Raw genomic sequence first — 69,407 nt, forward strand, 5'->3', positions numbered from 1 at the left:
GCTTCTGTCGGACCGACTGCAGTACATTGAACAGGCCACTGCCACCCGAAATTCGGCCCGTATGTACTAGGCTTCATTTAACTTTTTATATGTGTCAGCAGCCTTTAAAGTGTTATCTAATGAGGGGAGTGGCCTGGACAGCGATGTGAGAGGACGTGAAAGACTGGAGCTCTGCGTGTGGTAATCCTTATACCCTCATCCTGCACCTAAAACGGCCTAAAAACTTACCCAAACTGTGGGAACCAGCGGCGCAGACACACCGGACCATGTCCCCTCCAAAGAGAAACACCGCTGCCTCCTCTTCTCTGGAAAGATATCGGAGGACGGAGCGGGACACAGAGGAGCAAGATGGCGCCGCGCCAGCGGCACACGTGGCCCCTCACACAGATCCAGCAGCAGATGGAACGGCTTTTACCCTGATGACTAAAATTGAAGAAGCGAAGGTGGACATATCACTAATTAGACATGACATGACTAAACTGAGAGAGAGGGTCACTGAGGCTGAGACCAGGATAGGGCGGGCGGTGGACACATTATACCCTTTACAGCATTCCTATGAGGATTTGCAGAGACAATTGCAGCAACTTGCACAGAAACATGATGACCTCGAGAACCGGTCTCGCAGATCCAATCTGCGCTTCATTGGGCTGCCCGAAGGCGCGGAGGGTGCGGACCCTGCCACCTTTCTTGAGCAACTCCTGATAAATGCATATGGCAGAGATACCTTCTCTACTACTTTTGTGGTGGAGCGCGCTCACCAAATGCCGGCACGCCGTCCACCTGAAGGAGTACCACCTCGCACCTTTATTGCGAAACTACTGAATTTTAAAGATCGTGATGCTGTACTTCGAATGGCCAGGCTTAAAAGGTAACATCCCTTTCCAGTCCGGATTCATCTCGGCATTTCCAGATTTCTCTGCTGAGGTGCAGAGGCAACGTGCACGGTTCACAGAGGTCAAACGTTGCTTACGAGCACATCAAATATGCAATGCTGTTTCCAGCACGCCTCCGCGTAGCTGGAGAGGACCGGGTGCATTTCTTTGAGGACCCTACCCTGGCTTCGGAATGGATAGATCAACAGGATGCAGCAAGAAACAGCCCAGCCTGACCGTCCTCTCGTTCTACTAACATTGTAAGTGCCTGCTTTTAATCCACTATGATGATTCTCTACCTTACCCACTATATTTACTGTCCTATACTATATAAGGCCTGTTCATACAACATCAACACGTGAATAATCATATTTTGATTCTGCAACGACTAAGGCCCAAGATCTGCACACTACCTAGCCCCTGTGTCCAAATTTGATATGACTTGACTTTCGCCAACATGATTTTCCAAACTTCAGAACGTCTGGTAACCCACATTCAGGGCCTGTATGCTAATTTCAACAGACGGATTTTGCAGTGGTAACGTCACAATCGGTGATAGCACATAATCTGGAACAAGGAACTGCTCGTTTCTTCCCCCATCTACACCACCAGAGTCAGACGCAGTTTTCTATGGCCACTATAGAACCCTGGACTCTTATCTTTTTGGTGCCAATAGTCTAAGGCTTGATGCCACAGTGGAGCACAGGCTCAGGTTAATGCGACATACCCACGGTTGTAAGTCGCAGAGGTCACACGTTCTCCGTTGCTGGATTTATCTCCAGAACTTGTTCGCACCCAAAGGTTGTTGGTTATACCGCCACCGGCGCTGCCAAATAGGCTTCCGCCGATGGGGTTATGTTCAAAAGTGCACTACTCTATTTTTTTGATTGCTGAATGCGGTTAACCTTTTGTCACTGCACCAGTTCTGGGATGCATGCCCCAGTCAAGTTTGGGAGACTGAGGGCAGGGAGGGGGGTAGAGGGAAATGTTAAGTTAAGGAACATGTTTAATGATATACCATGTCTTAATGCATTCTTGTACAGTCGCTATCCTGCAGGAAAGGGGACAGAGCCATTTTTATCTCAGTGCGGAGTGTGGTGGTGTGTGTGCCCACATAATGTTTCACGATTATTTTTTCAATACTTGTTACTGGATCAATATGGCTAACATAAAATTTCTCTCCTGAAACATCCGGGGGATCCGTGATAAAATCAAACGCACAGCGATATTTAACAATCTTAAATCATACAGAGCGGACATCATAGTTCTTGTGGAAACACATGCTACAGGTCAACTTCAACATGCGTTGAAGCGCCCCTGGATAGGCTGGGCATTTCATGCCACCCACACTCTGTACTCCCGTGGAATTTCAATTCTCATAGCTAAAACTACCCCATTTGCAATTATATCGGTACGTACAGACCCACAGGGGAGATATATTTTCTTGCATTGCACACTAAACGGAATACAGTACTTAATAATGGCATTCTATATCCCTCCTCCATATAAGTCTACTTTAGTCACAGAGGGATTGTTATATATGGCGCAACACCCCAACATCCAATGTATTTGGTTAGGGGACTTCAATATGGTTCTCAAACCCTGTAAAGACAGATTACAAACGCACCAAGACCTCCACTACCCCGACACCACTAGATTTGGACGTACACTAGCGGAGTTTTCATTAACTGACACTTGGAGATACAAACACCCTGACATTACGGCATATTCATGCTTCTCGGCGACACACTCCACCATGTCCCGAATTGATCTTATCCTAATATCAGACACCCTAATTCCCCTACTAATTGACTCAGGCTATCATACGAGATCTCTTTCAGACCACGCCCCATGTTGGGCTACGTTAAAACTAGCCTCAAACACTGGACCTCGCACCTGGCGCCTACACCCCTTTTGGCTAACAACGTTAAAAGACCAAGAAGACATACACAGAGAGTGGCAATACTACTTTAATACCAATAGGGACACAGCCCCTGTGGGCATGGTATGGGAGACATTTAAACTTCACGCACGCACTATTTTATCTTCCCGGATAAACAGAGTCAAAACCTCTTCCAAAGCTATTCTGTGTCAGGCCTCTGACAAATTGGATTTGATTACCAGGGAGTTCCAAAATGATCCTTCGCAGGAAAGGGCTACTGCACTCAAACTCCAAACCCGCCTTGTAGACCAGTTGCACGTTGAAAAAGCTAAGCAAAAACTTTTTTTTATGAAGCAATGGATTTTCGAGCAAGGAGAACGCGCGGGTAAATTACTAGCATATCTTGCTCGTCAAGACACGAGTCCACCAGTAGTGGTTACACTCCTGGACCCCAACTCTATCACATACTCAGACCCCCCAACAGTTGCAAAAGCCTTTCAAACATACTTTACTGACTTATACTCCTCGAAGCTACAGACCACTACACAAGAGACCCAGGCCTTTCTTAACCACTTCAGCCCCGGAAGGTTTTACCCCCTTCCTGACCAGAGCACTTTTTACAATTCGGCACTGCGTCGCTTTAACTGCTAATTGCGCGGTCATGCAATGCTGTACCCAAACGAAATTTGCGTCCTTTTCTTCCCACAAATAGAGCTTTCTTTTGATAGTATTTGATCACCTCTGCCGTTTTTATTTTTTGCGCTATACACGGAAAAAGACCGAAAATTTTGAAAAAAAATGATATTTTCTACTTTTTGTTCTAAAAAAAATCCAATAAACTCAATTTTAGTCATACATTTAGGCCAAAATGTATTCGGCCACATGTCTTTGGTAAAAAAAATGTCAATAAGTGTATATTTATTGGTTTGCGCAAAAGTTATAGCGTCTACAAACTAGGGTACATTTTCTGGAATTTACACAGCCTTTAATTTATGACTGCCTATGTCGTTTCTTGAGGTGCTAAAATGGCAGGGCAGTACAAAACCCCCCCAAATGACCCCATTTTGGAAAGTAGACACCCCAAGGAATTTGCTGAGAGGCATGTTGAGCCCATTGAATATTCATTTTTTTTGTCCCAAGTGATTGAACAATGACAAAAAAAAAAAAAAAAAAAAAAATTACAAAAAGTTGTCACTAAATGATATATTGCTCACACAGGCCATGGGCATATGTGGAATTGCACCCCAAAATACATTTAGCTGCTTCTCCTGAGTATGGGGATACCACATGTGTGAGACTTTTTGGGAGCCTAGCCGCGTACGGGGCCCCGAAAACCAATCACTGCCTTCAGGATTTCTAAGGGCGTACATTTTTGATTTTACTCCTCACTACCTATCACAGTTTTGAAGGCCATAAAATGCCCAGATGACATAAAACCCCCCCAAATGACCCCATTTTGGAAAGTAGACACCCCAAGCTATTTGCTTTGAGGCATGTTGAGTCCATGGAATGTTTTATATTTTGACACAAGTTGCGGGAAAGTGACAAATTTTTTTTTTTTTTTTTTTTTTTTGCACAAAGTTGTCACTAAATGATATATTGCTCACACAGGCCATGGGCATATGTGGAATTGCACCCCAAAATACATTTAGCTGCTTCTCCTGAGTATGGGGATACCACATGTGTGGGACTTTTTGGGAGCCTAGCCGCGTACGGGGCCCCGAAAACCAATCACCGCCTTCAGGATTTCTAAGGGCGTACATTTTTGATTTTACTCCTCACTGCCTATCACAGTTTCGGAGGCCATGGAATGCCCAGGTGGCACAAACCCCCCCCAAATGACCCCATTTTGGAAAGTAGACACCCCAAGCTATTTGCTGAGAGGCATGGTGAGTATTTTGCAGCTCTCATTTGTTTTTGAAAATAAAGAAAGACGAGAAAAAAAAATTTTTTTTTTTCTTTTTTCAATTTTCAAAACTTTGTGACAAAAAGTGAGGTCTGCAAAATACTCACTATACCTCTCATCAAATAGCTTGGGGTGTCTACTTTCCAAAATGGGGTCATTTGGGGGGTTTTTTTGCCACCTGGGCATTCCATGGCCTCCGAAACTGTGATAGGCAGTGAAGAGTGAAATCAAAAATTTACGGCCTTAGAAAGCCTGAAGGCGGTGCTTGGTTTTCGGGGTCCCGTACGCGGCTAGGCTCCCAAAAAGTCCCACACATGTGGTATCCCCGTACTCAGGAGAAGCAGCAGAAAGTATTTTGGGGTGTAATTTCACATATTCCCATGGCATGTTTGAGCAATATATCATTTAGTGACAACTTTGCGCAAAAAAAAATAAAAAAAATTAAAAATTGTCTCTTTCCCGCAACTTGTGTCACAATATAAATTATTCCATGGACTCAACATGACTCTCAGCAAATAGCTTGGGGTGTCTACTTTCCAAAATGGGGTCATTTGGGGGGGTTTTGAACTGTCCTGGCATTTTATGCACAACATCTAGAAGCTTATGTCACACATCACCCACACTTCTAACCACTTGAAGACAAAGCCCTTTCTGACACTTATTGTTTACATAAAAAAATAATTTTTTTTTGCAAGAAAATTACTTTGAACCCCCAAACATTATATATTTTTTTTAAAGCAAATGCCCTACAGATTAAAATGGTGGGTGTTTCATTTTTTTTTTTCACACAGTATTTGCGCAGCGATTTTTCAAACGCATTTTTTGGGGAAAAAACACACTTTTTTACATTTTAATGCACTAAAACACACTATATTGCCCAAATGTTTGATGAAATAAAAAAGATGATCTTAGGCCGAGTACATGGATACCAAACATGACATGCTTTAAAATTGCGCACAAACGTGCAGTGGCGACAAACTAAATACATTTTTAAAAGCCTTTAAAAGCCTTTACAGGTTACCACTTTAGATTTACAGAGGAGGTCTACTGCTAAACTTACTGCCCTCGATCTGACCTTCGCGGCGATACCTCACATGCATGGGGCAATTGCTGTTTACATTTGACACCAGACCGACGCTTGCGTTCGCCTTAGCGCGAGAGCAGGGGGGACAGGGGTGCTTTTTTTTTTTTTTTTTTTTTTTCTTTATTATTATTATTTTTTATCTTATTTTTAAACTGTTCCTTTCATTTTTTTTTTTTTTTAATCATTTTTATTGTTATCTCAGGGAATGTAAATATCCCCTATCATAGCAATAGGTAGTGACAGGTACTCTTTTTTGCAAAAATTGGGGTCTATTAGACCCTAGATTTCTCCTCTGCCCTCAAAGCATCTGACCACACCAAGATCGGTGTGATAAAATGCTTTCCCAATTTCCCAATGGCGCTGTTTACATCCGGCGAAATCTAAGTCATAAAATGCTCGTAGCTTCCGGTTTCTTAGGCCATAGAGATGTTTGGAGCCACTCTGGTCTCTGATCAGCTCTATGGTCAGCTGGCTGAATCACCGGCTGCATTTTCAGGTTCCCTGTTGAGACAGGAGAGCCAGAGAAAAACACGGAAGACGTTGGGGGGGGGAGGGGCATTCCCTCCCACTGCTTGTAAAAGCAGTCTAGAGGCTAATTAGCCGCTAGGATTGCTTTTACATGAAAGCCGACCGCTGGCTGAAAAGAATGATACCAAGATGATACCTAAACCTGCAGGCATCATTCTGGTATAACCACTCAAAGTCGTGAATGGCGTACCTGAAGACAAAAAAATGGTTAACAATAAAGCACAGTAAACGGTAAGGTATAAAAAATTGCATACCTGAAAAGCAAACATGATAAAACATAATAACAATAAAACATTGCAGAATATAATACAGTAAAAAAGAACAGAACAATAGAGAGAGAGAATAGAGAGAGAAAGAACAATAAAACGACAACTATTTTTTTTTTATTTTATATTTTTGTATGTGTTTTTTTTTTTTTTTACACTTTTTTTTGTAACTAACTTTTATAACTGTAACCGGTTCCAGGTTCGGGTCTCTCAAAATGCGATGGCATTTTGGGAGACCCTGTGAAAGTGTGCCTAGTCTGTGCAATGCTGTACCCTACGCTAATACTCAACTAGTGTATGGTAGCGTTCAAAACATTCACCAATGCAAAGACCAGGATTGTCAGGACAGGAGGGACAATAATAGCGGGTGTCACGTCTATATCCGCGCTTGCTGCAGACACGACATCTTTTTTGGGGGGTTCGTTGGGTAGGGGTACTCGGGAGGACATAAAGAAAATGCCTCTCATGCAGCCGACTGCATTTGGTTGGGGATGTGAATGGGGGAAGTACGGGCGCTGCAGAAGTGGTGGGTTCCCAATTAGGATTGGCGAATGCAGCAGGAAGGGCACTATGGGCACGACGGGCCTGTGTTCGTCTTCTTGGTGGCAGCGGGACACTACTTGTGCTTGCCACCTCACCAGCTTGAACTGCACTTATGGGACTCGCCACGTCACCAAGTGTTACTGCAGTGCTGGTTTGACTACGACCGGGGTGTACTAGGCCGCTGGTGCTTGCCAGTTCACCAAAACGCTACCAAAAAAACTGTTAGCGATCGCAAGGATCAGGCCTGACTCTGCGAACGCTGCAGTTATGCGTTTAGTGTTTTGTAAGTGACAGTGATCGATCGATACTGCACTTGGGTGGGCTGGGCTGGGCCGGGCGGAGGGGCAAAACGCAGGTGCTAGCAGGTATCTGGGCTGATCCCGCTAACACTGCGTTTGTGGGAACCCTAAACTGCTGGGGACGCTAGTATAGATCTGATCGGATCAGATATTGATCCGATCAGATACTATACCACTAAGGGAGGCGTATGCTGCGTGCGTGGGTGTTAGCGGTACTGGCGCTAACCTGACGCTGCCTGGGGCTGGTGCTTGCCAGTTCACCAAAACGCTACCAGAAAAACTGTTAGCGATCGCAGGGATCAGGCCTGACTCTGCGAACGCTGCAGTTATGTGTTTAGTGTTTTGTAAGTGTCAGTGATCGATCGATACTGCACTTGGGTGGGCTGGGCTGGGCCGGGCGGAGGGGCAAAACGCAGGTGCTAGCAGGTATCTGGGCTGATCCCGCTAACACTGCGTTTGTGGGAACCCTAAACTGCTGGGGACGCTAGTATAGATCTGATCAGATCAGATATTGATCCGATCAGATACTATACCACTAAGGGAGGTGTACGGTGCGTGCGTGGGTGTTAGCGGTACTGGCGCTAATCTGACGCTGCCTGGGGCTGGTGCTTGCCAGTTCACCAAAACGCTACCAAAAAAACTGTTAGCGATCGCAGGGATCAGGCCTGACTATGCGAACGCTGCAGTTATGCGTTTAGTGTTTTGTAAGTGACAGTGATCGATCGATACTGCACTTGGGTGGGCCGGGCAGAGGGGCAAAACGCAGGTGCTAGCGGGTATCTGGGCTGATCCCGCTAACACTGCGTTTTCGGGAACCCTAAACTGCTGGGGACGCTAGTATAGATCTGATCGGATCAGATATTGATCCGTACAGATACTATACCACTAAGGGAGGCGTATGCTGCGTGCGAGGGTGTTAGCGGTACTGGCGCTAATCTGACGCTGCCTGGGGCGACGCATATCACCGCCGGGCGATCAGGGGGCTAAACCTTTATTCGGTAATAAACGGCGGGTGCCCTGACACTATAAAAAATAAACAAACTAACCAGCGTCACCCGTAACACTTATATGGTGATCAGTGGTGAAAGGGTTAACTAGGGGGCAATCAAGGGGTTAAAACATTTATTAGATAGTATATGGGGGTCCCTGTCGCTATAAAACGCTGACGGCGAACCTAAATATTTACGTCTCTAACTAGCGTCACCAGCGACACTAATACAGCGATCAGAAAAATGATCGCTTAGTGACACTGGTGACAGGGGGTGATCAAGGGGTTAAAACTTTATTAGGGGGGGTTAGGGGGGTATCCTAGACCTAAAGGGGGGTAATATTCACTGCCCTAACACTGTAACTGTCACAAACTGACATTATGCAGTAATCAGAAAAAAAAAAAAAAAAAAAAAAAAAAATACTGCTAATGTCAGTTTGTGACGGGGGGGGGGGGTGATTGGGGGGGGATCGGGGGGCGATCGGGGGGGGATCGGGGGTGTAAGGTATGCCTGGCATGTTCTACTGTGTGTGTTTGTGTTGTGTGCACTTACATGTCTTCTCTCCTCGGCGCTGGGACGGAAACTGCCAGACCGAGGAGAGATGACATCACATCCTCTGCCTGTGTGAAACTATACACAGGCAGAGGAGGATTCCCATTGGCTGGGAGCGATCGCGAGGGGGGGGCCACGATCGGATGGTCTCCCCCTCGCCTCCCGACGCTCCCAGTCAGATGCCGACCGCCGATGGCACCGGGGGGGGGTCCGATCGGACCCCCCGCCCGCGGGAGGCAGATCACGTACAGGTACGTGATTCTGCCTGCCCGTGCCATTCTGCCGACGTATATATACGTTAGGCGGTCGGCAAGTGGTTAAAGCCATCCCCTTTCCCCAATTATCAGAATCTCAATTTACAGAACTAGAAGCCCCCCTTACGTTAGATGAAATAGCACTCGCTATAGCATCCCTTGCACCAGCTAAAGCTCCTGGAGGCGATGGCTTACCACTTGACTTTTATGCAGCCTATTCGGAAATACTTATCCCTGAATTACTAGTACTCTACAACCATATATTCGAGTCCGAGGCCCTCCCTGAATCCCTTCGTCAAGCAGTAATTATAGTAATCCCCAAACCTGGCAAGGACTCCCACCACCTAGAATCCTACCGCCCAATCTCGCTCCTTCAAGCGGACATTAAAATACTAGCCAAAATTCTGTCCATGCGCCTTAACCATAGTATTCTCTCCTTAATACACCCGGATCAGACGGGGTTCATGCCTGGCAAGAATACAGCCATGAACTTGCGACGATTATATATGAACATTCAAGCTAATCATGAGAATACGGGAGATAGGGTGGTGGTGGCGTTAGATGCCGCAAAAGCTTTTGATTCGGTGGAGTGGGGGTACCTGTGGGAATGCCTTCGGGGGTTCGGATTCGGACCCAACTTTATTAAATGGGTAAAATTACTATATTACTCCCCCTCAGCTAGAGTGGTAGTGAATGGGTACACATCTGATCCCTTCCCCCTGGGCCGAGGAACCCGACAGGGATGCCCGCTATCTCCCCTACTTTATGCCCTGGCGGTGGAACCCCTGGCTATTTCACTCAGGCTAAGTCCAAATGTACGAGGACTGAACATGGGATCCCTAACAGAAAAACTGAGCTTATACGCAGACGATATGCTCCTTTATTTAGAGGACACTGGTCCTTCTCTCCAAAAAGTCCTTGAAATTATTGGGGAATTTGGGAAACATTCGGGATTAAGCATGAATTGGTCCAAATCACAGATTCTCCCTCTTGACCTCTCACCTCCCTCCTTTAGTGCGGCCTCCCTCCCGTTACAAAGAGTTGCCACTATCAAATATTTGGGAGTGACAATTACAAGAGACCCCCTTGAATATGTAGTCAACATCGAACCACTCTTTCTAAAGTCTCGTACACAATCTTGGGCAAGGCTTCCCTTAGGAGTAATGGGGAGAATTAATTTATTTAAAATGGTACTTCTGCCAAAATTTTTATATATGTTTTGGAACTCCCCGGTACTAATCCCACTAGAGATTTTTAAAAAGATGGACCAAATCATCAACTCATTCATATGGGGGTCCAATAGACACAAACTGGCTTGGAACACGATTAAAAACCCAACCTCGTCAGGAGGAGCGGCCATACCAGACCTATATACCTACTACATAGCTGTGCAGCTTTCACATTTTTACCATATTCATAAGACTGATGAACTTAGATACCAAACACTGGTATGCGAAAGACCAAATAATGATATGTATTCCCCACTACAAGTCCTATTTAGGAAAGGGAGTAGGAAACGGACAAATACAGAACAACACTCACTGCTGCTTCAGCATCGCCACATATGGGAAAAAGCGTTTAAAATGTCTGGTGCTGACTTTTTTCATTCACATACACCCTTATGGCACAATCCCCTTTTGAGGGAACTGCTGACCTTACCTGGGGCCACTAGGTGGGCTGCTAAGGGGATAGTGTTCCTTTTCCAGGTTATTACTATATTCGGGGTAAGACACTTCCAAACACTCTGTGAAGAATTCGACCTTCCCTCCAACATGCAATTTAGTTACTTGCAACTGAAACACGAGCTTCAGACACAATTTGTAAATGGCTTTCCCAACCCACAAATGCTCCCATTGGTAGACGTAATCACAGGTTCCTCTCCAGAAAAACTTATATCCACTCTGTATACCGCACTACGCACTAGAACAACTGCCAGAATAGTAGACACAGCAAGAATCAGATGGGAGGCGGACCTAGGCCAAATAGATGATACTGATTGGGAAAATATCCTGGAAAATGTACGGAAAACCTCACCTAAATTATCTGAATGCCTGACTCAACTATACATAGTTCATAAATCCTACCTTACGCCCGTCAGAATAGCCAAATTTTCCCCAAACCAAAATCTAAATTGCCCAAGATGTCTGGGCACTCCATGTTCCTTTTTCCATTTGATCTGGTCATGCCCAGTGATAACTGACTACTGAACACAGATTATAAAATTCCTCCATGACCATATGGGTTCACCACTACAACTAGACCCCAGGCCGTGCTTACTGGGTTTGCTCCCAGACACCACGTCCAGGCCTATGGCTACACTCCTTAGTGAAACACTGTTTAGTGCTAGAAAATTAATCGTCAAAAATTGGATGAGAACCACTTCTCTTACTGTCCAGGACTGGCTGAGGGAAGTAAACGTGACCCTGCCATATAAAAAAGTACTCTATATACACAGGGGATGCCCAAAAAAGTACCATAAGATATGGGGCACATGGCTAGCCAATACCAATACCTGTGCTACATGATTGTTAGTAGATAGCTGTAAGATTGGGAAGGCTAATGTATTTACTGTTATAAGATCGTGTCTCGGGGAGATGTCTAGATTAATATAAAGAGCACAATGTAAATGCCTAATCTAGATACAATGTCCTAGTTATGTATATATCTACACCTTCCCAGGTCTATAAAGATAACGTCGGAAATGTATGCTTGAATATATATATATTGTCCATTACCTTTTCTGCTGATGGTATGACAAGTATTTTATTTGTATGATGTTTTTTGACAACAATAAACTTTTTTTTTTTTTTTTTTTTTTTTTAAACAAAAAACATAAGTGTTATCTAATGACAGTGTCACTTTAACCACTTCCCGCCCGCCCTCTATAGTGGATTGACGTCCGGGAAGTGGTTCCGTTATCCTGACTGGGCATCATATGACGTCCAGCAGGATAACATGCTGCCGGTGGCGATCATGATAACATGCTGCATCGCGGCGATTGGTGGAGCAGTGTGTCAGCCTGACACACCGCTCCACCGATCTTGGTAAAGAGCCTCCGGCGGAGGCTCTTTACCACGTGATCAGCCGTGTCCAATCACGGCTGATCACGCTGTCAATGGGCAGAGCCGTTGATCGGCTTTTTCCTCACTCGCGTCTGACAGACGCGAGTAGAGGAGAGCCGATCGGCGGTTCTCCTGACAGGGGGGGTCAGCGCAGCTCCCCCTCAGATCACCACACTGGACCACCAGGGATCACCACTAGGACCACCAGGGAAAGGGCAACATGTGGATGGCCAGGTATTTACCCCATGGCCATCCACATGTGCCCAATCTGTGCCAATCAGTGCCCATCGGTGCCACCTATGAGTGCCCATCAGTGCCGCATACCAGTGCCCATCAGTGCCGCCTATCAGTGCCCATCAGTGCCACCTCATCGGTGCCGCCGTATCAGTGCCCGTCAGTGCAGCCATATCAGTGCCCGTCATTGAAGGAGAAAACGTACTTATTTACAAAAAATTTTAACAGAAACAAAGAAAAACTTTTTTTTTTTTTCCGAAATTTTCTGTCTTTTATTTGTTGCACAAAAAATAAAAACCGCAGAGGTGATCAAATACCACCAAAAGAAAGCTCTATTTGTGGGAACAAAATGATAAAAAATTTGTTTGGGTACAGTGTAGCATGACCGCGCAATTGTCATTCAAATTGCAACAGCGCTGAAAGCTGAAAATTGGCCTGGGCGGGAAGGTGTCTAAGTGCCTGGTATTGAAGTGGTTAAGTAGCCCCCTACCACACCCTTTGAGACAGTCATGCTCACAATGTTTGTCTCAAGATTGTGCCTTAATACGAGTACCATCTGCCAAACTTTGCCTGTCTTATTTAGTTTATTCTTTCAGTCAGTCAGTAACTGCTAATTTGAGATTGCAAAATCAACTTTCATCAATTTATATGGACTTGAATTAAAATATATTGACAAAAGATGCCAGTGTGGGAATAGTATTGTATTGCATCAGGTAAAAGCAATGTGAAAAGAGTAGGAAGTGAAAGACAATGAGAGTCACACCTATATATACACTGCAAAATTCAGTTATGCCCTGTACACACGATCGGACATTGATCGGACATTCCGACAACAAAATCCATGGATTTTTTCCGATGGATGTTGGCTCGAACTTATTTTGCATACACATGGTCGCACAAAGTTGTCGGAAAATCAGATCATTCTGAACGCGGTGAAGTAAAACACGTACGTCGGGATTATAAACTGGGCAGTAGCCAATAGCTTTCGGCTAATTTATTCTGAGCATGCGTGGCACTTTGCGAGTCGAAATTGTCCACACACGGTCTGAATTTACGCGATTGGATTTTGTTGTCGGAAAATTTTAGAGCCTGCTCTCAAACTTTGTGTGTCGGAAAGTCTGATGGAAAAAGTCCGATGGAGCCCACACACGGTCGGAATTTCTGACAACAAGCTCCAATCGCACATATTCCGTCAGAAAGTCCGACCGTGTGTACAGGGCATTAGACTTATATGAAATGTCTGATTTAGAGAGAAATATTCTTTTACACTCACAACTTTTTTCTAAAGTTCTTACACATTTAAACCTACTATTTCTTATGTAAGCGAAATGAAAAGTGTGTACACAGTGTTCTGAAACATAAGAGAGATTTTCATTCCACCAGGGATTATGAAATTGAGAACTGTGAGACAAGAAAGAAGGGCCTATTTATTAAGTACATACAAATGACAGATGCATCATGTAAGTACAAAAGATGCCCTTTGCCTTTGGAAAAATACACCTACAGAAAAGATGTCTACAAATTAAGTGTATACATTTTTCAACACTTTGTTTTGCACGAAGCTGAATACTTAAAGCAAAATCATTGAAAATGACACTGAGCAAAGTACAGGTCTCTGGCCCAGCCTTCACACAAGTATATTTTAAGTCAATCTACAGAATTTACAGAAAAAACAAAAGCTGCGCGATGATCCCTAGATATACCAAATTAATTAGTGTGAACTGAATACATTAATTCCTACACAATTAATTTAAATAAAGCAAAAACGAAGAAGGAAAACTGGTAGAAGCGTTTATTAGCTTGCCATGCAATATATTGAAGATTTAAGGTGCTCTTCCACAAACCCACTGAAAATTAAATGTGTTCACATCCTACCAAGTAGGCATCATATCTGGAAACCAGACTCTGCCAAGATGCTTGGATACTTCCCAATGAATTTGCTCCAGATTATACTTCTGGTCAGGGATTAATACTTCCTCCATGATGGAAAGTTGAGACAAACGGCCACCACACATCTTAACAAACTCTACAAAAGCAGAGCAAGAAACTTCACATTCTCCAAGTCCAATGGCCGTCAGGCTCTTGCATCGCTCTGCAATGCGGATCAGTTCTTCATCAAGTGGACGAAGTCCATTGGCACACACAACAAGCTCCACTAATCGGGGACATGTCATGCCAACACGGCCAAGCACTTCCTTGCTTACCGATCTTCCAAAGTACAGATGTGTAACTGGTGTTTCGTAACGGAAAAAAGGATCAAACTCTTCTTCATAAAGGAAAAAGTACATGACTAAGTTCACCTTTGGAGAGTGCTTTATTAAAGCATCCCAGCTGCTTTTCTGAATGGTATGAAAGTGCGTTTGTGCTGGGTTTTCACTGACAACATCAATACGCAAGTGCTCCAGACGAACATGCTTTTCTGAAGACAGTGCCAGGAGGAGCTCATCACTCAGCAAATAATAGTTCAAGGCCAACTCTCGCAATCCATGACACTGGTCAGCTACGCACAAGATTCCTGTAATCAGATTTAAAATGTTTTAGCCGATTTGTATAGGTTATTACAGGTATAAAAAATATAGCAGAAGGCCATAAATTCTACAAAAATGGTACTTGGTTCCCTCTTTCATATCGAAGGCAATTCCCTACTATATCACAACACCTTTCAGAGGCTACCTCTCTCTAAGCACCTTTTGACATATCTGGTCAGAATGCCCAGCAGTATCAACATTTTGGACCTGCATATAGCAGTTACAATGAGTTTTTTTTTTTTTTTAGTATTCTCTCATACCAATTACCGATACCTACTGCAACTGTTTTGTTTACACTTCAGCTGTCAGCAATGGTACAAAGCACTGAAAAGTTATTTACAAATGAAGTAAAACATTTTTAATTTTATTTCTTATTTTGTGCTTTTTTCAATGTGAAAACGTGCAAATATATGTTAAAGGTGTCAAAATAATAACGAACAAAGCTAACAAAAAAAAGTTTTAATTATCAATAAAATAGAAGTTGGAAAAAAAATCAGCAGGAAATTAATAATTAAATGGAAGAGAATAAGGAGTTAATTAAGGATGATTGTCTTAAACTAGGGGTTAATAAGAAGAACATTTAATATAAAAAAACAAAAAAAAAAAAAAACTTGAAAGGTTGCTTTAAATTTACTTCATCTGCGGATCGAAGTTTACCCCTGTTTTAGATGATAAACAGAAAGATTAAAAAAAACAAACAATGTTTCATTTTATCTTTCTGTTTCAGTGGCTAAGCAATGTTGTTGATAAACATTGGCCAGCATTTTTTTTTGACAGCTCCAATTCCTGGGACTTCGTTTCGTTTGACCCTGCTCTTTAACAACCGATAATTGCTGCCTTTTTTATTTTCTTTTAAAATTCAGCTTGCAGTGGGGAAATCCTGCTGACAGCTGAAAGAACCGAATCTGAAAGTATCGGTTTCAGGTTATTGGAGCATTTGCATGAGTACCGATACTCCTGAAAATGCTTAGTATCGGTGCAACCCTAGTTATAACATAAGGCATTGGGTAGTCGACGCCAGAAGAATTTATTAGAATTCCTTCTTTTCAAGACATCTGATTGCTGCTAGTAACGCCTACCTTTACAGCAGCAAAGAGGACAATTACTAAAGTGTGGAAGACACCATCATTCATTGAAAAATATCAGAATATGGTCTCTTGAACTATGTTCTTCGAAAAGCTTATCGCATTACAAGAGGACAAACTATAGCCTATCACAAGTTATTCATGTAGGACAAGTGCATCGTTCTATCCCATGGATCTCCTTACATATGAACCCAGCAGTCTGGCCTACTGCACCCATCCCAACTCTGCCCTGCGCTCCCTTCTCATGTGACCCTTGTATTGTTCCCCTTCCTCCTTTTATTTGTCCCCTTCAAACCTGCTAGATAGTCTCCCTAACCCAATGTTATACTCACTCTTCTTCTCTGATAAATATTTCCATTGGAGTGGAGTGGGGATAACGTAGGAACTTGTGCATTTCCATGCATGTATTATCTAGGGGTTTACACTTTTTATGTCACATTTGCTCGCCGATGGCCACAATTATGTGGGTGCCCTTTGGGTTTTGTTACTACTGTATTTTGTAAAAGTTGAAAGACTGCATTCTATGCAACATAATAATTTCCCACCAAGGAAACGTGCCCGATATAATGATCATCTGTTGATATTGACAGTTTTCATATTTTTCTGTATTGTTCTTACACAAAAATGCTTTTAAGTTAAAATGTATTGAAATAAAGCTATAGACTCATTTCATTAATGAATGTTAAAAATTCAGAAAGTAATTCATAAAAATGTTTATATTATATATATATATATATATATATATATATATATATATATATATATATATATATATATATATATATATATATATATATATATATATATATATACACACACACACATTATAAAAAATTGTGGAGTCCTGTACAAATGTATGGAATTGTTGGTGTACAGCAGCACTCACCCTAGGACAGAAAGTCCCTTACCAGCAAGATCGACAGGTAAATGAAAAAAAGAGCTTGCATGGAAAAGCAATCCCCTAAAACTCCTTTTTCCGGAGTTTACAAACACTTTCAATCATTGTAAAGCATACCTCCATGTTTACTGTGCCTTTAAAGAGTTTGTATGGGCCAAGCTGGCCCAAATTAACTACTTCCTTCACGAACAGATGTGCCTGCTGGGCATGCTGTATGTAGCATCAGCTTCCTACTACTTAAAGTGCTATATGGGAAGTCCAAACAAACTAAAGTTAAATGAAACATGGAGATTAGCTATAAACTAAAATCACATATGTTGTCCACATACATACCTGCAGGAGAAACATGTGGGCAACTGCTCATTTTCAGAAGTTTCAATGTGTCGCTGTTATTTGCCACTAGCACTTTCAGAGATGGATCGTCAACTGGAGTGTCATCAATTTTAAGTGAGGAGAGGGATTTTGAATTAACAAACACAACAGTAAGTGCAGATATGAAGTGTGACTATGAAGGAGAAAGAAAACAAGAGAGTGTGTTACTGCTGTAAAATGGAAATGCCTATAACCATACAAGTACGAGGCAGAAGGTCCAACTGACAAGACCTCACATCTATATAAACCCCCCCATACAGGAAAGGTATAGTACTTAAAGCAGTAATCAACCCAAATGTATTATATTGCAGTTTGCCAATTATTAGATGTGGTGGCTACATTATTTTTTTCCTCAACAAACACCTGGGGATCCAATCAGTAAGTTTGTTATTTTATAACTACAACTATCAGACAAAGCTGTCCAGCAAAAATAACAGGTTGAGACAAACCATTCAACAATGCCAGGGGTGCTTACTTACAATGGTCAGCTTTTATTCATTTATGCAAAAAATAGCTGCGCTATATAAATTGAAGAGTAAATGTATATAAAACAATTCAATCACATCTAAATAAAATTAATATTATACACGCACTGTAATGTGACCACCAGTGACAAATGTGGAAAATTAAATAATGAAAAACATGGGTAAATAAATGAAGTCAGTCCACTCCAAAGGGTTAAAGGAAAAAGGTTCACTAGCAGAACAATCCTCCAAGTGCTGGTTTAACAAACGTCCAGACGATATAAATCGTACAACAACTGAAGCAGATAGGCACTCATCCCCATAAAAGGATATATAAAAAAGGCCAACAAATGAGCAGCACCTCGCCAAGTCCATGTAGATGGAGATCTGATCTCCATCTACATGGACTTGGCGAGGTGCTGCTCATTTGTTGGCCTTTTTTATATATCCTTTTATGGGGATGAGTGCCTATCTACTTCATAGAAGATACCCTGTAGGGAGAACCTAAGGAGCCATTCAGATTCAAAGACCCGAGGCTGCGGTAGAAAGCCACAGGCATGCATGATCTCCTTTAAAAAGAGATCTTAGGAGCTGGTAAGCGGCAGTATTGTCATTGGTGGAGGCACCCTTCTGTCATCACGTTCTTCTGGGTGTTGTAGTTGCACGATTTATATCGTCTGGACGTTTGTTAAACCAGCACTTGGAGGATTGTTCTGCTAGTGAACCTTTTTCCTTTAACCCTTTGGAGTGGACTGACTTCATTTATTTACCCATGTTTTTCGTTATTTAATTTTCCACATTTGTCACTGGTGGTCACGTTACAGTGCGTGTATAATATTAATTTTATTTAGATGTGATTGAATTGTTTTATATACATTTACTCTTCAATTTATATAGCGCAGCTATTTCTTTGCTTGAACTATTTAGTGTGTGTGTCTCACATTTTAGTTGCAGCTTTATGTACTTGATACTTTACACATTGTATACTCCCGTATACATGTTTCTTTTCAATCTTATTTTATTTCGAGAAAAAAGTTTAACATAAGAAGAAAGTGTTTTACATTAGAACATTACATATAGTATTCACAGAACAATTAATTTAAACTTTACCATAGATGAACCTATATAAACAATTTGGCATAAAGTCTTAGGTGTAACAGCGAAATCTCGTATTGTACATAAAAGCCTTTAGACATACGAGAAGAGTAACAGACATGTGGGATCCAACATATGTTTACCCTTATGTTTTGCGTGTTGACATTATCAGAAGGCTCTACCAAATCAGACTGATATGCTGTCGTGATCTTTTATTTACTAATATTAGGTATTTAAGTCGTTGAACTTTTTTAGGTATATGACCTTTATTCAACTGTTTGCTTGTTTGGTTCAGTATATGCAGAAGAGTTGGCAGAGAAAAAGAAGAGAGTGTTGGTGGGAACAGAAATAAGGGATAGTAAAGAAGGTGGGAGAGAGAGAGACACCCCGGCATGGCTAGCCGGTGGATAAGGATGGGTCATCCCTGACCCATACTGAAAAGTCATCGGAGTATCGAAACATTGACCACGAGGTCCAGGTGATCCGTATACATGTTTTATGGGGATAACGCAGTAATTTTACCTGTTTTAGTTTTATTCATTTATGAAATACCTTTAAAACATTTTCTTTTCTTTTGAGACAAAATGTTAAATAGTTTTAGGCTTCATGTACAATGGCCTACATTTAGGTGGTGCAATTTTCCCATTTTGTGCGTTTTCCCACGGCTGGGAAAAAAACCTCCAGGAGAGGGAGGTTAAAGCTCAGCTAAAACACGGCAGCTCCTAAACTCTACTAAAAGCCCATGTGTACATGGACACATGGACTTTTATGGAGTTGAGTTTAGGAGCTTTGGCAAAAAAACGCCAAAAAGTCCTAAACTCAAGTTTTGGAGCTGCCAGTGTAGGCTAGTGTACATGAAACCTTAGTTTAGTTTTAGATAAAGCAGAGAGGGATTAGAACCCGTTATGTTTTATTGCAGTCTGTGTCCCGTTAAGGAAATTCACTCTCCATTTGTCCTGTTTACTGTTAAAAGTGAAAGTAAAAGAAAAATCACTAAATTTTGGGTTGACATCAGAACACTAATGCCGCGTACACGATCACACATTCCGACAACAAAATCCATGTTTTTTTTCCCCAAAGGATGTTGGCTCAAACTTGTCTTGCATACAAACGGTCACACAAATGTTGTCGGAAATTCAGATCGGCAAGATGTACAACACGTACGATGAGCCGAGAAAAATGAAGTTCAATAGCTAGTGCGGCTCTTCTGCTTGATTCCGAGCATGCGTGGAATTTTGTGTGTCGGAAATGTGTACACACGATCGGAATTTACAACAACGGATTTTGTTTGGCAAATTTTGTTTGTCGGAAATTCCAACAGAAAATGTCCGATGGAGCCTACACGTGGTCGGAATTTCTGACAACACGCTCACATCGAACATTTGTTGTCGGAAATTCCAACTGTGTGTACGCGGCATTAGAGGGGAAATCTTCCAATGGGGACACTAGTTCTGTTGACACCTCGGGATTCATTCACTTTGGAGGGATTTCCTCTCATTTCCTGTTTTGGCTATGGGACAGGAAATGAAGAGAAATTTCTCCAATGGGACAGATAGCAAAAAAAAAAAACCCCACAAAAAAAAAGCGGGGGTGTTATATATAACCCCCCCCCCCCCCCCCCTTTATGTTTTTTCAGAATAAAATAAAGTTTTGTCTTAGCCACACTTTAATGTCACATTTCAGTGTCCACCTGTGCATTATTCTATAGTCACTACAGTCGAGGATGTTATTATTACCCTCTAAGAGAACTACCATACAGCTGACAACCAATGAAATTAGTATATACACAGTATGTCAAAAGTCTAAACAATATACAGAAAGGAGTGTTAAAGCATATCTGAACCCAAAAACAAAAATGTAAGATATTGCAGTTTACCAGTCCTTATATATGTTGGCTGCATTAGTTTTGTTCTTCATTTCTTTTTTTTTCTTTTTATCTGGTAATCCTGAAAAATGAAGCACCATGTCTATGGCGGAAGCAGCATTGTGCCCGATTTCACTAAAAACATATCCTCCTCTCCATCTATATTACATACAGTTCAGAGCATAGGAAGTGATGAGACATTTCTTTTCTGGCAGAACCAAAAAACAATTTTGTACTTGCTAAAAATGTTAATAGCAAAAAACACCCCCCCCCCCGAACAAACAAATGCAGCCACCACATCCAGGCACTGGTAAGCTGCAATATATATTAACTGGTTCCCGACCGGCTCACGCAGATATACTATGGCAGAATGGCTCTCCTGGGAGAAACGCCTGTACGGGTACGTCCTTCCCCTTTTCGGCCATCAGAGGGCGTGCACGCCCGCTGCACGTGGCAGGTGGCGATTGCATGCATGAGCGACAGCACGGGGATTTGTGTGTGTAAACACACAAACCCCTGTGCTGTCAGAGGAGAGGAGACATGTCGTTTGTTCCTAATAAGTAGGAACAGCGATATGTCTCCTCTCTTACTCAGTCCTCTTGATCGCCCCCTAGTGTTAAACCCCTTCCCTGCAAGTGACATTTACACAGTAATCAGGGCATTTTTATAGCACTGATCGCTGTATAACTGTCAATGGTCCCAAAAATATGTCAAAAGTGTCCGATCTGTCCGTCGCAATGCCTCGCTAAAAATCGCAGATCACTGCCATTACTAGTAAAACAAATAAATAAATAAATAAATAAATAAATAAATAATGAAAATGCCATAAATCTTTCCCATAGTTTGTAGACGCTATAACTTTTGCACAAACCAATCAATATACGCTTATTGCGATTTTTTTAAACAAAAATATGTAGAAGAATACATATTGGCCTAAACTGATGAAGAAATGTGTTTTAAAAAAAAAAATTGGGAGATATTTATTATAGCAAAAAGTAAAAAATCGTTTTTTTTTTCAAAATTGTCGCTCTTCTTTTGTTTATAGCCCAAAAAATAAAAACCGTAGAGGTGATCAAATACCACCAAAAGAAAGCTCTATTTGTGGGAAAAAAGGACGCAAATTTCGTTTGGGTACAGCATTGCATGACGGCGTAATTGTAAGTTAAAGCAATGCAGTGCCAAATTGTAAAAAGTGCTCTGGTCAGGAAGGGGGTAAAATCTTCCGGGGCTGAAGTGGTTAAAGCGGAGTTCCACCCAAAAGTGGAACTTCCGCTCATCCGATAACACCCCCCCCCCCCTCCGGTGCCACAATTGGCACCTTTCAGGGAGGAGGGGGGTGCAGATACCCGTCTAATACAGGTATTTGTACCCACTTCCGGGAATAGACTCCTGCGGGAGTCACGCCCCTTCCCGCACATTTCCCCCCCCCCCATCGCTGTCTCCTGGGAAACACACAGGTAAGTGTCCATTTATTAAAAGTCAGCAGCTGCAGTATTTGTAGCTGCTGGCTTTTAATATTTTTTTTTAGGTGGACTCCCACTTTAAAGTAGAACTTTAGTAAGAAAATGAAAGTCCTGCTAGTTCACTTCAGGGTTGCCCTTTTTGCAGGTATGGTTATGTAAAACATTTAAAATAAGTGCCTATATTGTTTAAAATCCAGTAATTCACCGTCTCGCCCTGCTGTGCACATGCTCAGTTGCTCCCAATTTTAGGCATTTTTAGGCACGGCTGAGTTTGTAGAGGCCAATCTGCTTACAGCCGTAAAGCAGAATTAAACCCTCCTCTTCCTATCCTTTACAGCCAATGAAGCTGCTTCTGCTTGATCTGCAACTGCCATGGTGCTGCACATGTGATCAGTTATGACATCAGCCATTTGATGGTTTGACAGTTTGGTTGAGGACACAATCAAATCAAACTCTTTTTTGAAACTGGTAAATCGATGGGTTTAGTTCCACTTTATGATTCACAGCTGGGGCTTTGGGCTTCAGCAAAATAGCAGCCTCCAGCAAGAAGAAACAGAAGCATGCCGAAGGCAATTTACAGCAGCACACTATTTTGGTAGCATAATTATTAATGTGGAATGTACAGTATGTTCCTTGCTAAAGAACATTATTTTAACTAGGTTGTTATGGGTAAAGTTCTGCTTTAAACGTTTGTTCTTGGGTTTAGATATTACTTTAGGGATCTCTTCCTGTAAAGAAAGTGATGATTGCACCCATGTAAGGTTTAGCAGAAGGAAATGAAATCACCTGTTTTCAAAACAAACACCAGCATTTACCTTTGGTAGATCCATAAAGCTTGGTCTTGCAGTTGAAATAAGTCCAAGAGTTTTTAGGGAGCAATTTACCAGTTGTGAAAGAATATCACATGCAGCTTCTGCGGATTCCTTGCTACTATCCACCTGAGATACAGACAAAGTATGATGCAGGATAGTGTTTTACAGTAAAATGCAAAGATTAAATGAACAACTAGGCTCATCTTTCAGTTTAAATTTAATATTTTTCCCAAAAAACTGCACTCAAGCATTTAACCGGCTATACATTATACAATTTTCTTATTAAATTCCCTTTATATTTATCTTCAACTATGTAGTGCAAGGGCCTGCCTGACTGCTTACAAATTGAAAATGTTTATATTCGACCTCATATTATGTATATATATTTTTTTGATAGCGCTAAAGGGACATTTATAAAAAAAATTTGTATAATTGTATAATGTATAGCCAGCCTTAAACTCTGCAAATAATCAGCTTGTAAACAAAGTTCTGGCTTCAAGTAGCCACTGCACTACTACACTAAACGTAACAAGACCTGAGACTCTTCTGCTAGTTTTTTTTTTTTTTTTTTTACTGTGCATCAGCCCAGAATAAGTCCTCACTAAACGGAAAGAACCTTAAAGGACAGGACCTACCTCATCTTTCACCAACTCTGGGATGCAGATCTATATAGTAGCAAATTACACTCTATTGCCAAAAGTATTGGGGCGCCTGCCTTTACACGCACATGAACTTTAATGGCATCCCAGTCTTAGTCTGTAGGATTTAATATTGAGTTGGCCCTCCCTTTGCAGCTATAACAGCTTCAACTATTCTGGGAAGGTTGTCCACAAGGTTTAGAAGTATGTCTATGGGAATGTTTGACCATTCTTCCAGAAGCGCATTTGTGAGGTCAGGCACCGATGTTGGATGGGAAGGCCTGGCTCACAGTCTCTGCTTTAAATCATTCCAAAGGTGTTCTGTCGGGTTGATGTCGGGACTCTGTGCACGCCAGTCAAGTTCCTCCACCCCAAATTCGCTCATCCATGTCTTTATAGACCTTGCTTTGTGCACTGGTCCAAATCATCCCAAAGGTGTTCTATCAAGTTAAGGTCAGGACCAGTGTTAATTTCGTCAACGAAAAAGTTTTCGTCAAAGATTTCGTCAGTGGCATTTTTACAGTGACGAAAACTAAACTAAAAGTACAGTCCACTGACGAAAACTAAAAAAAAAATCAAATCTGTTTTCGTTCCTTAACAAAAACGGGACGAAAATGACGAGGGAGGGACGCTTACCCTCATGAACTACCATATTTATCGGAGTATAACACAGTGCGTGCGTGTATTATGCCAATATTTGTTTTTTTTGTTTTTTCACAAGAGAGCCAATATTTGTATTTACCAACAGAGGGGTGGGGATTGGGTGGTCCGCCCCGGGTGCCACACACTGGGGGGGTGTCAGGCCAGCTGCCCCGCCTCTCCTGGCCCTGAGACAGCACTGCCAATATAGTCTAACGTTAGGAAAAAAATCACTGCCAGCCCCTTCTCCTACACTGCTCCTCCTGTGTCACTCATTGTAAAACTAAATTTCTAAATACGGAAATTGCTCCTTTCCTGTCGGCCGTTCTCCTCCTGCTCTTCCGAGTGTTGCTTTAGATTAGAGGAGGAGAGCCGTCACATAGCCATCCATGAAACATCAGAGGAGAACAGTCATGTGGCTGGGTCAGTGAAAGAACGGAACTATTGAGGTATTTAGAGACTTTGATTTACAATGAGAGTGACACAGGAGGAGCAGTGTATATTAGAAAGGGCTGGCAATGGCAGTTCTTTATTCTTAACTTTAGAGTACGCTGGCAGTGCTGTCCCAGGAGACTGGGGGTCTCCTGGGAGTGCAGGGGGGCTGTGTACTGTGCAGAGGTTGGGGGCTGTGTACTGTGCACATTCAATTTTAGTTGACTAAAATGAATTTATTCGACTAAAATGTACTGGAGATTTTAGTCGACTAAAATGGGACTAAAACTAAAATGGCATTTTAGTCAGAGACTATGACTAAAACACTTTGCAGAAGATTAAATTGGACTAAAACTGAAATGCCATTTTAGTCCTAAGACTAAATCAAAATTTGCTGCCAAAATTAACACTGGTCAGGACTCTGTGTAGTCCACTCAAGTTCCCCCACCCCAAACTCACTCATCCATGTTTTTATGGACCTTGCTTTGTGCACTGGTGCACAGTCATGTTGGAAGAGGAAGGGGCCATCCCCAAACTGTTCCCACAAAGTTGGGAGCATGAAATTGTCCAAAATGTCTTGGTATGTTGACGTCTTAAGAGTTCCTACGAACTTAGGCTGGGATGCCATTAAAGGTCATGTAAAGGCAGGCGTCCCAATAATTTTGGTAATATAGTGTATATCTGCACCTCCCAAAGTTGCTGTATGAGAGACCCCCTCAGCCTTACACACTGCACACAGGCTATCTGCAAATTGAGCAAGTGCCAATCCCTGTAATCCTGGAATGTTTACAGCTCTGACCTCTGAGCTGGCTATGGTTGGAGAGTCCATCTGCCCTGGTAATAAAAAGGAATACTTGTGGACCACCTAAGAGTACAACATCTCATATGAGTGTACCTGCTTGGTTTACATGTGGATTCCACTCCAGAGCCTGATTTGCGATGTACATTAACCTCATCCCCTCCCTGTATATAACCTGTATACTTATGTATCCAGTGCACCATTACCGAGCTCTGTTTTATTCCCCTCAATACGAGCATGTTTCTTAACCCCCCCCCCCCCAAAAAAAAAAAAAAAGAAAGAGATAAAGCATGAGATCACCCTGGGGTGTCTACTTTCCAAAAATGGGTTATTAAGATAACAGGTGGATGTGTGTTGCACACAATGCTGATATTCCCAGGTCACTTTCCCATGTGCATGTGCAATTTAACCCTCTATATCTGAATTTCTCTACAGAGCTCACAAGTGTATCCCAAAGATGTGCAATGTGCATGTGGAGGGGGCGCTTCAACCAAACACTCTTGAATGACTGGCGTCAATATGGTGGTGAAATCCATTGCACACACAGTATTGTTTGGTCTGTACCACTACCATTGCACAAGCGCCTGACCCTACCACGTTTCTGACATCACAATATGTCACCAAATCCTGTGCATGTGCAGTAGTGCAAATGCATATTGATGGCAGCCTTTCGTGAGTGAAAGCAACTCTCACGCTCCCACTTTAATGCGCACAATAAACTCCCACTCACACTACAGTGCTGCACTCTTGTCACGTGTACTCACCTACCTCTGCTTTGACCATTCTTCCCTGCGCCCCCCTCCTCCCCACTACTCTGTGACCTCTTCCCACATCCAAATGTTAACCCTTTTGTTGGTTTCTAAATAAACACATAAAATGCAAAGCATACTCCAGCAGTTAAATTTCTTAAAATGACAATCTTTTAGTAACATACCTTAAAGCTGACATACTGCAGGTGATTTGAATGTCTTTTTATAATCTGTTTTATCAGATCAGGATGTGTTGCCTTTAGGTAAGAAGTAGCTGGTTGATTAAGTTCAAATTCAAAACAACGCCACAGGTCAGGCATGTGAAAAACATGGTTCCAGTTCCTGCACACTTGTGAAGCATGTGCGCGGTCCAAAAGCGGCAAATACTGAAAAATCTGTAGTATTATATCTGGGAGTAGATTTGCCCAGTCATGTGACTTTGACATCTTTGTTGTTTTATCTCCTGAACTTTTGGGTCTCTTTGACAATTCCCCCAGTTCTCCTACTGATAAACCAATGCTGGTATCACTGGCCATTCTTCCTCTTTTCATCCTATATATAAAGAGAATATACACATCAGACATCTAGAATCATAAGAAAAAAATTGTAATATGATCAATAAACAAATGGAGTTAGAAAATACGTATTATGGCATTTGTTGGTATTGTTCTTCATGGTGTTAACTTGTGGATGATAGTAAGGTTCAGCTACCAGTCCAATGTTAAAGTAGAACTATGGGCAAAACTTTGTCTGTTTTGGATAGAGTAAGGAAGGGTTATTACTCCCCTGTAAGGTTTATTTTTTCCATCTTTGTCCCTTTGGAGAGATTTTCCTTCACTTCCTGTCCCATCGCCAAACAAGACGTGAGGGGAAATCCGTGCAAATTAAGGGAATTCTTTGGGGACCCCTAGGTCACCAGAACTAGTGTCCCCATTGGACGATTTCCCCTCTATTATTTTTCTGAGGACAACCCAAGATTTGGCATTTTCTGTTACTTTCACTTTCAGTGATAATGGTAAACAGGACAAATAGAGAGGGTGAATCTCCTTAAAGCGGAGGTCTGCCGAAAAAAAAAAATATTAAAAGCCAGCAGCTACAAATACTGCAGCTGCTGACTTTTAATATATGGACACTTACCTGTCCAGGGAGCCCGCGATGTCGGCAGCCGAAGCCAATCTGTCTGTCGGCTCTCGGCTGCTGCCGCCGCCAACCTCGGTAAGGGAATCAGAAATTGAAGCCGTGCGGCTTCACTTCCTGGTTCCCTACTGCGCATGCGCGAGTCGTGCTGCGCATCCTCACTGGTCCCTGCTGTCTTCTGTCTCCCAGAAAACGGGGGAGGACAGAGTAGACAACGGAAGTGGCGTTGGTCACCACGAATGCAGCAGTGATCTATGCCAGGAAGTGGGAGCAAATACCTGTATTAGACAGGTATCTGCTCCCTCCTCCCCCCCGAAAGGTGCCAAATGTGACACCGGAGGGGGGGAGGATTTCAAAAAGTGGAAGTTGCATTTTTGGGTGGAACTCCACTTTATTGGAAGCACAGACAGCAATAAAAACAGGTGTTCTAATACCGCTCTACTTTCTACAAAGCTAATAAAAAAGGTTTGCCTCTATTTATACTTTAATTTCAACACAGAGCTGCAAATCTTGTCATCAGTACTGTCAAGGTGGACAATACTGTAATGTGATAACACACTGGCTTTTGTCCACTTTAGGACTGGAAGGGACCCGTTCCTATATCTTTGTTTTAACCAGAAAAGTAACATCATTTGTTACTTTGCAGTTGCATCATTTTCTCAGATACTAGTTACAGAACAGTTTATGGGGTATGGCAGGGCACCCACATACTCGTTAGGAAGTCCAAAGGTTCAAAGGCAAAATTAGAGCGTGGTGTCTCTTTACTCTAAATTCTTTGCATTAAAAGGTAAAGAGTGCCTACTTACTAGGGGTGTTGAAAATAATCGGTGCATCAATGCATCGCGATGCAGCCTTGAATGATTCTGCCTCGATAAAGAGAACAGCTAAATCGCAAATGCGTGACCGACATCATCCTGGCGGACCCTGCCTCTCCTAACCTCATCCCGGCACGCCATCTCTCCTCCTGTGTCTGCCTCGCCACCACTCGCCAGCCATCTTCCGCACCCTGTTAATCTCCTCCCATATCTACCTCATCAGCCACCTTCCACGCTCTGTCTCGGTCTCCTCCCGTGTCTGCCTTGCTTGCCACTCGCCATCCACCTTCCACACCCTGTCACTCTGTCTTCTCCCATGTCTGCCTCACCAGCCACCTTCCGCGATCCTCGCCAGCCACACCTAGGGAAGCAGGTAAAGAAAAACGACTGCACTTTTCTTACAACCGGAGCAGATTCAGCCTGTGACCTGACCACTGTGTCTGACACATAAGCATTAGGCACCATTCCTCCCAGTGACCACGGACACGTACGCAGTCGCACCATTCCACCAAGTGACCACTGACACTTGGGCATGGGCACCATTTCACCCAGTGACCACTGTGGCACTGACACTATTCTTCCCAGTGACCACCGGCACATGGGCCCTGTTATATCCCGTCACGCAGTCACTTTACGGAAAACGTTATACCTGCACTCTACCACAAAATCAAAGTTTAGGTAATTGTGTCAATGAGCCAAGCCAATCAAGTCGCAATAACGAGTGATTCATGGACTTCAGTCACGATAGAGTCTTATGCTGGATGGACTTGTGTCTTTTTCCAACCTGACTAACCATGTAACTATAGTAACAGCACATTATTTTAGTAAGGACTGGCAGATCTTGTCCCATGTGCTGCAAACAAGAGCCTTTATGAGTCTCACACGGGTGCTCATCTGAGGGAACTACTGTCTCATGTCGTGAAAGAATGGCTGCTGTCCGATAAATCTGTAATGCTTGTGACTAACAATGCATTAAACATGATAGTTGCAGCTCAAGTCAGGAAATTCCCTCATGTAAAATGCTTCGCCCATACACTAAATCTTGCAACAAATATCAACATTCTTTCAGTGCAGCACTACAGGAGAGCCACTGTCTGAAATAGAAACAGAAATGGCCTGAAGAATCATAAGCTGATAACTGATGTGCCAACAAGGTGGAACAGCATATATGACATGGTCAAAAGGTTCTTAGAACAACAACCTGCAATCTGTGCCACCATGCTGTCTCCAGAAGTCAGAAAAGGAGAGTCAGATCTCTGCACTCTCAACAAAACAGATGTGTCCAATGCCGAGGAAGCTGTGAGTGCATTAAAGCCAATTAAGGATGCAACCACGCTGATGTCAGAAGAGCGCAATCCAACAGTGTGTCTCATTGCCCCTCTAAATGCACAACTCCTCCAGAACATGACATACACCATAGGAGACACATCCATGATCCATGAGATCAAGAATGCCCATAAAAGCAGATCTCCTAAAGAGGTACAGCAGTGAACCAGAGAAGATCCTTCATACAGCCTCTGCCCTGAATCCTCGCTTTAAGGTACTGTCTTTTCACAGAGGAGGAGAGAGTGTAGGTATACAGAGGAGTGACCGAGGAGGCTGCATCCTTGAAGGTAATTTGAATTTCATCGGGTTTCGTAAAACAGCTAATAGCTAGCTATATTGAGCCCTGGTTCACACTGATGCAGTGCGGGAACAGCAGCGATTCCTGTGCAGTTCCCAAACCGCATCAGAATCGCAGGCAGTTCACACGTACGTAGTGCAAACTGTGGAATTGGATGGCATGGGTCTGAACACCCATGCGATCAGATTCCAGTGCGGGAAAAAAAAGTGTCCTGCACGTTTTTGGTGCGGATCCAGTGCGAACTTAGCCATACATAATGTATGGCTCAATTCTCACCTCACTGAATTCGCATGTAATTTGTACAGGAATCCGGTACGATTCCTGTACAAATGACATGCGATGCGGCCAGAGTGGATATAAATCAATGATTTAACAAATCGGATTTTTTTGATTTTTATCAAATTTGTTTTAATAAAATGCTTTTGGAGTAAAAATATATCCAAAAGATAGTTTTCTATTTAAGATATATTCATAATTTAGTTTATTCAGCATGAAATAGAGCTTATATAGCATGAGGCTGTATATTCTGCATATTTCATTTTTGGTAAACTGATTCAATGAATCCAAACTCTGCAAGCTGGGATAACATGCATTGATGCATTCACACAATGTCACAGTAACCACGAGATCAAACAAAGTTCAGGAATATTCCTTTATCCCATTGTTTTGCAAATCTATGTACACTACAAACTGTATGATTGAATCGGTTCTAATATCGCCATTTTACTAACCTTATAGCTTATTATTCGAAATAGGAATATTTCGAATAATAAGCTGCATGTTTGCATTTTGCTTGCAAATATTAAAGATTCTAACTACTAGCAAAAATAAGTCCTTACATTTAAAGAGCACCTGTCATTTCAGATCCAGCGGACATCCACTCACCTGCTGTCGCCACGTCCCTCACCTTGTTGTGTCACTGCCACATCACCAACCATCCCATTAAAGTGAATAGGACTGTCGGTGAGTCAACAACCGGTCAGAGGAGGAGCCGCTGCGGGACAGAGATGACCGTTGCTCTTTAAAAATTATGATTTAAAATCGAGTAGATTTAAATCTAGCTTTTTTACTAGTGATTTCAATTGCAATTTAAATCGACTTGATTTAAATCAAATCCACCCTGGATGAGGCAGACCGCATCATTTTTAACTCGGGCTAAAAGCTTATATAAGACAGTTATAAACAATCATCATCCTATGCTAATAGATGTGAGCTGTTGCATTGACTGAGCACACCATCTGCTAGGTTTATGCCATTTTCTACAGTACTCTTTTGTTCAAACACAGATTAAGTGTACTACAGTTATACCTTGTAGGAGGACAAAATGAGGATGAAGCTCCTAGAGGAAAGGAACTCTGGAGTCCGTTTATATCTGCCGGTCTATAGAGCAGAGCAGGCTCAGTTCGTGTCTGCTCTGCATAAATCTGAGCGGACACAGGCCCATCATCAGCCCACTTTGCTCAGATCAGCAGACAGATCCCCTGATAATCCAATCAGAGTCCACCCTGTGTGAAAGGGGCCTAAAGCAATACAGCTTTGAATAATCAAAGACATATTGCTGTGTACTGGGAGGGGGAGGCAGGGCTGAACCACTGGACATGATACACATGTCCTGGGTATAATGACCTTTTTTTTTGGCCCAAGTTTTGGAACTAGTTAAAGAAATCTTGTGTGCTTTCATTGATGCATGCAAAGCTCTGTAGCTTTCTCCTTGCCCATGTGACACTAGACATCATCTGGGGGGAAAAAATAGGGATCTTTGGTAGATCTTGTGAGATCTCACAGTGTATACAGGAGCCTTCCCTGGAAGGCACTGATGACATAGCCTTCCCAGGGGGCAGCTTGAGGCTCTAGCTATATTAACAGTGCCTATAAGGGTCAGGAAGTAAAATGGACTAAAATATAAGTAACGCCTCATGCCATTATATCACCTTGCAGAGTTGCAACACTGACTCGTACTTTTTGGGAGTAAAGATACACTCTAAAACAAGAGATATTTTCTCCCTTTTCCTGCTGGGAGGGCAAACATGGAAGTCCTCCCATTTCAGTGCGTATACACCTTGCACCTACAGGCATCAACCAGGTATCGTTTTCTTCAGCCGGCCATTCCCTGCACCGTAAGAACAATCACAGCGGCAGTTCAGCCACTTGATCGTTCTTACAGGCGGCGGGAGGGGATGCCCCCCCCGCCACTGCTTCTTTCGGTTTGCCCGTGTGATCCGCGAGCCAGAGAAGGAATCCACTGGCGCCAGAAGTTGACCATAGAGATTTCCGGGTCCCCGGTCATCTCTATGACTCTCGGCAGCCCGAGCACAACGTTATGACGTCACACCCGGCCTGGCAGTTGTAAATAATGCCATGTACTCGGCTGGAAAGCCGAGATCGTCCTAGTTTTTTTTATATCTCATGCTTTCCAGCCTGGAGGAGAGATGTGGGGTCTTATTGACCCCACATCTCTCCATAAAGAGTACCTGTCACACACTATTCCTATTACAAGGGATGATTACATTCCGTGTAATAGGAATAAAAGTGATCAAAAACATTTTTTTTAAAGGAAAAGTGTAAAAATCAAAATTAAAATAAACAATAAACATTTTTTTTTTTTAAATTAAAAAGACCAATAATTCTATACCAAGGCCTCCTCTGTAACTCTAAACAGGTAACCTGTAAAATTTTTTTAAAGAGTTGCCTATGGAGATTTTTGAGTACCAAAGTTTGGCACCATTCCACGTGCGTGCGCAACCATGTAACATAAAAAGTTCCAATGATGGCCATTTTATTTCCTGGGGTCTCTGCTAAAAAAAAACATATATAATGTTTGGGGGTTCTGCGTAATTTTCTACCAAAAAAAATTATGATTTTTACATGTAGGAGCAAAGTGCCAGAATTGGCCCGGATGGGAAGTGGTTAAATTATACCTTATCTGAGCATGCCCCGGTCAATGGTTTTTTAGTCCCCTCATGACTCCCCCTTTGCCTTGTGCCTAATATATCCCATCCAACACCAAGCCCCCCCCCTCTTTTCAATCCTGTCCCCCCTTTTCCTTTAGTGGCATCTCCTCCACCACCATCCTTCCTTCTACTCTACTTACTCCACCCCTGATGAACGTCATTTACTCAGATGAATACTGTCACCATTAGAACCAGTGATTAGTGATTAATAGAGTACTGCTAGTCCTCATCAGTACTGGAGTTCTTCTGCCTACATTGATACCTGCTTGTGCTTATATTCCTTTGAGCCTATGTTTCAGTATGATTCAGTATGAGTCTGGATGTACCACTGACTTGTTTAATTTTTAATAAAGATCTTTAAGCAAAAAAAAAAAATATATATTATAAAGATATTAGCCCTACACTACAAAAGATTTGAATCACTCACTAGCACAACATTAAAGTTAACCTGTGGCAAAGCAAAACTATAAGAAATAAAACATGCAGTAGCTGACAGCATAAGCTTGTTTGCCCATGCCTTTACTGGAAATATATCCAAAAGCCAAGTGCTGCCCAACGCCCTTCTAAACATGTTCCCACGTTGGCTAGTCGCATAGCCATAAGTTTGTAGAATTCACCTCCGTAACATCTCTAAAATTCACCCCTTTTTAACAAATGAAACCACCAAGCTCCTCATTCACTCCCTTGTTATCTCTCGCCTTGTCTATTGCAACTCCCTTCTCATTGGCCTGCCTCTCCATAGGCTATCCCCTCTTCAGTCTATCATGAATGCTGCTGCCGGACTTATCCACCTTACCAACCTTCTCCTCCAATCCCTACACTGGATCCCAATCACCCAGCAAATTAAATTTAAAATACTAACCACATCATACAAAGCCATTCACAACTCTGCCCCGAGCTACATCACCAAACTTGTCTCCAAATATCACCCAAATCGTCCTCTCCTCTCTTCTCAAGACCTCCTACTCTCAAGTTCTCTCATCTCCTCCTTACATGCTCGTCTCCAGGATTTCTCCAGAGCCTCTCCCATCCTCTGGAACTCGTTACCTCCACCTGTCCGGCTATCCCCTACTCTTGCTACCTTCAGGCGATCCCTGAAAACTCATCTCTTCAGGAAAGCCTATCTTGTCTCTAATCTTTTACCACTTCTATCAGCTCATTCCCCACAGTTATAACCTTTTGTACCACCTGCCCCACCCTATTAGATTGTAAGCACTTCTGAGCAGGGCCCTCTTAATCCTCCTGTATTTTATTGTATTATAACGGCATTGTCTCCCTTTTATATTGTAAAGCGCTGCGTAAACTGTTGGCGCTATATAAATCCTGTACAATAATAATAATAATCACACCCACACATGTCAAAAGTCTGCACCTGAAGATTTGCACAGGGGTTATGGGTAAGGGAGGAAGCTAATACAGTGCAGAAGGACACTGAGGCTCTACATGAACAGATCATTTAAGTAAATTAGTTTATAGTGTCATGTTATTGCTACGTAGGTTAGTAGATCATGTTTCACTTTGTCGCTGTTTTAGATCTTGAAGCTAACTTAAAAATTATATTTTCTCATTAGCATACACAATTTTCTGCAAACACAAAAACTCTGAGTAAAAAAATTCAGACTGTAAAAAGTGTTGACACCACAAATAAGAAAATAGAGTTATTGTTGAATTTTGTTGCTCATTGGCAGAAAATGTGCCAGGCCAGGAGGCTTTAATGTATTATTTTTTTAACATTCTGCTGAAAGAAGAAACACGCACCGTTTGCGATATACAATCCATGATCCATTTCAAGTGAAACTGCAAAAACCAGAGAACTGGACCACACATCAACTGGGTTGGGAAAAGTAATGTAGAAGAGAGGAGACATATCAATCCAGGAGCCAATAGACAAGTTTTTGAACCTCATCCAAACTACCTCGGTCACTGGCCAAGCAAATTCTTCCATATTCTATTTCATAAAGGAACTTGGGCAAGCTCAACTTCTTATGACTAGGCTGAGGGTAAGGTCACATGTTCCTAGGAAGCAGTAAAGACCCTATTGGGGGATTGAACACAGTCCGACTCCACCCCTAAAAAAAAATTGGCTTTTAAAGAACAATGCTACCAAAATTAGACATTGTCACAGAACGTAGAATTACTTCTACTTCATGTTAAACTAATACAAAATATGGTGACAAAAATTTGAAATCTGAAAAACAATCTTTATTTAAATTACATTTAGCTGCTCTTCTGAACATGCATAACATTTTACAAGACTTATTCGGCATGTGACACAAAAGGAAAATATCAGCGCCCAACAATTTATTTTACAATTAGGAAAGAAAGAAGCAATTTCCTATCTTGGTCCACACCCATGACTCTGTAATAAGTATCTTGGCATCTTTATTGAGTATCTGTATTTAATTAGTAAACAAATACACGGAGGGAGGAGAGCTCTTGAGTTTTCCCGCAGTGATTACCCCTGTTTTGTTACAGTGATTTGTCACTAAGAAAAACATATTGATTTTCTATGATATAGCAAGAGAAACTCTTATGCTCAGCAACTGAAATTCATCGGTTTCAGCTCGCTAGCAACAATTGCGCTTAAAGTAGAACTATAGGCAAAAGTTTTTATTGTGAATAGAGCAGTGATGACAAACCTTGGCACCACAGATGTTTTTTGGAACTACATTTCCCATGATGCTCAACTACACTGCAGAGTGCATGAGCATCATGGGAAATGTAGTTCCAAAACAGGTGGGTTGCCAAGGTTCACCATCACCGTAATGGAGGGATATAACTCTTGATTCTAATCCCTTCCCCCTCCCAAGTTTTGCCTTTAGTTACACTTTAAACCTCAACTTTTGTCCAAAAATTACATTTGAATTGTACAATTTTCCCTTTCTCATCAGTGCTTTCTGCCAACACATACTGCGATCTAATCTCTAAAACTTCCTTGCTCTGAAAACCTATTTCTTGTCTTTAAGACCGGCCATTTTGCACACTTGGTATCCTTTTGGGGACAGGTTTCCCCTCCACCCTGTGCAGTCCTTATGTCTCTGAAGCTGTTGAGAGAGGACCCTTACACTGGAAGCGTTGCCTCTACCTACAGGAAATGTCCATATCATGCCACACTGACATGGACACCCAAAGGAGGACAGAAAGGGAGAAAGGACTCAGGACCTGGAACACCACATTACTGTGGCCGTAGGCAAGCAAAAATTGCCTTTAGACTTTTTGTTTTAATGCCAGCATTCAAATGAGGTGGGAGGGTGATCTTGTTTAGCTCAGGAGTTATTTTGTTGCCAGCATCAGATTGAGAAGCTTATTCAGAATTCATTGATGGGTACATCTGACCTGCAGTTGACCTCCTTTGTATTTGATCTTCTTCAAGCTGGTTCTTCGTTCCTATAGACATGTAAGGAAAGCAAAACCCATCTGAACTGAAAAAAAGCCAGTCGACACAGACCTTTATGGGTGTTTCAGCAATATGCAGCTCTGCATTTAAAATATTTCTGCTGAAGGGATCAAGTCAGTATTTTAAAACATCAGGTAGTTGTAATGTAGGGAAGATACTAAAATAATCTGCTTTGAATTCAATTCCCACAAAGGTCACCACCACCATCAAGTTTGCACATTTTTATAGCATGTGTGTGAGTTCAACATAGCCTTTAATATTTTGCATTGAGACTGTGATAGAAGATCCTTTTGAAAAAAGGTCTAAAGCTCATTATAAAATTTACAATCCAACCAGTCTCACCCTAACTCACAGATCCCTACATGCATACAAGTGACATGGATACAGGAATCTCCCCTCCGTACTATTGTATTCTGACAACAGGGACTTGGACCCCCCCCCCCCCATTCAGAATACACAGATCGGCACTGTAGCAATTGGCTGCGTGCGCAGATTGAATAATGGTTTTCCAGCAGGACCATTCAACAGAAGCTGGTCTAATGACTGGCTTCTGTTGAACACAGAGTACACCTGGACTGAAATTCAGCAGGATTCTGCTGAACTGGGCAAATTTCAATACATGTGTAGTGTACTTGGCTTAGAGTTCCTCCAGAGTTTGCTAAAGGTTGCCTGAGCCAGGCTGGCTGACCTCCCATATGATGGTGCCTGTATAGTTAGGGGGCAACATTACCTGACAGTCTGCTGCATTAAACCAATGATCTTTTCAACTGTCTGTAACATGGACATTCTTCCCAAAAAACCCCAATGTAAAAGGACATTCTTTTCACACAGATTCCCTATGAACTCTTTTTTTGCAGGATTTCTACGATCTGAAAATTATGTAAAAGGTCTCCACTGTAGTAAAAATATTTGAGAAAGGCTGGTATAATATTTATACGATCTACTTGGGGACATAGTTAAAGTGGTTGTTAATAAGGTTGCGCCGATACCACTTTTCTGACACCGAGTACCGATACTTTTTTTTTTTAAGTACTCGCCAATACCGATACCTATCACCTAGGGATAGTAGGTAAAGAGGTGGTTTGGGGGGAGTTGGGTGAGGCTGGGGTGAAGATGTGCTAGATGAGAAAGATGGGTGGGGAGTCACAATCCTGGCTACTGCTCTCTATTCAAATAAAACAAAATGTATGCACTGCCACATAAATAAACATGATTGAAAACATTCAGCTGGTGCAAACACCCAGTGTATGTTCCCCACCAAAAATAAGTATAAATATATGTGCTGCGCTGCTGTGTCAAATTCTAATTATATAGTTTAAATAACATAAAACAAAAATTACTGGCAAAGAAAAGTAAATATTGATGCCTAAATATATCTTGGCGTGTTAATATTCTGAAAATTAGCACATTATATATATGTGTCCATGCATAAACAAAATATCATACATAATACATATTGTTCGATTTCCAATTTCCCACTGGTTGGTGAAACCCAAACTCCAGTGCAAACAGTCCTATTTGCTGCAATTACATGGACACTATAGATGCTAATTTTCAGATTATAACATGCCAAGATATATTTAGGCATTGATATTAGACTTCACTTTTCTATGTCAGTTTCATGTATTTAACACTATATAGATAATTTAGTATTTGACACATGGGGGGGGGAATCTAATCACACACTGACCTGCTGCTGTGGTGCTGGCCGTGTGTCTGTGCCTCTGCTTGCTGGAGAGGGGGAGATGGGGGCTCCACCAGGCTGAGTACAGACACACAGGGCACGGAGAGAAATCTTGATGTGTGCAGAGCCGTGCAGCTGACAAGGAAAGGACAGATCTGTGTGGATGTCACACAGAACTCACTCCTGCTCACCAGACTGTGACAGAAATAGCAGAGCAGAGCTAATTGTGAGAGCTGCAACCGTCAGGAGGGGGAGAACAGTGGGATGGGGGGTGCTGGGCTTGCTCACCTCTAATGCAGGAAGTTTCCACAGACCTGCGGTCCTGAGCCTGGTAACAGCTGGCGAGGACACGTGATCGGTTGTTAAGGACTCGGCGGCCCCGTTCCTTAACAACCTATAATTGCCAGCATTTTTTTCTTTACTTTTCAGCTGTTAGCAGGGAATTCCTGCTGACAGCTGAAAGTACCGAGCCCGAAGGTATCGGTTTCGGGTATCGGGGCATTTGCACGAGTACCGATACTCGTGCAAATGCTTAGTGTCGGCAGTATCGGTGCAATCCTAGTTGTTAAGCCACTGAGCATGTATGCTACAATCCCCTCTGTTATAATAACTGATGTGCCCCAGTGTATGTTTTTTTGAAAAAATAAACCCCATCACCTGCAATGGGAAACAGACTTATGCTCCATACACACAACTGGAATTTCCGCCAGCAAAAGTCCAATGTGAGCTTTTGGTCGGAAATTCCGACCGTGTGTATGCTCCATCGGACTTTTGCTGACGGAATTTATGATACTGGAAGCCAGCTTCCCCGCATTAATCAAGGTAAATACCACTGGACCTGACAGCCCACGCTTCTTTAGAATGTGGGATTCAACAGCCAAACCGTTAAATTTAGCGCTTGTAAGGTAGGATGGAATACCGGACCTTGCGAGAGAAGATCTGGACGTGGTGGTAGGGTCCATAGGTCTCCTACTGCCATCCTCATGATCTCTGCATACCAAGATCTTCTGGGCCACAAGAATCACCGATCTCCCTTCCCTTCCTGCTTGATCCGTGGAAACAGCAGAATAGGAGGAAATGCATAAATCAGTGAGAACTGATTCCATGGGAACACCAAGGCATCTGTTCCGCATGCTAGCCGATCCCTTGTTCTTGACACAATGTTGTCGAGTTTCTTGTTGAACCTGGGCGCAAACAGATCTACATCTGGGATCCCCATCTTCGGCATATTTCCAGGAAGATATCGGGGGTGAAGGGAACATTCTCCTGGGAACAACCGCTGGCGACTCAAGTAGTCCGCCTGCCAATTTTCTATTCCCGGAATGAAAACTGCCGATAGGCAAGGTACATTGTTTTCTGCCCAAGTTAGGATATAATTCACCTCTCTCGAGGCCGCACGACTTGTCGTGCCCCCTTGGTGATTGATATAGGCCACTGCTGTGGTATTGTCGGATTCCGTAACCTGAACATCCAGGCCCTCAGGGCCAAGCGTGCTGCCCAGATCTCTAGAATGTTGATGGGCAAGGTCATTTTTGATCTGGACTATTTCCTTTGGACAGTCGCTTCTTCCCAGACTTCTCCAATTCAAGAGGCTGGCATCTGCTGTTACCATCTTCCAGGTAGCTGGTAGGAAAGATTTTCCTTTCTGCAGATTCTTGGTTATCAACCACCAACTGAGGCTCCGGTGCACCCTGGAGACAGACACATTGGGAAATGTAGAGCTTGGACCTACTTGTTCCAAGCCGATAAAATACTGTTTTGCAGCAGCCTCAGATGAGACTGAGCATAAGGAACCGCCTCGAATGAAGCCACAATCTTTCCCCAACAACCTCATGCAAAGTCAAATAGAAGGATTCTTCTTTGTTTTGACCATCTGAATCAGTTCCTTTATGGCACTGATCTTCGCCTGGGGCAAGAATACCTTTTTCAAGTATTCCAATCTCATTGATATTTTTTTAAGGAGGATTTCTCTAAGTTGAGAATCTGACCTTGGTAATCCAGGTAGTTTATTGGAAATCATGCTTTGGTCTAAGCGGGCTACCGACTGGTCTATCAAGTGCAGATCATCTAGGTAAGCTATAATCGTTATACCTTGGGGCCTTAATCCAGCTACAGGAGGAGCCAGACCTTTGTAAATACTTGAGGTGCAGTAGCTAGACCGAAAGGCAGAGCTACAACTTGAAAAAGAAGATTTCCTACTGCGAAACGTAGATATTTCTGGTGAGCGGGAAATATAGGTACATTGGTGGTATGCATCCCTGATGTCTATTGACGCCAGAAGTTCTCCACCTTGTAGGACGGAGACCACTGATCAGATTGACTCCATGCAGAAAGAGCGAATATTCAGAAACCGGTTTAGATCTTTGAGATCTAGAATGGGTCTGACATACTCATTTGGTTTTGGTACCGTGAAAAGGTTTAAATAAAACCCCAATCCCTGCTCTTGCATGGGAACCACTAAGATCAATCTTTTCAGACAAAAGATGGTCCAGTGCTTGAAAGAGAGACTTCTTTTCCTCTGGAGTCTGAAAAAACTAGGAGATGGGGTCTTTCGGAATTCAGGTTTGTACCCTAGAGTTATTGAGGAAGTCACCCATCTGCAGCCTACGGCACCTGGCCAGGCTCCGACACTCTTCCTGCCAGACCCTTGAGAACTGCGGAAGTCTTCCCCCCACTCAAGCGAGCAGGGGTGCCCCCTCATAAGGAGGCTTCAGTTTCCTTCTTGAACTTGATGGAGGAGGCCGTTGAGACTGCCTGGAAGCAGATGCTCCTGGCACTGGAAAAGGAGCTTGTTTAAATTAAATATGCTTACTCCCCTTCCAAATTAGCAAAAGGATACTTTTTCCACTAAAATTTTTTTTGGATGTATTTATCCAAACCATCCCTAAACAGCCATTCACAGTGAAAAGGAAAACTGAGTAGAGGGAGAAGCGGAACGATCGGCGGAAGCTGCTCCATTCTCACTGCCCTCCTCCTCGCCGCCCTCCCCACACACACTCCGATCCAGGAGCTTTGCATTAGGCTTCAGCTGACAATTTTTTCAACCATTAGATTCTATTCCTATGCACCAGCCAAGCGCAAGGCTTGAAGACTAGAATCTCTCATGGCGTCTATTGCCAAACATAATGCCGCTGGTAACGCGACTAAATCCTGGGCCTGCTGAAGGACTGACATACATCAATTGCTGCTAGTGCAGGTTGACACATCAGAAAAAAGGTGTTTGTTTTTTTTTTTTTTTAATAGGAATTTCAAACTTTTTATCCGTTGGATCCCTAAGGATTTGAGCATTGTCTATCGGACAGGTCAAACTTTCATTCACAGAGTATATAGCAGCGACAATTGCTGGTATCTCCCACTTCTTAGTGAATTTTTCCTCCATAGGAAAAAGTATTAAAACTTTATAGGAGGAAATATATGTTTATCTGGGTGATCCCACTCAGAATATATAAGCCTTTCCAGCGATGAATGGACAGGAAAGGCATGCGCAGCTTGAGGAGGCTTTAGTGAACCCAAACAAGAAAGTGGGCATATCAACCGACTCAATGAAGAGTAGCAAAAAATGTGGAGCGGACAAATTCAGTAAGAATTGCACCATCAATCTTTCAGATTGTGAAGCTGATTCTCCCCCCCGCCCCCGCATTTAAGCCCTCAGAAGAGGAGTCATCAGCCTTCTCATGGTCCCCTGAGGGAAATCTCATTTTATCCCATTCTGGGATGCGATTGAAGCCGCTAGTCAATCCCATCATGGTTTGAGGAAAATCCTCTTCAGTAAAATAGACAGGGGCTGCAGTGTTGAAAACAACTGCAATATTTGATAGGCCTGATCACTTACTCTGACCGGCGACCCCAGAACTCTCAGGGGAAAATGCCAATGTAGAGTATTTAGAGCTTATAACAGTCTCCCCTCTGACCATAGCCTGATGCACAAATGCAGAGGTACTACCAAAAGAAATCGCATCCACTGCTTGAACAAATAGTCCAGCAACTGCCGCTACTATTTAACACGCAGCCTGATGCTTTTAGTAAATGTGCCAAAGGAATACCTGTATCACCACCTAAATGCCTCTTTTTAACTTTTGTGTCTCTCCGACAGCTGCAGTCAGCCAAAAAATTGTAGCCTTTTAAAAACACCCCACGCTGGACGTTGCTGCACGCCAACGCTGCACTAAACCACGCCCACTCCGTGTTCCCCGTGCCCTCCCCCCTCCTCTTTTCAAAAAAGAGCGTTTTCCCGCACGGGCCTCTGATCCGACGGGATCGGCGTGTGTGTGGGGAGGGCGGCGAGGAGGAGGGCAGTGACAAACCGCTGTACAGAGGCAGTGGAGAACGGAGCGGTGGAGAATGAAGCAACTTCCGCCGATCGTTCCGCTTCTCCCTCTACTCAGAAAGAGCTTTTGTCCGGGTGGGGGTGTTTTTTTTTTTAGAGAAAAGTCCCGCCCCAACATCTTACCGGAGTCCTGTGACTGCTAGCCGGAGAGAGGTCTGTCAGGGTCTGCTGACACAGCATGATCTGAGAAAGCATGACCAGGCACGTGCTCTATACAGCCCCCAGTGGTGACTTTTAAGCATGACAACATTTACTTTTTACAGGAGACAATTCATAAGAAACTTTAAAATTCTTTAGAAGTCTCCACTTACCTTTCCCGCCGCAGGGAATTCTGTGGTAAAACCAAAAGACCCAATCTTCACCTCTCATGGTGGGCTCCGTTTAAAAAGAACCTTCAGGAACTGGGGCCCCCTTTTTATCAGGGGAATCTTCACTCCTGGACCCGTAATAGAACCCCGCCAGAAAAAAAACTTATGGCTGAAAGACTTCTACTTTCACAATATAAGCTCAGTTTACTGGTAAAAATAAGTGTGAAATGCAAGACTCCGGTGGGTATAAAAAGATGTCCGCTTGGCGACTTCAGACTGTAGGCTTACTGCGGCTAAGTGCGGGTGTACCAAGATGGCCGTGACAGAACGTCACTTCCGTTACAAGATTTGACGGGTCGCCTAATCTGACGGAGCACAGGCGCTTGTCCATTCAGCTCCCTCCCCTTTACCCAGCGGCATCTGCCATGCCAGTCCTGGGGCCACAGATGGGCAAGCGGAGTCTGGCATACATGGTGGGGGTGCCCATTACTAAAGGGGGTTGGAAGCAATCCAGCAGATAAATACAAAATTGCATCAAAATAAAAAGGTGTGCAAAGTCTTACTAGTAATACCTCAGTTTTAGAAAGATTGGGTTTGAAGAAGGGGACTCAGGGGGATTTAAAGTTTAATCGTACTTTAATAATCATTATACAGGATTTATATCAAGCCAATAGTTAGCGCACAACCTTACAACATGAGGGCAAACAGTATAGTTACAATACAAGTTAATAATTTAAAGAGTACACAAACAACTGTAAACACAACACATGCTGGTTAAAAAAACACCTTCAAACACCAGATGTTATAGCAACCACTTGCCGACCGCCTAACTGTAGCTATACCTCATTACTTTGACGTCAAATACTGGGATTATGGCGGCAATGAGCTGCCATAACCCTGGTATCCTTATGTACAGATAGCGGCTGCCGATGGTAAACCCAGAAGCGATCCGGTACAATCCGTGGCTGAGCAGGAAGCCGAGGGCAGGATAGCCCCCACTCGCCTCTATGCCCTTGGAGGACTGGAGCGACGTCTATCATCACTTCCATCTCTCGAGATGATTTTTTTTCCCCCCCTTAAAGCGGATTTTCACTGGATCTGAGCACCACAAACCAAAAACACAATCTAATTCAATTTTAATATTCAAAGCAAACTCCCCCATCTATGTCTCTTTGCTTTATTTTGTTTAGAAATCATTTGAGAAAACAATGTTGCAATCACATTAAAAATCGCAGATCACCGCAATTACTAATAAAAAAAATAAATAAAAATGCCATAAATCCATACCTTATTTTGTAGGCGCTATAACTTTTGCGCAAACCAATCAATATACGCCTATTGCAATATTTTTTTACCAAAAATATGTAGAAGAAAACATATTGGCCTAAACGGAGGAAGAAATTAGTTTTTTTTATATATATATTTTTGGGGGGATATTTATTATAGCAAAAAGTAAAAAATACTGCTTTTTTCAAAATTGTCGCTCTTTTTTTGTTTATAGTTCAAAAAATAAAAAACGCAGAAATAATCAAATACCACCAAAAGAAAGCTCTATTTGTGGGAAAAAAAGGACGTCAATTTTGTTTGGGTGCAACGTCACACGACCGCGCAATTGTCAGTTAAAATGACAGTGCCATATCCCAAAAAAGGGCTTGATCAGGAAGGGGGTAAATCCTTCTGGGGCTGAAGTGGTTAAAACAAGTAAATATGATATACTTTCCTATCTACTTATTAATGCTAGTCTCATGAGAATAAAAAACAGGGTGGATTTGATTTAAATCACTAGTAAAAGGCTTGATTTAAATCATAACTTTTAAAGAGCAACGGTCATTTCTGTCCCGCAGTGACTCCTCCTCTGACCCGCTGTTGGCTCACCGACAGTCCCATTCATGTTAATGGGATGGTTGGTGATGAAGCAGTGACACAACAAGGTGAGGAACGTGGCAGCAGCAGGTGCGTAGATGCCCGCTAACAGGAACTGCCATAATGGATGTGAAATTACAGATACTCTTTAAACGTAAGGACTTATTCTCGCTGGTAGTTAGAATCTTTAATATCTGCAAACAAAATGAAGATTTCCTATTTAGAATAAGCTGTCAGGTTAGTAAAATAACGATATCAGAACTGATTCAATCATACAGTTTGTAGTGTACATAGAATTGCAAAACAATGGGATAAAGGAATATTCCTGAACTTTGTTTCATCTCAGGGTTACTGTGAAATTGTGTGAATGCATCAATGCAGTGCATGTTATCTCAGCTTGCAGAGCTTGGATTCATTGAATGAGTTTAGCAAAAAATGTAAATATTGCAGAATATACAGCCTCACGCTACATAACTAAGCTCCATTCCATGCTGAATAAACTAAATTATTAACATATCTTAAATAGAAAACTATCTTTAGATGTTTATTCCAAAAGCATTTTATTAAAAGAAATTTGATAAAAAAAATCGAATTAAAAAAAGTAGATTTAAATTAAAAAAAAAAAAAAAAAAAATGATTTTTTAGATTTTTTTTTAAAAACAAGCAATGATTTTTATCAATCCTTATTAAAAATAATCAATATTGATTGAGAGAGTGAAGGTCCACTTTAAAAGGCAAAATTTCATTTTTTTTTTTGCTTTTAAAGGTAAATGAGAGTTCTGGGGTCTTTTTGACCGCAGATCTCTCATTAAAGAGGACCTGTCATGCTTATTCCTATTACACGGGATGTTTACATTCCTTGTAATAGGAAAAAAAAGTGATCAAAAATAAAAATTAAAAAGGGACAGCGTAAAAATAAAAAGGAAAATAAACAAGGAAAAAAACATTTAAAGTGCTCTATCCCTCCGAGCTCGTGCACAGAAACGAATGCATACATAAGTGGTGTTTAAAGCACACGTGAGGTATCGCCGCGATCATTAGGCTGCATTCACACTTCAGCATTTTGAATCAGTTGCAGATTTACAGAGAATCTGCCCGTGATTTGAAAACGCTAATGACAAATTGCAGGACCCGCGCCGTCATTTGAGGTGTCATTCAAATAAATGGCATCTCAAAAGCGAGTCCCGCGACTTGCCATTCACACATCAGTGCTTTCAAAACGCGTGCAGATTCGTGGCAAATCTGCCTGCGATTCAAAACGCTGTAGTGTGAATGCAGCCTTAGAGAGAGAACAATAATTCTAGCACTAGACCTCCTCTGTAATTTTAACCACATGCCGACCAGCCGCTGCAGTTGTACTGCGGCAGAATGGCACGGCTGGGCGAAACGATGTTGTGTAACGTTGCTTCGCCCTGTGGCCACTAGGGGGAGCGCGCCCCCCAAGCCGATGCGAGTGCCCGGCGGTCTCGATCACTGCTGGGCTCCCTTGATTGCTGCTGAGACACAGAGAATCAGGAACTGTGTGTGTAAACACACAGTTTCCGGTTCTCTGAGGGGAGAAGTGACAGATCATCTGTTATCTTCCCTGCACAGTCCCCTCCCCCTTCAGTTAGAACACACACTAGGACACACTTAACCCCTTCACTGCCAGTGACGTTTTTACAGTAATCAATGCATTTTTAATCGCACTGATTGCTGTATTAATGCCAATGGTCCCAAAAATGTGTTAAAATTGTCCGTGTCCACCATAATGTCGCAGTCACGTTAAAAATCGCTGATTGCCGCCATTACTAGTAAAAAAAAATTAATAAAAATGCTATAAATCTATCCCCTATTTTGTAGACACTTTATCTTTTGCGCAAACCAATCAATATACGCTTGTGCGATTTTTTTTTTACCAAAAATATGTAGAAGAATACATATCAGCCTAAACTGAGGAAAAACATTTTTTATATATATTTTTGGGGGATATTTATTATAGCAAAATGTAAAAAATAATGCGTTTTTTTCAAAATTGTCGCTTTTTTTTTTTTTTGTTTATAGCGCAAAAAAATAAAAAACCGCAGAGGTGATCAAATACCACCAAAAGAAAGCTCTATTTGTGGGAAAAAAAAGGACGTAAGTTTTGTTTGGGTGTAACGTTGCACGACTGCGCAATTGTCAGTTAAAGCGATGCAGTGCCAAATTGCAAAAAGTGCTCTGGTCAGGAAGGGGGTAGAATCTTCCGGAGCTAAAGCAGTTAAACATGTAACCTGTAAAAATATTTAAAGTGTCTATGGAGATTTGTAAGTACCTTAGTTTGACGCCATTCCATGAGCGTGCGCAATTTTAAAGCATGATATGTTTGGTATCTATTTACTTGGCGTAAAATCATTTTTCCCATTATACAAAAAAAATTGGACTAACTTTACTGTTTTTTTTTTTTTTAATTCATTAAAACGTATTTTTTCCCAAAAAAAATTGCGTTCAAAAGACCGCTGCAAAAATACAGTGTGAAATAAAATATTGCAACGACCGCCATTTTATTATCTAGGTCCAGGGTCTCTGGTTTGGGGGTTCGAACTAATTTTCTAGAAAAAAAAAAATACTGATTTTAACTTGTAAGCAACAAATGTCAGAAAAAGTGAGTCAATGGAACCTTAACCACTTCAATACAGGGCATTTTCACCCCCTTCCTGCTCAGGCTAATGTTCAGCTTTCAGCATGTAACATTTTGAATGACAATTGTGCAGTCAGGCAACACTGTACCCAAATCATTTTTTCCCCACATATAGAGCTTTCTTTTGGTGGTATTTGATCATCTCTGCGTTTTTTAGTTTTTGCACTGTAAACAAAAAAAAAGCAAAAAAAAAAAAAAAAAAAAAAAACACAATATTTTTTACTTTTTGCTATAATAAATATCCCAATTAAATATAAAAAAAAACAAAACAATTTTTTTCCTCAGTTTAGGCCGATATGTATTCTACATATTTTTGGTAAAAAAAATAATAATAAAAAAAAAAAAAATATATATATATATATATCTCTCTATCTCGCAATAAACGTATATTGATTGCTTTGCGCAAAAGTTATAGCGCCTACAAAATAGGGGATAGAGTTATGGCATTTTTATTATTTTTTTTTTTAATTGTAATGGCGGCGATTTGCGATTTTATCGTGACTGTGACATTGCGGACACTTTTGACACTATTTTGGGACCTGTGACACTTATACAGCGATCAGTGCTATAAATATGCACTGATTACTGTATAAATGTCACTGGCAGGGAAGGCGTTAACACTAGGGGGCGATCAAGGGGTTAAATGTGTTACCTAGGGAGTGATTCTAACTGTGGGGGGAGGGGACTGATGAGGGGAGGAGACCGATCAGTGTGTAAATATACTAGGAACACACGATCGGTCTCCTCTCCCATGCCAGGATGTGGATCTGTGTGTTTACACACACAAATCCACATTCTGCGGGTGCCCAGTGGACATCGTGACCGCCGGGCACGTGCATCAGCCCCCGAGTGACGCAGCGGGCAGGCGCTCGCCCCCTATACCGACGGGAAGCCAAGGACGTTATATGACGCCGCCCAGAGGGACGGAGTATTCCTGCTGACGTCATATGACAATGGCCGGTTGGGAAGTGGTTAAAGCGGAATTCCACGCAAAAGTGGAACTTCCGCTTATCTGTCTCCTCCCCCCTCATTTCCAGGTGGGGGGGGGGGGGGGGGGGGACAGGTACCGTTCCCAACTTCCGGGACACGGGGCCACGGTCTGCTCTCCCGGAAATCCCCGCCCCATATCAGAAAGCACAGCGCTCGTGTGCAGCAGGGAACCGGCTGTTAAGTCGAAAGGCTTCACTGCTGGGTTCCTTACCAGGAATGGCGGCGGCTGCACCTGACATCAAGATCGGCTGCGGTGCCAACATCGTGGGCTCCCTGGACAGGTAAGTGTTCATTTATTAAAAGTCAGCAGCTGCAGCATATGTAGCCGCTGACATCTTAAAGTGGTCATTAAACTGATCTAACCTAATCCTTAAAAAAAAAACCACCCATTTTCCTTTACAGAAGACCAACATGAGGGCAGCAGGGGGGAGAGATGAGCTGTGTTTATATACAGACGTGAATGTCCGTCCATCCCATGGCGCGCGCCTGTCATTCCATAAACACAGAGCACAAGAGGGGGGCGTCACGTGACCGCGCCCTATACAGCCGCCGCTGGCCCACCAGCAGCATCACGTGACGGCGGCCCCAGTATAGTGTGTATACAGTACCTGGATGGCGGGTCCGGTGATGTGGTTCGGACAAGTGTGGTCGCTGAATGTCTTCGTCTCCTACTCGCATTAGCCCGGGACAGCAGTGTTGTAGCTCAGCTCCCCGTCACAGCGCAGCCCTCCCCCGGTACTCATTAGACAACCAGTTCCTGCGGCGCTCGGCCTCGTATTATTATGGATGTTGTTGTTGTCCCGTCTGTTAAGATGGCGGTGCTGGTGCGCGTTCCCCTCATGAGATGGCTGCGAGTGGGGAAACGATGAGGCGGGCGCTCGTGTCAGCCACCTAGGCGGGAGCGCGCACAGAGAAGTGGGCGTGTCCGGAGTCCTCACTACAACCTGTGTGTAATAATCCTGTGTACAGGTGTGGGCGCATCACTTCACCATCACCACACTAGGGTCACATAGAGGAGCTGTTTCTATAAAATACTATATTTGGCCAATGTGGGTCAGGGGGTGCCAGCTACCCTCCCCTCAACACCCATATTTTTTTTTTTTTTTTTAATGAAACATTTATTTCAGGTACTCATATCGCGCCATTATGCAGCGCTTTACATATACATTGTACATTCACATCAGTTTACCCCCTTTCACATTAAAAAGCATTAGCGCTAAAGCACCGCTTGTTTTATCACTGTTTAACCACTCAAGGACCTTTTTCTGAGATTTGTTGTTTACAAGTTAAAAACAGTTTGTTTTTTTTTGTTGCTAGAAAATTACTTAGAACCCCCAAACATTTATATATATATATATTCTCTAACGCCCTAGAGAATAAAATGGCGGTCCTTGCAATACTTTCCTGTCACACCGTATTTGCGCAGCGGTCTTACAAGCGCACTTTTTTTTTTTAAAATACACTTTTTTTTTTTAATTAAAAAAATAAGACATCATTAAAGTTAGGCCAATTTTTTTTTTATATTGTGAAAGATAATGTTACGCTGAGTAAATGGATACCCATCATGGCACGCTTCAAAATTGGGCCTGCTCCCGGAATGGCGACAAACTTTTACCCTTAAAAACCTCCATAGGCGACGTTTAAAAAATTCTACGGGTTGCATGTTTTCAGTTACAGAGGAGGTCTAGGGCTAGAATTATTGCTCTCGCTCTACCAAGCGTGGCAATACCTCACATCGGTGGTTTGAACATCGTTTTCATATGCGGGCGCTACTCACGTCTGCACGCAAGCTCGTCGGGACGGGGCGCGTTTAAATTTTTTTTTTTCTTATTTATTTTACCTTTTATTTTTACACAGTTTTTAAAAAAAAAACAAAACATTGTGTCACTTTTATTCCTATTACAAGGAATGTGAACATCCCTTGTAATAGAAAAAGCATGACAGGACCTCTTAAATATGAGATCTGTGGTCAAAAAGATCTCAGATCTCATATTTACACTAAAATGCAATTAAAAAAAAAATTGTCAGCTAAAAAAAACATACTAAAAAAAAAAATGGCCCTTTAAGAGCTATATGCGTAAGTGACGTTTTGACGTCGCTTCCGCCCTGCAATGCTATGGAGATGGGTGGGCCATCTTCCCCTCACTCGTCTCCATGTCAGGCAACAAGAAGGATCCCATCTCCTCCACCGCTGCTGACGGCTCTGGTAAGCGGCGGAGGGCACCGGAGCAGGAGGGGGACCCTCTCCCACCACCGATAAAAGTGAACTTGCTGTAAAATCCGCCGCAGAGACCACTTTTATCTGAAACTGGACCACTCACTGAAGAAGAGGATACCGGGGCTATGGCAGCTAGCTGCTGTCATAACGATGATAATCCTCTTCAAAGTACCAATGTATAACGTCGATGGGCGGTCCAGAAGTGGTTAAGCAACCCTTTTCGGCAGCTAACGGGGTACTTTTAACCTCAAAAAAAGGGGGAAAAAAAACGCCTATGTTTTGCGGCGCTTCCGAAGTGCTTTTCAGGAGCTTTGGAAGCAATGCCCATTCATTTCAATGGGCAGGGCTTTTGGGAGCAATAAATACAGCGCTCCTAAACTGGCCCAAGGATGCTGCTTGCAGGGCTTTTCCAAACGTCCAGCAAGCTCACCGCCCCAGTGTGAAAAGACACACTGTAACGAATGGTAGGCGTTATTTAGAGGCTATTTCTAGCGTTTAAATGCCTGAAAACCGCCTCACTCACAAGTGGTCTCAATGCCCCGTATCAATGCACACGATCCGAAAATCGGATGAAAAATACCGCTTTCGACGCGATCGTACAATAACCGGATCGTTAGTACAGAGCTTTCGAGAGCCGATCACGACAGTTCATCCAATATTATTTGATTACACTAGCACGAAAATTTTTCTCGTACGATACCAGATTGTACAATTTTCATTTAGTCAGTACAGTTGTCGTCCGAAAATACAATACAAATAGACTACAACACATGACATCACTTTCGATTTTTTTTTTTTTTTTTTCTGTTGTACGAGAATTTTCCTGACTTTAGTAACCTATTCAATTTCTACTTGCGACTAGGAAGTGAAAAAAGTCAGACGATCTGTCGTTCGATTTTTGGATCGTGTGTACGGGGCATAAGGCTCGTACACGCTATAAGAAAATCGGGCGAACATTTTCGTCCAAAGAATATTCGTATAGTGTGAACACAACTTTCGACAGCCGATTCTGAATTTTCATACGAAAATTCACAAAAGGGGCAAACTCCAAAAAATGTTCTCATACGGGAACAAAATGTGTACCGTTTTCGTGCAAGAAAAATCAGAAAAAAAAGACTGTGCATGATCAGAAACAATAAACAACAAAAAAAGCCTTTGTCATACGAGAATATTCTTTCAGCGGTTCTGATTTGCTGTGAAACATCAAGAAAAATCGGACAGTAACAGCACATTTTTTACTGAAAATCTGAAACATGACAGAAACTCCTATTAGAAACAAAGATAATTGATATTTCAATGATACGCAAGGTCTGGTTCACAGTATTGTGGCTCTGTGAGCTGGGTTTGCGTACACACCACGTGTCTGTGTTTCATGCTGGAAGAAAAATTCCTGCACCATTTACAGCTGTCACACTTTGAATGAATTGTGCGGTCATGCAACAGTTTACGCAGATGAGATTGTTAATTTTTTTTTTTTTGAGACAGATAAAGCTTTCTTTTAGTGGTATTTATTCACCACTGTTTTTTGGGTTTTTTTCACTATACAAACGAAAAAAAGACAGAAATTTTGAAAAATAATTTTTCTATATTTCTGTTATAAAATCTGGCAAATAAGTAATTTTTCTTCTTCACTGATGTGTACTGATGAGGCGGCACTGATTATCAGTGTAAATGTGCCCTATCCCAGGATTGCCGCTCGTCGGCGCTCACTACCTCCCACAGTGACAGCGCTAAGAAAAGGAAATGCTGATAGCTGGCATTTGTTTACATGTAATAAGCTATGATTGGACACAGTTGATGACATGGTAAAAGGCCTTTTACCTCGATCTGTGATCAGCAGTGCCCGACAGACACAGCGATCACAGAAAAAAAACAAAATACTCTTGCGCACAGGTGTATTAGCTAAAAGATCCCAAGGGTTCAGGAAGGACTGTGGATTTCGGCCTTGCTGCTCTTAAGGATGGGATGTCCTAATGTTAAATGAAAAGAAAGAAAAAAAGAGCGCACCAGCCTAGTGCATTATCCTTGACAGATTTATTGATTAAAAACAAGATAAAATCTACTCACAAAGGTTGAAGAAAAAAATCGCATTTTTATATGACACAGCGGCGATTAATCCAGTGGTAGCAGTTTTCCAGATCCCAGGAAGGAGGCGTATGGACTACTGCTGGCAGCGATCACAGAGCGCGCACGGGGGGGCATCAATAGACACCCTCCCAGGACTGTACAAACGTGCTGTAGCCATCTTTCGGTAATAGCGCAGTCGGCAAGTTGTTAAAACACAGCAGCAGGGGAATCGCACAATGCTTTTGCACCATTCGATTTCCTGGCGGTGCTGCATTTTTATATGCATGGGGATGCCAATACTTGGAAATAAACCCATCAATTTAACGGTTTCAAAAAGCAGTTACATTTCAGGTATCCTGGCAATGTAACTGTCACATTTACTTGTGCTCTCAAACAAACTGTCATATCTCAAATGGCTGGAGTCATAATTGATCACACGTGCAGGCAGGTGTAGCACCCAGAGTGTACAGTTATCCAATCGAGCTGTTGCCTTGTGTGGAGGTTTCCTTTGGACAATTATTCCCGCTTTCAGGGACTGAGCTTGAGGATTTACGTCAGTACATTGACGAGGACCTCAAAAGGGTTTATTCGTCTTTCATCTTCCCTATAGCGGGTGCCGGAACTTTCTTTGTGAAGAAAAAAAAAAAAAAAACATATTCTCAGGCCCTGTGTAGATTGCTGAGAACCTAACAAGATCACCTTAAAAAACCATTATCCTCTCCCTCTCGTTCCTGAGCTCTTCCAGAGATTTTGTGCCGCTCGAGTCTTTACCAAGCTGGACTTATGGGGCGCTTACAATCTGGAGCGCATTCGTGAGGGAGATGAATGGAAGACAGCCTTTTGAACTCACTTTGGCCACTTCGAATATCTTGTTATGCCATTCGGACTGTGTAATGCCCTGGCTACCTTCCAGCATTTTTTTGTAAACAACATTTTTAGTTCCTGGATAACTTCCTGATCGTTTACTTGGAAGATATCCTAAGCTTCTCTGCCACTTTGGAGCTGCACAGAACCCACGTTAAAAAGGTGCTAGCCGCTCTGGGAGAACACAGACTCTATGCAAAAGCAGAAAAGTGTAAATTTGAAAAGACATCTTTACAATTCTTAGGGCTAATAATTTCCACAGATAGGGTGGCCATGGATCCCCAGAAGGTGTCTGCTATTCTGGAGTGGCTAGCCCCCACTAATAAGAAGGGCATCCAAAGGTTTGTGAGGTTCGCAAATTTCTATCGAAGGTTCATTAAAGACTTTTTCAGCATTATTGCCCCAATTACTCAGATGACCTACCAGCACACTCGTTTCCAGTGGTCCCAGGATGCCCAAACAGCTTTTGATAAACTAAAGGCCTTGTTCACCTCAGCTTTCGTGCTGCAGAACCCAGAACCAGCTGTGCCCTATGTCCTGGAAGTTGACGCACCAGAAGTTGCCACTGGAGCTGTCCTGTCCCAATGTCAAGGACCCAAAGCATTACTACATCCAGTAGTTTTATTCTCCCAAAAACAACCAGCCTGAGAGGAATTATGATGTGGGGGGTCGGGAACTTTTGGCCATAAAGGTCATACTAGAAGAGTGAAGATACCTATTAGAAGGTGAAGCTCACCCCATCATGATATTCACAGATCATATCTTAGATTGACCAGATGTCTAAGACCACACCAAGCCAGGTGGGCTTTGTTTTTTTTAAATATTTAATTTTCATCTAACTTACCGCCCAGGGTCCAACAACGGGAAGGCAGATGCTCTCTCACACATGTTCCCAGAGATCCCGAGGTTGCCGTTCCCAGCACTATCTTGTCCCCTCAGAATTTCTATTTGATCCAACCTGATTTAAAGACAATTCTTGAACAGACCTTCGCCCAATGCTCCGAATCAGAGACCTCTTTATTCAGGAGACAAGACGGACTTATGGCATGAAGACAAGATTTTTGTACCCCAAGAAGCCAGACTTTGGGTCCTCAAAACCTTCCATGATCACCAGCTTGCCAGCCACTTCGGGGTCCACAAGACCCTTGACCTTATTCAACAATCATATTAGTGGCCTAATCTGAGGCAATACTGCAAGGATTATGTGGGTTCCTGTACAAACTGTCTTCGAAATAAAAGCAGCCTGTCAGGAACCATGAATCAGACCAAGACAAAAAATGCAGTAAATTCACACCTTTTAACATAATGGTAAAAATGGTACAAATCAGTAGTCAAAACAAAGCCAGTGTATGGTAGCTAAAGTGGGTAGTCAGAACAAGCCAGTAAATCAGGAAGCCAGAGATCAGCGTAGTTGGAGGCAGCAGACAGGATCAGGCACCAGAAGGGACATCAGTCAGGATCAGGCACCAGAAGGGACGTCAGCCAGGAAAGTTTTCAACAGGAACACAGCAGAGAGGCTCCAGATATGTTTGACCAAGGTGAAGGCATGGAAGGAATGAACCAGGCAGTTTAAATAACTATAAGGGGCTGGCTGACAAGCAGGAAATGATCACCAGGTGAGCCACTGTGGAATGATGAGTGCTGGCAATTAACCAACAGCTAAGCAATCTGAGCACTGAGAAGGGAGGGCTGAGCCCAGCCCTGACAGTCCCCCCTCCTCAATGACCCCTTCCCCTTAGAGGGTCACCAGGTTTGAGGGGAAAACCTCTATGGAAAGCACTGAGGAGGACAGGAGCATGTACGTCCAAGAATGAGACCCAAAAGCGTTTCCATTGAACCAGGCACTGTATGCGCCCATGGAACCTACGGGAGTCAATGATCGATTGTTTCTCATACTCTTCATGATTTTCAACCTGAACCGGGCGAGGAGGTGGCATCGAGGTGGTGAAGCGGTTGAGGTTTTAATAAGGAGACATGGAATACATTTAAAACACGCATGTTAGAAGGAGGGTCTAATGGGTAAGCCACTGGGTTGATCTTACGGAGAATATGGAAAGGCCAAATAAACCATGGTGCCAGTTTCAGTGAGGGAACACTGAGTCGGAGGTTACGAAATGACAGCCAGACCCTCTCCCCAACCTGGTAGGAAGGTGCAGGTAGGCATCTGCGGTCAGCATGGAGTCTATACCTAACACTGGAACGTCGCAGGAAATCTTGGACCTGTACCCAAGTGGAACGAAGATCACGGAGATGCTCCTCTAATGCAGGAATTCTTTGAGGAACAAATGAGTCAGATAACATGGATGGTTGGAAACCATAATTCACCATAAACCCATGTCATACCTTCCATACTCCTCTCCTGCACTTACTGCCCCATGTCATACCATCCATACTCCTCTCCTGTACTCACTGCCCCATGTCATACCATCCATACTTCTCTCCTGCACTCACTGCCCCATGTCATACATACCATCCATACTCCTTTCCTGCACTCACTGCCCCATGTCATACCATCCAACCTCCTCTCCTGCACTTACTGGCCCATGTCATACCGTCCATACTCCTCCCCTGCACTTACAACCCCCATGTCATACCCTCCATGCTCCTCTCCTGCACTTACTGCCCCATGCTATACCCTCTACCTCTTCTCCTGCACTTCCTGCCCCATGTCTTATCCATCCTTCATACATTTTGTCCTCCCTTTGTCATACCCTCCTTACCCCTCTCCTCCTCTTCAGCCATGACGACGTCACTCCCGCACATACGCATGGAAGTCACATCCTCACACCACAGAACAGTGCTATAAATGTAGGTTAAGCTGATTTTTTTTTTTTTTTTACTTTGTTTAAGATTCTGATCCTGTGTCCCGTAATATACTGTACTCCAATAAAGGGATTTTACAGGTAAATAAAAAATCGTATTATTTTAAAATTAAAATTTTGCCACAGCAAGCTAACCAGCGCATATTTTACCTTGAACTAAAGCACACACCTCCTGGCATTGCACAACAGAGACAGCAGTATCTGGCAGCATTAGTATTCCCATAGCTTGCTTCCATCACCACATGACACATTACTCTGTGTATTATTACTCACCTTTTACAAGGAACACGTGAAGGCAGATGCTAAGCCAACTTTGCTTTTATAGGAATCAAACCAAAGGAAAACAAAAGATACCAAGGTGGGATTAAGATGAGATGGTTTGGTTTTGTTCCTGAGTAAAGTTTACCTTTTTAAATTAATAGTTACACATTAAATATCCCATAACTATTAATATACATATGGTATTTTGGTAAGAAAATATGTGTATATTTTATTATTCAAGTTTTCTGCATGTTGAACCGTAAGGTAAAGTTCCAGAGGTGACATACAGCTTCCTTTATATCATGCTGGCTGTAGGTAACATTATTGTGTATAATGGAAATTGCCAGAATTCCTGGCTGCTATCAGTGTAATCCAGTTGGGTACTCTTTGTTGGCACTGTACAGCTTGAGTATTTCTTGTTGGAGAAATGTTGTACTTCATACTTACCCCACCGACTGGGATTCCATATACCTAGAGCTGAACCGCTATCAGAGTAGGGTGACAATGGGGTCAATTCACTAAGGCTTATTGCATACAATATTAGTGTCACTTGACCTATTTGCATTAAAGGAGTTGTGAAGTCAGAAGGTTTTTTTATCTGAATGCATTCTATGCATTTAGATAAAAAGCCTTGTGTGCAGCAGCCCCCCTAATACTTACCTAAGCCCCAGTGATGTCCACAAGTGTCACCAGGGCTGGACTGGGACCAAAATTTGGCCCTGGACTTCATCCAGACTGGCCCACTTTGACAGGTCTCTCCCATGCCGGCTTGCCACCCAAGCCCCCCACTAGCCATTAGCCGTTCTACTTTATTTCTCTTATAGGCAGTACCAGTGGGGAAGCTAGACATTATTTCACCTGGGGCAAAGAATCAGTTTGGCGCCCCCCCCCAATGGGACAAGATTAGGCAGGAAAGTGAGGCCGCCCTCCTTCCAGATCGTATGATGAGCTTCTCAGTGTTGACTCCTGAGCATCATGTCTGTATTCAGGCGCGCTGCATAACTAGCCAGGGAGAGGAGGTGAGCACTGCGGGGGGGGGGGGGACAGAGGACCGGAGGGAGGCAGCGGTCCACTGTCACTGAAATCGGCCCACTGAGCCATCGGCCCACCGGGAAACTCCCTGTAGTCCCAATGGCCAGTACATGCCTGAGTGTCACGGCCATCAGAGACTCTCCTTCCTGACTGGCTGAGACACAGCAGTGACACCGCCATTGGCTCTTGCTTCTATCAAAGTCAGTCAGCCAATCAGGAGAGAGAGTGGGCAGGGCCAGGCCAAAGCTCCATGTACGAATGGACACAGGGAGCTGTGACTTGGCTCGGGTGCCCCCACAGCAAGCTGCTTGCTATGGGGGCACGCAACAGGAGGGAGGGGCCATGGGCACAGAAGAGGGACCCGAGAAGAGGAGGATCCAGGCTACTCTGTGCAAATCCACTGCAACAGAGCAGATAAGTATGACGGTTGTTATTTTTATTGAGAAAAAAAAAAAAAAAAAGACTTTACAACCACTTTAGGTATTGCATGTGATAGTTTAAGAGCCAATTCATAAATAAAAAAAATGCTGAATGGGAGATAAATAATGACAAAGCTTAGCATCATTAAAGCAATATGTAATATATTGCAGCTTACCAATCTTTAGATGTGGTGGCTGCATTAGTTTTCTTTTTTTAGGCATTTTCCCTCTGTTTTCACTTGGTGATCTGGCCAGTAACACACCAACAGTATTAGAGTGCCTACATTCTGGATGAAGGAGCAATAGAGAAACCTTTAGACAGCAATATTGCTTATAGGGGAGGGAATGTTAGATGGATTAGCAGATTTAAATACATGAACAAATTGAAACCAAACTTCAGATAACACTTTATAAGCAGTTACAGCAACAGTTTTTATCCTATTGGGATAAAGGTTTTGCTTAAATACATAAAAGCTGATCATTGTAAGCACCACACCCCTATTAGTGTTGAATGATTTGTCTCAACCTTGTAATCGCCACGTGTGTAGGACAGCTTGTTCTGTTAAAAAACAACACAGACTTAAGCCCCATACACACTATTCGATTTTCTGCAGATTTTTGTCTTCAGATTTACCAAAACCATATAATATGAGGTCAAACCTTAAGAGTTTCAATTTGTATGAAATCAGTCAGGCCCTTGCACTACATGGTTTTGGTAAATCTGAAGACAAAAATCTGCAGAAAATGTAATAGTGTGTATGGGGTCTAAGGCTTCATGTACACATAGCCTACTTTGACCGCCGTACGTGGGTAAAGCAAAATGGTGCCGCGATTTGCGGCTGGCGGTAAAAGCGTTCCTAACCTGAACATGATTCTTACACGTTTAGGAGAGGGAGGTTAGGGGAGGTTGAACCTCCCCTAATCGCAGCAGCTCCTAAAAGCCTATGTGTACATTGACACATAGGCTTTTATGGAGTTGAGTTTAGGAGCTGCAGTGTACACGAAGCCTTACTGGCCAGACCAACAGATGAAAATAGAAGAAAGAAAGCCTAAAAAAGTAAAATCATGCCGCCATCACATCGAAGATTTGGTAAGCTTGCAATATAATAAATGTTTACTTTTGGGTTTGTAGCCAAGTGTTGGCTATGTTCTTAGTTTATACAATAGACAGTTTTAAGTGGGGCTATAATTGAGCCTTTTTCCCCTAGTGCCCAGTATTACAGGGATAGCTACATCTCTTCCTGTAGCAGAGCAAAGCCAATTCATCTGGCCAGCAGAGGATCTTGGTACCTGTAATCCTGCTGCCAAAAACCCATGGTAATCCTATGCGCTGATTAAACTATGAGGGGTCTTCAAAAAGTTTCCGCACTTTTATATTTTCATTTGAAACGTTGAGGGCGGCAGGAGTAGTAATTGGTTGTGTCTGAGTGTGTCATGTGACTAGTCTGTCTGGCAAGCTGGCTGACCTTGCAGTTTAGTATAATGCCGCGTACACACGACTGGATTTTCCGGCTGACTAGGTCCGATGGAATCAGTCCGTCGGACATTCCGATCGTGTGTGGACTAATCCGATCGTTTTTCATTTAAAAAATCCGACGGACCTAGAAATAGAACATGTTTCAAATCTGTCCGACAGACTCAATTCCCATCGGGAAAACTGTTCGTCTGTATGCTGTTCCAATGGACCAAATACGACTCAAGGGCAGCTATTGGCTACTGGCTATTGAACTTCTTTTTTCAGTCCCGTCTTACGTCATCACGTTCAAAACGAATGGACTTTTGAATGGATTTAGTCCGTTGGTGTGTGGGCAAGTCCGTTAGTTCGGAAGTCCATTGGAACTCTGCTGAAAGTCCGTCGGGAAGACCGTTGGACCTAGTCTGCCGGAAAGTCCGGTCGTGTGTACGCGGTATCAGAGTTGTAACGCTGTGGTGAAGATGGCTGTGAAACGTATACATTGCACCAAAGAGGAACAGCATTCTATCATACAAATTTTGTGGGTAGGTGGTGTGCCGGGAGCACAAACTGGGATAAATTTCTCTCTCATAGAGTTGTTTATTATAGTCTGGATATAGCTTTAAGGGGGAGAAGACTTTCATGTGATGGTGATGTGAACGCAGAGGTGCATCAGTGGCTACGCACTCAACCAAAAACATTTTTTTCCTGATGGCATTAAAAAGTTGGTATTACGCTGGGAGAAATGCATCGCAAAGGGAGGTGACTATGTAGAGAAGTGATGTAATTTGTTTTTGAAATTTTTATTAGAGTTAAAAAAAAAGTGTGGAAAAATTTTGAAGACCCCTCTTAAATGTAGCAGAAAACTAAGAGATCAGTAGAATTATGGGGAAGCATATATATTGAACAGTAAGGTCTCTTGGGACACAGAACTCTGAGCTGAAGAACTCAGCACAGACTCATATCCATTTAACTTCAATGATTTGCCAGTATTCAGTAGGATTCCTGGGCCCCACCTTTGCTAGCAGATACCTGATAAGATTCGTGTGACTGTGTGTATGCAAGACAAGTTTGAGCCAATATCCGTCGGAAAAAATCCATGGATTTTGTTGTCGGAATGTCCGATCGTGTGTACGCAGCATAAGTGTGTCATTATTGATCTCACTCTGGTGTATTGCTATAGCTTGTAAAAAAAAAATAGATAAAACAATAAAAATACTAAATTAAGTGCTGAATACTGCAAAATAGGAAAAATATTACTCATTTGGTAAATAAAGCATGTTTTTTTTTTTTTTTTTTTTTTTTTTTTTTTAGTGAACTGACTACTTTTGAGGTAAATACTTGATTATTTAAAGTATTTAAAGTGGATGTAAAGGCTTGTGTTTTTTTTGTAAATTAAAATAAAAAAAAAAACAGGTTATTCTTACCTGTTCTGTGCAGTGGTTTTCCACAAAGTGCCCCCAAACCTCTTTTTGAGGGGTCCCCCGCTGCCCCTCTTCTCCGAGTGCCCCCTCAGCAAGCAGGCTGCTGCTGGGGCTAGCTTCAAAGCCAGGTTGTGTGCATACATAGACACACAGCACAGCTAACGCCCATTCCTTCCTCACAGGATTTGATTGATAGCAGCAGCTCAGTGTAAGAATTTTGGCGATGCTGAGATGAACGAACTCCTGTGCATCCGTGGCCTGGGATCGATACCCAGAAATCGCCCCAGGTGAAAATGTCAGCAGCCAGCGGGAAGCGTCAGGAAATCACAGCGCTGGAGAACGGGTGAGTATAATTCCATTTTAAAATAATAGGGTTAAAGAGGGGAGGGATAAAGGAAAAGGGGTGGGTGTGGGGGGGGGGGGGTAATTGTTGCCTCTTTGTTTCCCTATTTCCTCAAATACGGTACGGTGAGCCATCCCAAAAAAACAAAAAATAAAACAAAACAAGTATTACATAACATTTGAACATGTGTATGAACATTACCTGTGAAGCTTGCCAACCTGACCCACACCGCCTTCTCAGATGAGACACAAACCCACCCACCCACCCATACTATTTCCTCTAGTTAAATGCACTATAATATAACAAAATAAAACTGCTCTGTTCCACTGTTCCATCACAATCCATCTATGAATGCACAAAATAAAAACAGGGTGTTACTTAAGAATATTCATATATAAGAGTAATTAGGGTTAATAAGCATGAGACAGTATTATCAAAGCTGTGTTAAGGGCGTAGTATAGAACTGCCTTTATTAAAAATAAAAGAAAGTTTATTCAAAACCTTTTTTTTTTTTTTTTTCTTTTTTTAAGGAAGGAGACAGTTAATGAACTTAAAGTTGAATAAGTCTCTCGACAGTATTAGCTAATGTGGTTTAAAAAAGAAAAAAAAAAAAAAGTTTATTCAAAACCTAACGCTAAACTCTATGTCATATTCTAAGCCTATGGGTGACGTCACTTTCCATTAATTTCCCAGCCGTTGTCAGCTTTCTTCTGCACACAGCATCTGCCGCTGGAGATCGGACCAGAGCGGCTGCAGAATAGGTGAGTATATCGATTTTTGCTTGATTAGGCTTAGAATGTGGCAGAGAGTAGTTTTAGCGTTCGTTTTGACTAAACTTCCACTTTAACCACTAGCCGTCCAGCTCACGCAGATATACTGCGGCAGGTCGGCTCTCCTGTGTGAACCGACGTACCTGTATGTCGGTCCATGCAGGGAGAAAAGCGCGCGCCCCGACCTACTTTCACGGTGAGAAGAGGTAGAACGGGGAACTGAAGATGGTAACAAGGCGATTCCCTGTTCTGCCAGACGACATGACAGAGATCTAGTGATCGGGAATAGTGATCTCTGTCATGTTCCAGTAAGCCCATCCCCCCTACAGTTAGAACACACCTAGGGAACACAGTTAACCCCTAGATCGTCCCCTAGTGTTAACCCCTTCTATACCAGTGTCATTTTTACGTTGATCAGTGCATTTTTATAGCACTGATCAATGTAATAATGTCACTGGTCCCCAAAAAGTGTCATTTGGGGTCAGATTTGTCTGCCACAATGTCACAGTCCCGCTAAAAATCGCAGATCGCCACCATTACCAGTAAAAACAATAGCAATAAATAAAAGTCCCTTAATCTATCCCATAGTTTGTAGATGCAATAACTTTTGCGCAAACCAATCAATATATGCCTATTGCGATTTTTTTTTTACCAAAAATATGTAGAATATAATATATCTGCCTAAACTGATGAATAAATCATTTTTTATAATTTTTTGATATGTATTATAGCAGAAAGTTAAAAAAAAAAAAAAAAAAAATGTTTTTAAATTGTCTGTATTTTTCTCAAATCGCCTTTCAGGACAACCTTGGAGAGAGCGTATCTCCGCCTTCTTCACAGGAAACACATGCAGCCTTTAAATCCCTCCTCTTCCACCATGGCCTCAGTTATTGTGTGTCCTCCGCCATGGTGGAAGCATGTGCCTGGAACCAGGGAGCTGTGCTCTCTCCAAGGTTGGGGAGTGTCAGGCAACCCCCCCAGGGGCGGGGGGTTTCCCGGTGTCCACGGTCTCTCCACCTCAGGGGAGTTAGGGCCCTCAGGAGGTGCGGCGTCTCTGTGCCCGGATTCCGCTTTTTCTTGGCCCTAGAGATGGCTCTGGTGGTCGGGCGGGGGCCGCTGCCAGTCAGTGGCGCGTCCTGCATCTCGGTTCTGGGTCCTGGCCGGCGAGGGCGTCATTTCCGGTGACGCTGCTTCCTGAGGGGGCGTGGCGCTGCTGGTTCCAAGTGCCTGGAACGCAGAGACCAGAGGGTCAGGTCAGAAGACTGGCGCTTCCGTTTTCGGCCCTCGATGACGACGCGGGGACCGGGAAAATTTTAAAAACCTGCGGGTTTTCTTCCTTGCTGCTGATTTTCCTCTACAAGATGGATGAGAGCAAAACAGCCATGGCGGATGCAGGCGCCTCTAGCACCGGTCAAGCCCAGGTAAGAGAGGTACAGTAGTGCCTTTTTCTGATCCCTATGGGCTTTGTTGATTTGTTCGTTTCCTCCCTGAGGGGAGCCTGTAGCTGCAGGGTCAAAGGTTACTTCACTCGGACCCTGTAGCGTGGACTGGGTGCCTCACTATTAATTCTGCTTGGGTTTCTGTCTCCTCTCCGGCTTGGTGGTGGGTCTGCTGGTGTTTGGTATTTTTAGGGGACACTAGGTTTAGTTAAAATTGTTTGTCATTGCAGGAAAAAGCGTTAGGAAAAACTAAACATGTAAATCCACCAAGCCAGAGGAAATGTCCTTCTTGCAAGAACCTCCTTAGAGATTCATGGCAGAAGGCGATGTGCAGATCCTGTATTAAAGATCTGGTGGAGGAAGAAACGTCCCAGCAATACAAGGACTTATTCTCCTCTGTAAGGGAACTTACAAACCTTCTGAGTTCCGTCAGGTCCATTTTGGTACAGAACCCAGCAGCTCAGGTTGAGCCCCAGAATCCGCCACCTAGTCCAAAAGCATCCTCATCCAGACTAGTGGAGACGGAGGACTCAGGTGATGAAGGGGGAAGTACTCTTCTCTCACTCAGGGACTCAGATGAGGAGGAAGAGGAAGACAATATCAGAACCTCTCGGTACAAGCTATCCCTAGAGGAAGTGGATGACCGCTTAAGAGCTATCTACACTACTCTTGAAATTCAGGAAGATAAAGTACAACTGTCGGTTCATGACAAAATGTACCAGGGTCTGGATGAAACTAAACACAGGGTGTTTCCAGTTCATAGAGTCCTGTCAGAGTCAATCAAGAAAGAATGGAAGGACCCCAAGAGGGCCCCTTTTTTCTCCAAGACCCTTAGGAGAAGGTTTCCATTTGAAGATAAAGACTCTCTGAAGTTTGGAATAAGAAACCACGGGTAGATGCTGCTTTCTCGCAGGTTTCTAGATGCACAGACCTTGCGTTTGAGGACATGGGGGTGCTGAAGGACCCGATGGATAAGAAGGCAGACTCCCTTCTTAAAAAATCTTGGGATGCTACATCAGTCAGTATCAAACCTGCTATGGCTTCCACGGTTGTGGCAAGGAACCTGGAATGCTGGGTGGAAAAGCTGAGAGGCCATGTTGAAGTGGGCACACCGCGTAAAGATTTGTTAGAGTCTTTTCCCTTAATATTAAAAGCTGTTAAGTATATGGCTGATGCATCGGCTGAATCAGTCAAGTTGGCGGCAAGGTCATCAGCACTGGTGAACTCAGCCAGACGTGCGGTCTGGCTGAAGACTTGGTCTGGTGATACAGCTTTCAAGGTTAAGCTGTGAAGTTTACCTTTTCCAGGTAATTTCCTTTTTGGTCCAGACCTTGAAACAGTCTTGGATAGGACAGCCAACAAGAAAAGGCTCTCCCTGCTAAAAAGAAACAGCCGATTAAAAAGAATTTTTCGTGCTGTTCAACAGCCCCATAAGAATAAGGAGCAGGACCATAAGAGCCGTTGGGTCTCCCAAAGGGGTAAGGGAAGAGGAGGAGTTTTTTTCAGATCTCCCCCAGACCAGCCCTCTAAAAGTAAGTGACAATCTCACCCCAGTAGGGGGAAGATTGTCAGCTTTTCACCTACAGTGGAACATGACATCTCCAAGTTTGTTTGTGAAAAGCATCATAACTCAGGGATACAGGCTGGAATTTTCAGAGCAACCCCGAGCAGATTTTATGTTACAGCCCTACCAAGAGATCGGGAAAAAGCTTCTGCAATGATGAGCCTACTACAGGATCAGATTCAGAAAGAAGTAATCATCCAGGTCCCAAAAAATCAGGAGGGCAGGGGCTTTTACTCTCTATATTCCTGGTAAAGAAGCCTTCAGGGAAGTACCGCTTGATCCTGAACTTAAAAATCTTGAACAAATCAATACGGTACAAGCATTTCAGGATGGACACAATCTTTTCAATTCCGAAGTTGCTGACTCCAGGCTGTTTCATGGCATCCCTGGATCTAAGAGATGCTTATCTTCATGTTCCGATAAATCAGACTTCTCAACAGTTTCTACGCCTGGCAGTGGATCTGGGGAGCTCAGTATGGCACCTCCAATTCAGAGCTCTACCATTCGGACTTTCATCCTCCCCCAGGATCTTCACAAAAATCATGGCGGAAGCTCTGGAACCTCTGAAGTTGAGAGGGATTTCAGTTGTCCCCTATCTGGATGACCTGTTGTTCTTCGCAGATTCTAAAGAACAAGTCTTATCAAATCTCCAGACGTTCCAGGATCACCTGAAGAACTTAGGGTGGCTCTTAAATTTGGATAAACCCAATCTGGAACCCTCACAAGAGATGAAGTTTTTGGGTTACACCATAAACTCGGTGCTTCAAAAAGTCATTCTACCGCAGGAAAAAAGGGAAAAGATCCAGTCAGCGGTGAAACAGGTTCAGAACAACCTGTCAGTGTCAGCCAGGTCAGCTATGGCGGTGTTGGGTCTTTTTACAGCATCGATTCCTGCCATTCAGTGGGCCGGTTTGCATTCAAGGCCCGTCCAATTAAATATACTACGCAGTTGGTCATACCAGGAACCATTAGAAAAACAGATAAAACTTTCCTTAAAGATAAAGAGGGCTCTCTGGTGGTGGAGAAATCAGTCCAACCTGACAAAAGGCCTTTCTTGGGTCTTTCCCCTGGACAAGCGTCTAACGACGGACACAAGTTCCTGGGGCTGGGGAGCCCACCTGGATGTTCAGAATTCTCAGGGGGTCTGGTCCAAGTTGGAAGCCCAAACTTCCTCAAACTGGCGGGAACTGAAGGCAATTTTTCTGGGTCTCCTAGCCTTTCAAGATGTACTGAAAGACCATCATGTTCAGGTACTGTCAAACAACACAACTGCAGTAGCCTACATAATGAAACAAGGGGGAACCAGGAGCAAAAGGCTCCTAGAGTTGGCCAGTCAATTACTGACCTGGGCGGAACAGAACGTGGCCTCATTATCAGCAGTCCACCTGAAAGGTTCTCAGAATCTGCTAGCAGATCTTCTAAACAGACGGAAGCTGGTGGAAGCGGAATGGACTGGGATTTAATAGGGGTAATGGCTATGCCCATAATCAAAATGGTGCCTGGCAACTCCTGTACTGGCATTCAAGGATAAATTCTTGTTATATCATTGTATTAATGTACCTTTTTAGAGTCATCAGTCACCTGCTGTTTATATTTTTTTCTGACTTCCTTTTATTTAGAAGTGAGATAGGTTTAGAAGGCATGTGAGTCTTATGGCACTTTTTTATAGTGTTATTATAGCCCTTTTCCCTTCTTTTTAAGAATATATACTGTTTGTGTCCACATCCAAGATGGCGCTCTGGGATTCTCGTAGCGGGACTCAGAGCGAGGCTTGGTGTGTGTATATTAAGTGGTGGTTCAGCACGCTGCCCGTTCCCCATTGATAACGTCACCTTATGACGAAACGCGCCTGGGAGGGACGTCCTGACGTCACCACGTCGCCCTATTGAGGACGGGAGTTTGTCTGAGTGCCGGCCGGCATCGCTTTTTATGCTTCGTTTTTATTGTAAGTGCTATTTCGATTTAATAAATTCTAGTTTGATACAGTATCACACTATTTGCTGCTTCTTTATACAATATGCATTGCTGAGCTCGGGATATGGATGCCAGGACGTATCTACGCTGCTCCTTGCCAGGAAGTTCTGTCTGTGGTTGTGATAGTCTGCTCATATAAAGTTTGCACCAAGTTGTCCCAAACAGGTGGGGACCAAAAAGAAAAGCGGGGCTCAGAGGAAGGCACACTCAATATGTGATAGATACGAAATGTATATTTATTGGTACAAAATTGATAAACATGAAGATATGTGCACAAGCATAATCAAGATGTGATCCTGCCCTCATAAAATTGATCAATATCTGAATTGATCAAACACAAACTATACACAGACATGGGGAACATAAAACATGTATAAATTGACAAAACAAGACAATAGCGTCCGGACGTCTTAGCTATTGATGTCTGCACAAACCACCTAATGGAAGGATATACAGCAATGCTGAATACGGTTTATGGTGCAGGCATCAATTCCCCCGGGGAAGGGGCGGCTCAGGGTAGCGGGTGCGGGAATACAGGGGAAAAAAAAAAAAGGGGGGGGGGAGACAGGAGGGAATGGGGAATCTGGGAGGGGATGGTAGGCCGTAGAGTGGGGTGCTGCTGTGAGGTCTGAGATCAGACCTCAATGCATCCTGTGGGTGGGGGTGTAAATAGGCCGTGTATGGGCAATTGTGGAATCACTTTTCCCAAGGTCCAGAGTAATGTGTTGCAAGATGTACAGCTCTCCAGTGTGGGTGGACTCTATGCATAGATATGCTGTAGTAAAGTCAATAGATGACAGGTATGGGCAGGAATACAAAAAAGGGTTGCCTGGTACGTTACCGCCACCGGGTCCCGTCTGGGAATCCTGTGATACTTCCGGATAGCGGTGGCTCCAATGTTGTAGACAGTCCCTCCTGTCGCTATGTACAATGCCGTACACTGACCTGGGCAGTTATCCATAGTTCCCGGGATACTACTAATGTACCGCTGATGTAGGCATGTGGCCATCCATTCAGGTGCACCTGTCGTCTTCCACGCGGCTGCTCCAGACCATGGAGCGGGGCGCTCCCTCGATGTGCGAGCCGGCTAGCCGCACCGGGGGATGACAGCGGGCGTGACGTCCGGGGCGCTGTGACGTCGACGCGTTTCACAAAACAGACGTGTGTAGCTTCATCTGGACGTGTGGTTGACGTGCGAGGGCAGCTTCTTATTCTTGTCCCTCCCTCATGCACACCCTCCTAATTAGTTTAAATGAAGGAGAGTCTTCCAGTCTGTGTGTGTTTAGATCATCATCCATTGTTTGTCTGCCGCCTTGCTTATATAGGATCTATATCCAATTACAATAGCAAAAGATTCCTTCTGTGTTATATTAAACGGGGAAACTTGGAGATATAAGTATATACGGCAAAGTATGATAAAGTATATGTCATCATGCAGCAAATTTTTATATTATCCATTTTACATCAGTCCACACATGTAGATATGAATTCAGATATTTTCATTTCATTCAATCAACAATGTCATATATCAGACCAATGTTTAAGGAGTGCACTAAATACATATACCCAATTAGAATAGATGGTGACGGGGAAAGATAGTGGAGGAATCAAATTCATAGATGGAGGTATATCAATATGCAAGGGAAAAGTGGGGGGGGGGAGAGGGAGAGAAGGGGAAAGAGGAGAGGGGAGGGGGAAAAAAGGAAAAGGGGAAGGGGAGAAAAGAAAGAAAGAAAAAAAAAAAAAAAAAATTTAAAAATACATATGATATGACACCTTCTTGCTTGTTTAAGTTGCCAGAAAAGGCTGAAAATTCAATTCTGTGTTCAACCCCAGGGGAACCAAAGAGCCCAGGCGAAAGATCCATCTTTTTTCTTTCTGCTGCAAAATTTGGTCAAAGTCCCCTCTTCTGGGGGACAGATTAAGGGCATAAATTCCCTTCACTTGCATGCCAGACAGTTTGCCCTGATGATATTGGGCAAAGTGTCTGGCTATCGGTTTCTCCGGATTTTTTTCAAGGATTTCCCTCATATGTTCTCCCAACCGAATTCTAAATTGTCGCTTTGTCTTACCGATATATATCTTTTTGCACGGGCAGGTCAACATATATATGACCCTGGTGGTAGCACAGTTAATGAGACTTTTAATCTCAAAATTATTTTTATTTCGAGAGTCGCTGAAAGTTGTTGTCCTATGTACAAATGGACACGTCAACCACACGTCCAGATGAAGCTACACACGTCTGTTTTGTGAAACGCGTCGACGTCACAGCGCCCGGACGTCACGCCCGCTGTCATCCCCCGGTGGGGCTAGCCGGCTCGCACATCGAGGGAGCGCCCCGCTCCATGGTCTGGAGCAGCCGCGTGGAAGACGACAGGTGCACCTGAATGGATGGGCCACATGCCTACAATCAGCAGTACATTAGTAGTATCCCGGGAACTACGGATAACTGCCCAGGTCAGTGTACGGCATTGTACATAGCGACAGGAGGGAGCTGTACATCTTGCAACACATTACTCTGGACCTTGGAGAAAGTGATTCCACAATTACCCATACACGGCCTATTTACACCCCCCACCCACAGGATGCATTGGAGGTCTGATCTCAGACGTCACAACCAGCACCCCACTCTACGGCCTACCATCCCCTCCCAATTTTCCCATTCCCTCCTGTCTCCCCCCGCCTCCCTTCCC

The 69,407-nt window shown here is 43.0% G+C and overlaps 1 protein-coding gene across 1 annotated transcript; it reads right to left on the minus strand.

Moving 5' to 3' along the window:
* Positions 1–14,248: 14,248 nt before the first annotated feature.
* FBXL3 (F-box and leucine rich repeat protein 3) lies at positions 14,249–48,974 on the minus strand. Its single transcript, XM_073614276.1, has 5 exons — positions 48,673–48,974; positions 26,495–26,861; positions 23,056–23,178; positions 17,316–17,487; positions 14,249–14,986 (listed from the first exon to the last, which is right to left on the minus strand). Exons 2-5 carry the CDS (start codon positions 26,858–26,860, stop codon positions 14,343–14,345), a joined length of 1,305 nt encoding a protein of 434 aa, XP_073470377.1. The 5' UTR covers position 26,861; positions 48,673–48,974; the 3' UTR covers positions 14,249–14,342.
* Between the last annotated feature and the right edge of the window lie 20,433 nt (positions 48,975–69,407).

This window comes from Aquarana catesbeiana, linkage group LG02 (genome assembly GCF_042186555.1).
Source record: "Aquarana catesbeiana isolate 2022-GZ linkage group LG02, ASM4218655v1, whole genome shotgun sequence".
Classification (NCBI taxonomy): domain Eukaryota; kingdom Metazoa; phylum Chordata; class Amphibia; order Anura; family Ranidae; genus Aquarana; species Aquarana catesbeiana.

Coding starts and splice junctions, on each gene's coding strand:
- FBXL3 (XM_073614276.1), bottom strand. CDS start 26,860: ATGAAAAGAGGAAGAATGGCCAGTGATACCAGCATTGGTTTATCAGTA. Junction 23,179..26,494: donor TGCAGTATGTCAGCTTTAAG/GTATGTTACTAA, acceptor TCTGTATCTCAG/GTGGATAGTAGCAAGGAATC. Junction 14,987..17,315: donor CCCACATGTTTCTCCTGCAG/GTATGTATGTGG, acceptor ATCTGATTACAG/GAATCTTGTGCGTAGCTGAC.